This window comes from Macrotis lagotis, chromosome X, assembly GCF_037893015.1.
Source record: "Macrotis lagotis isolate mMagLag1 chromosome X, bilby.v1.9.chrom.fasta, whole genome shotgun sequence".
NCBI classification, from domain to species: Eukaryota; Metazoa; Chordata; class Mammalia; order Peramelemorphia; family Peramelidae; genus Macrotis; species Macrotis lagotis.
This window is the reverse complement of record NC_133666.1, coordinates 52,391,514-52,463,602: the sequence shown is the minus strand read 5'-3', so window position 1 is coordinate 52,463,602 and position 72,089 is coordinate 52,391,514. Positions and strand designations below refer to the sequence as shown.

The following is a 72,089-nucleotide window of genomic DNA, read 5'->3' as shown; positions in this document are numbered from 1 at the left end:
GGAGAGAGAGGAGGGAAAGAAGTGAGAGACGGGGAGAGAGAGAGAGAGAGAGAGAGAGATGAGAATGAGAATTCGTTTGGACAAGCCAAGACTCTTGCATCTGTGCCAGTGTTCCTAGAGCTTCCACAAATATAAATAATTTGGGGGCCATAGAATTGAGATGAGTAAATACAGAAAATCAGAGCCCTTCTATACCACATTTATCAATCTGAATGCAAGAAAACAGATTCTAAATAATGATGAACTAAAAATGCACAGGCCTTTCTGGAAAGTTTTTTTAAAAGCTAATCACTAGGTAAATGAGGAAATGATAAAAAAAAAAAAAACAACCAATAGATTTCCTCCAAAGGACCTGGGTTTGAATTCTGACTCTTCCCCTTTACTTCCTTCTGGGCCTCAGTTTCTTGACCTGAACAATGAATGAAGGAGTTGAAATAGAAGGCCTGAAATGTCCCTTTCAGCTAAAAATATATGAGCCTCTTTTACAGATGCAACATGCAAAAATCCCTGGGCGGTAAAAAAAAGTAATACTTGGAAGTAAATTTAAATCCCTGAATGCCTATTGCCTAGATCAATAAAGGAGAAAATAAATGAGAATCAACACCTAAAAAAATTCAGAAAAGGTAGAGGGGAAACAAAGGATGTTGGAAAGGGGCCCAGAATGAGGAGATCAGACCAAGGATGGGGGGATAGGGGGGAAACCCAAGGCAAACTTGGCTGTGAGCTGACCCCGGTAACCAGAATGAGATTTAGCATGATTTGCTGTGGCGTCTTATAGACTCAAAGACTCGCGCCCCTGAGTGTGGTATATTATGGGATAGAGACATGAGAAATATTGAACCTTGCTGCTGCCAGAAATGCTCCTATCCAGAATAAATACTTGTAATGTCAGGTTATTAGAAAGTGAATGGATACCTACTGGGAAAAAAGGAATCCTTTTTTGCTGAAAATGTTTCTAAATTAGGCAGTGTGTCCCATGTTTCTTCCCTTCAAATACTTTTTGAACTTTTGTCGGTGGCTTTAACCTGCAATTACAGAAGATGAACCTGTTATTAAACTTGCTTGCAGCTCATATCAGTTTATCCCCAAGCATCAGACGCCAGATGTTTTTGGTGAGAAGAAAATTAATGGCCTAAATAATGAATCAATTGAGGAGCAGTGGCCACAGTCCATCTGCTCTTTAAGCCAGGGCCCTGAGTCAGGCTGGCTTCTGTCTATGTGGAATATTAATCAGCTGAAGAGTTAAACCACCGCCTCCAAGCCATTGTTGGGAGATGCCTCTGGGTGCCCCCCAATCCCCTCCTTCTGTAGGCCCCAGCCTCTTTGTGCAGTGAATGAATGGGTTGGAAGAACAAAAAAGCAAGGAGTACATAGGGATCTGTATAGGGCTGGTAATTTGGATTTACTGCCCCTTACGTGCCCAAAGAGAAAATGACCAAATATGGATAGTCAAAGGCCAAGCCCTGGCTTCTGAATTGCTTCACCCCCCTTCAAAAGTTCTAAGGAGACTTCAATGTCTCATGTTTGGGGAAAATCAGGCTCCCACCCATCTAAATCCATTTTGATGACAGTTCAATAATGTCGGTTCCTTAGTTTCATCCCATTTATCATTGATGTCCTTATTTCTTTATCATTTACTCAGACTCCCGACACTGATATTTTCATACGTTGAATGGCTTGCTATGTTTTACGGGGAGCAGGTGCAGATTTAAAAAAAAATTCTCATACGAGCTCCATTCCTAGGGATGGAGTCATCCTCAGCTCACATGCCTCCTTGTGGTTCCAGTCCTATCACTTTTGTATGTTAATAAAGCAAATTGGTGAGGAGACAATTAGTGTGACCCAGGTGCAACCAGTAATTAATATTGCCACTGCCCAACTTCAGGTTTTAAACCTGGACTTGCATCCTATTGCGTTGCTTTCTGGATTGCTTAAGGGTATCACACACAGTGGGCCATTGTCTTCTAACAAACTCTTTAGCCCCCAGACTGGGGTTGTGTCTTGAGTCATTCAGGTTAAATCTCTCATTTCCTTGGCTGCTGAGAAATTGAGGGAAAAGGTTACAAAATGTGACCAATGGTTATGAGAAAAGGGTTTGTTGAAGCCAGTACACTTAAAAAAAATCTCTTCCCCTTGAGTGACCTATTGCTTAAGACATCAGAAAGCTGTATTATTCGAACCATAAAGGACCAGAACTGGAAGGAAGAAGAAAATACAAAGAATCAACTTTATTTTGTGGGATCCCGAGAACGGGCAAGAGGTTGGTGGTCAATACATACCCTGGCTCTGATATGCCACCAAACATGTGGAAGGGCCCTGCTTTCTCAGGAGTCTTTGTAAACTTAAGTGGCAAAAAAGAGTCAGTATTCTGGCCAATACACTAATAATGCACCTTTCCAAACTTTAGCAAGGTTCACCTTTTACTGTCGGTGAGTCTATGCTTGGCAACTTTGAAGTTTGGTGGGTCTTGAAAGAGATTGTGCCTTTTGGGAAGCCTTTTTGCATCTCAGGGTCACTTCTACATCACAATAAGGTGTTCTGTTTTAATAATGTGGATATTATTCGATAGGGTTTACAAAAGTGTTTTGTTATCTGGTCCCATAGTTATGGAAGCCAATGGAAACAATGTCCCTTATATAGATGATGATACCAGGCCTTTAGCTCTATACCCAGGTGCACAGGTAGAGTCAATATGGTTCATGGGAGGGACGGCTAGGTAGCATAGTGGATAAAGCACTGGCCTTGGAGTCAGGAGTACCTGGGTTCAAATCCAGTCTCAGACACTTAATAATTACCTAGCTGTGTGGCCTTGGGCAAGTCACTTAACCCCATTTGCCTTGCAAAAACCTAAAAAAAAATATGGTTCATGGGGTTCCACACTGCAAGATTTTGAGAAATGTACAAGAATAAATGGCTCTGGTAAAGTCTGATCTATTGAGAGGGGTCTGCTTTGGGATCAAGGCAGGGGAGATGCAAATCAAATGTTGAGATGAGCAACACAGTCCTGGATGGAGTATGCTTTAGTTAGGGTCAGACTTTCATGTAGGCAATTGCAATAAGATTTAAGGTTGTTCTTTCCTTAAATTCCCTGCATAGATTCTTTTGTTGTGTTGTTACAGGCCATTGTTTCTTCTGAGGCTCCTTTTTGGTATGGGATATCTCTGGGAAAGGCCATGACTTAAGTTGGCAATAAGTGATACCTTAACTTTGTTAGCAATTTAATGGGATTCCCAAAGAATCTCTTTGGAATAATGGAAAGAGCAATTCCCCTAGTTCCTATTCTTCTTCTGAAAGTTTAATGCCCATGTGACCTTGGGCAAGTAATTTAACTTACCTGGGTCTCAGTTTCCTCATCTCTAAAATGAGGAGACTGGATTAGATGGACTCTGAGGTTTCTTCCAGCTCTAAATGTATGATTCCATAATACTAAATAACTGAAAACAAGAAGGAAAAGCCATATTAGGGTAGCTGTTGGAAATGACAGAGGGAAGAAGTGTATTGTTGAGGTGTTTCAGTCATGCCCAACTTTTCATGACCCTTTTTGGAGTTTTCATGGCAAAGATATTGGACTGGTTTGCCATTTATTTTTCAAGTTCATTTTACAGATGAGGAAACTGAGGCAAACAGGGTTAAATGACTTGCTTGGTCACACTTCTGTTATGTGTGTCTGAGACGAGATTTGTACTAAGGAAGATGAGTCTTCCTGATTCTATCCACTGCAGCACCACCTAGCTGTATTCCTAGAAGAGGGGCACAGAGAAGAAAGGCTAGTACCAACAAAGTCAAATGTTATTAAAATTTGCTTGTCTAAATCTTAGAGACTGAGACTACTCATGGTAAAATGTTTCAAGCAAACTCAATTGCCCCTTTAAGTTTGTCCATGTGTATAAAGTGGGGGAAGAGGAGTTATTCTCTGAGCCACTTCTAATTTCTCTACTGTTTCTGCTCAGGGACTGCCAGGAGTCACATGGATAGTGTCTGACCTGAAGTTAGGAAGACTCCTCTTCCTGAATTCAAAACTGGTCTCAAACACTAGCTGTGTGACCCTGGGCAAGTCACCTTGTCCTGTTTGCCTCAGTTTCCTCATCTGTTAAATGTCTTGGAGAAGGAAATGGCAAACTACTCCAGTAGTATCTTTGCCAAGAAAAGCCTAGATGGGAGTCATGAGGAATCTGAAATAACACAACAACAGCTGCACAGGGAGACTAGTAAAAATTGTATGATTTGGAGTTGGACAGTCTTAGTTCAATTTCTGTAAACTTCGGTCTGCTGCTCTAAAAAATGAGAGATTTGGGGGCTTGATCAGGGTTCTTCATCTTTTTTGTGTTCTAAACTTCCCTTTGGCAGTCACAATGCCTGGCTTGTGGTAAATGCATAATATTTTAAAGTTTAATTTGCATGATTTTTTCCATCACTTTTTAAAATATTTTATTTATATATTTATCCAACTACATGCCACAGTATTTTTCAACATTTTCCACTAGATGTTGAGTTTTACATTTTTTCCCTCCCTCCCTTCTCGCCCCTGATCGAAAGCAATCTAATATAAGTTATATGTGTATAACCATGATGCTTAATATATCTCAATTGATCTCTTAGAATAATGTCTGTAAATTAATAAGATAAACTACACAGGACTACAAAGGAAACTATCAAAATGCAAATATCAAAATTAATATTTTTTAAAGTTCACAGACTCTAGGGTAAGAACCCCTGAACTAGAGTCTACTCATTTTTTCCATTTATTACAAAGATGAAAACAAAGTTTTAAAAGAGGCACAACTTTTGCTATTAAACTTAAATTTTTTTAAAAAGGCCCTTTGACTTATCATTTTTATATTTATTAATTTAGTCCTTTGATATTTAAGAACTAAATTAGGGATACTTCCCCTGCCCTCCCCCCACTTTCTAGCCCTTTATATAAATGATCTCCTTTAACACTCATTTCACTGGTGCCAATAGAAAATTTACAGATAAGTCCTCTTATCTTAGATTTCAGGTAGTTTTTCATTTTAGTTTTAATTCATGAACTCAAATTTTTTTTAATGTGACTTTCAGTATTCTTTGATTTCTTTTGTTATTGTATTTTTGACATTTTAATGGATCCATGTTATGCTAAAATTGCCATGAACCTGACCATTTTCAAATAGTAAATTCTTGCTCCAAACAGAAAGAAATAAGTAGCTCCACTGGATGACTTCAAGCCCTTGTTGGAATTTTAAGTTATATGTGGCAGGTATTCACTTCTGTTCTGAAAGCACTTTAAAAAAAAATTTAACATTTGCCTAAACTGCAAATATACAAATGACATTAAAATAAAAGAATGAAATTACCTTTTTAAAAATAATTTTTGCAAGTAATTTGATTAAGATTTCATCTTTCAGATCCCAAAGAAGACAATTTTTTTAAATCTCTGTAACAGTTTGTTGTCAAGCTCTTTGACATACATATCTGAGTATAAAAGTCAGTATAAATTTCAACATAAAAATTTTGAGGAATATTTTTATTCTTCATTTATGTCTCCATACAGAAATATAAGATTGCCATTTACTGTGTGTGTGTGTGTGTGTGTGTGTGAGAGAGAGAGAGAGAGAGAGAGAGAGAGAGAGAGAGAGAGAAAGAGAGAATGATGTTCACCTTAGACAGTACTCATAGTTAAAGTTTCTTGCTAAATTTATCCCAATTTTCAAAAATATTTTAAAGCAGGACAATGATACATACTATAATTATTTTATAGAGACGTTTTACTGACGTAAATCAATTGCCATAACAAGGAGACCAAAGGAGTCTATAAAAGCCCTGAACGAAAGTAAACCCATAGCATTATTCATCATTGAGGAAGAAAAATACTGAAAGGAAGTTCCCAGATTGTTAAGTGAAATCAGATTCTGAATAAAGCCACAACTAGGGTCCAGCTGTTTATATTTTTCAGTAACATTGTCTCCTTGTTTCCAGTTATCCAATATTAAGCCACAACAGAAACGTTTAACTCTGTATTTCACACTAGTGTAATAAAATCCAGCCTGAGCAACACTGCTTTCAGAGATTGGAACTTGGACTGGGAAAGTAGAATATGTACACGTTCTGAAGAATTTATATGACAAATTGTATTTCATTTTATTCACATACCATTCATCAAATGTGACAACGGCACACTGTCCTCTACCACATTCATAATTAAGTACTTTGGGAGTCATAAGCAAATACTTGACTTACTTGCCAAGTAAAGAGAGATGGAAGCCCAGGGCAACACTAGCTTATAATATTATAAATTCATTTGTAAAATATTATAGAGTAGAATCATGAAAAATTATATCAGTTCATAAAACAGAAAAACATCAGGGGTATGGTGTTAAACCAATCTAAACTGATATAAAGGGAAGTTGGTGAGAGGCAAAGTACCTAAGGGTACTTGGGTATAAAAATGGAAGGGCAACAAAACAAAATGGAAAAAATGTGCAAAGATCTCTATGACAATTTTTTCCACTATCTCAGGCAGTAGAGCTGCCACATTTGAAATATAATTTCACTGTCCTGTATATATTTTATAGGTAGAAATAGGAATAAAGAGTACAAAGATAGCACAAGAGGTCTAATTAGACTAAGCATACATTCAGAGGGTTCATTCTAGAAATGACACAACTCTTAAGGCATTAAGGAAGTGATTTGCAAGATTGTGGGGAAAAGAGGGAGGTATTTTGAAAACTGGACCTCAGCAATTTACTTATTTATTTATTTATTTGCTTGCTTGTTTGTTTGTTTTTCCCCCAATCTCACTTCCCTCCCCCCCAGCCCCCACAGAAGACAGTCTGATACTCTTTAAGTTGCTTCCATGCTATACACGGATCTAAATTGAATGTGTTGAGAGAAAAATCATATCCTTAGGGGAAAAATAAAATATAAGAGATAGCAAAATTACATAATAAGATAATGGGTTTTTAAATTAAAGTTAATACTCTTTGGTCTTTCTCAGTAATTTTTTAAAAAGATAATAGATTATATCAACTGCTGACCTATAAACCTACCTTTCCATTCGTATAAATGATTTTATGAGAAGAAAACTACATGTGAATAGAGGTCAGCTCTGATGATAGAGCAGGCAGCGTTTTGCAAGTAATATTCCACTGGAAATCCCATTTTTACCATCTGTGGCAGGGACAGCATTATCACTCTTACTTCCCCAATATAGAGACTGGATTATCTTTTCCTAAAATAGCTCCATAATAATACGTAAAAATTTTTCCTTAAAAGTTATTGAAGCTGTTCTTTGGAATTGATTGAATCAGGGAACTAATACTTGGACATGAGGCTTTCTGGTCACCGAAGAGTAAAAAGGATGACCACTCTTGTGGAGTTGGAACCCTTCAGACTTAATATCCCAAAGCTCCATGACTCATCACACTTTACCCTGCTGACCAAATGTGTTCCATTATGGAGAAAGGTGGTGAGCACATTTACCTGAACTAAGGACTGTGCTTATTAAGTATCTTTTTTGTTAGTGCTTTGACTACAGGTTCCTTTTGTTAAACTGCTGAATGATGTATTAGTTTCTTCTTTTGTTACAATATTGAACCTAAAATACCAGGGGCTTGACCTGTATTAGATGGCCCCTTACGATACCATCATCTAATTGAAGAAAAGATCTAGTGTTTTGCAAAGATTTTTATTCTCAAGATCCCTTAACATTTCTAAAAATTATGGAGGACTCAAAGAGCTTTTGTTGATGTAGACCATATCTATCCATATGTTTACCATGTTAGGAAATTAAAACTGATAAGCTTAAAAGTATTTACAAATTTATTTTAAAATATATAAATAAAAAAATGTTTAAATGTTTAAAAGGGGCAGCTAAGGTGGCACAGTGGATAGAACCCTGGCCCTGGAGTCAGGAGAACCTGAGTTCATATCCAGCCTCAGACACTTAATTGCCTAGCTGTGTGACCTTGGGCAAGTCACTTAACTCTTATTTCCTTAAATAAATAAAAAAATTTTAAAGTTTAAAAAATATCATAAGCTTGGGGCAGCCAAGTGGTGCAGTGGAGAGAGCAGTAGCCCTGGAGTCAGGAGGACCTGAGTTCAAATCCAGCCTCAGATACATAATAATTACCTAGCTGTATGACCTTGAGCAAGTCACTTAACCCCACTGCCTTGCAAAACACACAAAATAGATATATAGTAAGCTTATTACACTTCAACAGGTAATATTTTATTTCAAAAAAGCTTTTTTAAATTGTAAGAAGAGTGCTATTGTATAGCATATTTTTGCAACTATCTTAAACATCCAATTCTATGGGAGGCAGGTGCTTACTCATTTCTACTTCTGCATTCAATCTGATGGGAATTGTTGCTTTGGTTGCAGTTTATGAAAAGTATCTGAACTCACACAAACATGTAGTTGGAAAAAGGAGTATCTTAATGGACAAATAACATTTTTATATTTTTATAAAAATTGATATCACCTATGAATGCATTCCAAGGACCCCTAAGGATATGCCAGTCACACTTTCAGAACCACTGATCTAGAGAAAACAATATCCCACTTTGCTTAGTGTTTGTTGATTATAAAAAGCATTTGGGGGCATCTAGATGGTGCAGTGGATAGAGCACCAACCCTGGAGTCAGGAGTTTCTGAGTTCAAATCTGGCCTCAGACACTTACTAATGACCTAACTGTGTGGCCTTGGGCAAGTCACTTAACCACATCGCCTTGAAAAAAAAAGCATTTGATTTATAAATCACATCTGGAAAGCTCTCTTCCAACATGGCATCTCCCATTAATATTGAAAGGAAAAAGATTACTAATCAATACCTTGAGTGCTTTGCTTTACTAATCATTTATCAGCTTACCATCATTTTAATAGGATAAGAAGTAACTGTAGGATATATAGTAAGAGTAGAGTCCCAGGAAAAGACCTGTGTTAGCCAACCTTAGGAGTGTGACTATCATCATTATAGAATTTACAACTTAAGTTTGTGACCATAGAAATTATACCTATATATTAATCTTTTTTTATTAAATTGAAGTAAGAAAGCCCTCTGGCAATATAAAGGTTCTCAATGAAGTAAGAAAGCCCTTAGAGACATGATGGAAAGAACAAAGTTAAAACAGATAGACTTGCAAAATATAATCTTGCATGATAACATGAATCAGTTTCCAGAGGACTTTGTTGTACCATACATGAATCAAGAGACCTGCAAATAACTATGGTGCTCAGACCATACAGAGTGGACTGTAGATCCCACCTTTGTTTCTCTTAATAAAGAATGGTTTCTTTGCCCAGGAATGTATCCTCATTTCATTCTTAAAAATATAGCAAACATTTTTCAACCTTGAGAAGTATAACAATAATCTATATTGTGTGATCATCTTTGTTTGATGCCTTTCTAATCAGAAAGTTTGTCCCTGTCCGAGGGGATCTCCAAGGCTGAGTTCACATGCTCTTTTTATGGATAGTAAGAAATCCCTAGAACACTGCAGAGATACATTCAAACATTCAAAAATGTTTGACTTAAGCATTCACACATGAAAAACTAAGTGGATGGAGGATGTCTACTCTCCACATTGTGATGCACTGTTAGAGGGACATGTTTCTTGATGGCTCATGGAGTCAATTTTATTTTTTGATGTATAATATTTTTCAGTATTTTCTGTGCCTCTTTTACTAAGCTATGGACTCCATTTTTATAATATTCTTCCATCACTCATTTCTTTTGCAATTTTTTTCTCTATATCTCTTCGACTTTAAAATCCTTTTTTGAGCTCTTCTAGAAATTCTTGTTGGACTTATCTTTGAGGATTTGTTTGTTGCTGTTTTTGACATCATTGTCTTTTTTGAATTTATGTCTTGATCTTCCTATTACCATTTGTTTTATAGCCTGGGTCATTTTTTGTTGGGGTTTTTTTTTTTTTGGTTCATTTCCCAGCTTGTTTCTTGCACACAGGTGACCCAGGTCATAGGGTCTTCTCCTCACTGAAAGCAACAGTGGAAATGTGCAGCCTCCTGGGTGTCTGGGCAGCTTTTTAAAGATCTCTCTGCTCATCTCCTGCTGTGTGAGGAAAGGGCTAGAAAAGGTTAAAATTGAGCTCTTCTCCTAGGCTGGAGGGGCACTGTCCCAAGTGGCAGGGCTTTTCTGCTCCTATTTTCAGTACAAGTTCTGCAGGTCTGTAATTTTTTTGGTGCCTCCATGGTGCTGTGATCTAAGGAGATATGTGGTCACTGTTCTCCTAGTCTTTGATCTGGTCTTTATCAAAAAAAGGGACTTTGTTCCCCTGTAGCTACAAGCGCCTAGCACTCTTCGTCCTTGAATTGTGACCATGTTCTTTGGTTCCTTCTGAGTGCCCATGAACACCTTTCTCTACCCTGACCCCATAACCAAGGCCCTTATTCCCCTGTGGTCATGAGAGAGGGTGCTATGTTCTATGATCAAGGCAGAATTGAAGCAGTTCAAAGGAAACGTGTGATAAGTAAGTTGAGAACCCACCCAGGTGTTCACATGGATTGTTTGTGCCTGACCCGTGATAGATCATTCTGAGTTTATATTAGTCTGATCAGCCACAGTTGGACACACTTTAACTTGTCTTTAACATAGTGAAGTCATTTTGGTCTTCTTCGATAACAATGGAGGACAAACCATATTGGCTCTGCCCCTAACTACTCCTTCTTAATTTTCTTTGTTAGGTTCATCATCTGTGTCTTGTCCTTTTAATTGCATGTGTTCTCCAAGACTATTTCATGTCCTCATCGGCTCCCATAGGTTTAATTACTATCTCTGTGCAAATGACTCTCAACCTCCAATCCCACATAATCAACTGCCAACTGAACCTCCTCAACTAGGAAGGAGATTCAGGAAAGCAAATTGATATTTCATTTAAGGAGGTACATTTTCTAGTAATTAAAGCTATCCAACACTGTTATGAGTGATTTGGGGAGGTAATAGATATCTACCACCCATTTGAGATTTTCAAGCAAAAAGCTTTCCACTTGTTGGAAATATAAAGAGTATTCCTAATCCTATTCAGGTACAGATTGAATTAAAGAGTTTCTGAACTGCCTTCCAACCATGTTAAACTCCAATTTTTCTATCCTAAAGGGGGAAATCCTCTGGGTTTGCTCTAAAAAATGAAATTGTTGACACATAAATGAGTACTTAATTCAGCCACTGTGGACACCGTTTTATGTTCTTGTTGATATCTTTTATTTTTTATAGCATAGACTTTTCCTGATATCTCTGCCCCCAACTCATTCATGTAACAAAGAAAAATAGGAACGCCAAACCAATGGACAGGAACTATGTCTGACGCCATATATCACATTCCTTATCTGTAGTGCCCTACCTCTCTATATGGAGAGAAGGGTGATGTGTTCAATCATCTCTTATCTAGGATGGACAGTGGTCATTACAATTAATCAGAACTCAGCTATCTTTTAGTATTATTTCCATTTACATTATTGAAGTTATTGTGAATGTTACTTATTTGACTCTGCATCATTTCATATGAGTCTTCTGTGTCTCTATTCCTCATCTTCTTTTATGTGGTAATTTTGTCCCATTATATTAATATACTATTTTGTTTAGCCATTCCTCCAGTGAGAGGCACTTTGTTTGCAATTTTTTACCATCACAAATCATGCTGGGATATATGGGACTCTTATTTCTGTTTTCTACTTTGGGTGTATATATGCCCAATCCTGGTAGCCCTGAGTCAATAGGTCCAAATAGGTATTTTTATAGTGTTGATTAGTTTGCAATTTTTTTTTTAAGTTCAACTTGGCTAACATTTATGAACCACCTAATATTATGAAAACAATGTCCTGGGAGGTGGGACTATAAAACCAAAAATAGAAGGAGCACCCATTCTTTTGAGGACATAGATGTAACTATTGGGGGGAAGCAGCAGAGTGCTTTATTTCTATTCAGAAGACTGTGAGGGTTCAATTCCTACTTCTGCTATTTACTATTGATCTATCTGATACTGGCAAAAGGATTAAATTTCTTTAGGTCACAGTTCTCATCTGTAAAAATCAAAAGGGAATTGCACTATATCATCTGTAAGGTCTCTTTCCAATTCTAAATCTCTGATCCTGTGTGTGAGAATGAGAAAGACTACAGGAATACCTCTCTCCTCATAGAGAAGTAAAAAGAGGCTATGAATCCAGAGAAGCAGCACGTGGAGAAAGAATTTTTTTTTTCAGACATGATACATGTAGGAAATTGTTTTGCTTGATTGAACATATTTGTAACAGAATTTTTGTTTTTCTTGCTCTCTCAAGGTTTGGGGTAGGTTGGAGGTAGGGAGAGAATGTAGAGCTTCAAAACTGGTAATTCATTTTTTATTTACCATATAAAAATTATATTATTTGCTAATCTTACAATTTTCAATAGTTTAATTTTCAATAATTTAATAAACAAGTGGCTAATTCATTTTAAGTTTGTTATGGAATGTGGTTTAAGATGTTGCTCTGAACCTAATTTCTGCCAGACTGCTTTCTTGTTTGGACAGAACATCTTATCAAGTAGGGAGCTTTTTTCCTTGAGGAATTTATATTTTCAGGTTTATTGCTGTGTTATTGAGCCCCATCCCTCCACATTTGATGAGGATTATTTGTAGCCCCTCCTCCTAGAACAGTACCTTTTTATTTAGTTTTTCTTTTGAGACAATTGGAGTTAAGTGATTTGCTCAGGGTAACACACCTAGTAAGTATCTTGAGGTTGGATTTGAACTCAGGTCCTCTGTCCACTTTGCCACCTAACTGTTCGGACAGTGCGTTTTATAAAGTTGTTTATAAAATTCAGTTTGCCAAACTGAAAAAAAGGAAAAATTGCAAACAAGTGAGCACACATATATAAAAGATTGCTGCTCCACACCCCTAATGATAAGAGAAATGTAAATGAAAGTATCATGAAGTTCTCACCTTAGAGCCCTCAAAATAGTAACACTGGTTCTTTGTGTCCCAGGGGCACAGTCAATAGACCACTGGATCGAGTCAGGAAGCTATCAAGTTCAAATCCAGCCCCAGACATTAAGGAACTGTGAGACCCATGGCAAGTAACTAAATCTCTACCTTTCTTGGTTTTCTTCATCAGTAAAAGGGGAATAATAATGATATCTATCTCCCAAGGTGGTTGTGACAATAAAATGAGATCCTATTTGGAAAGCATTTCGTAAACTTTAAAATGCTAAAAAAACTATGAAAATGATAGTCCATTATTTATGATTCTACCTTGATTAGTTATTTTTCCCATTGTCCCACTTTGATATTTTTAAACTTAAGACCAAACAGTTTTGATGATTGAAGCTTTATAGTATAATTTGAGGCCTGGAATTGTTATTCCCCATTCACTCTTGTTCTTTTTTCCCCATTATTTCCTTTGACCTCCTAGTTCTTTCAATTCTCTAAAATAATTTAACTATTTTTTTATTGAGTTCTGTGAAGTATTACTCTCTTTGGTATTTTGCTTTGCATAGTTTTTAAACTGTAACTTATTTTTGATGTCTGCTATTGTTATTACATTGGCAGTAAAAAGTCAAGAGCATTGCATATTCCTTCCAGTCTTTAAAAAATAATTTAGAGGCAGCTAGGTGGTACAGTGGATAGAGCACCAGTCCTGGAGTCAGGAGGACCTGAGTTCAAGGCCGGCCTCAGACACTTAATAATTACTAAACTGTGTGACCTTGGGCACGTCACTTAACTCCATTGCCTTGTAAAATAGCAAAAACAAAAACAAACAAAAAAAAAGAAGTGTTTTATATATGAATTGGTTTAAATTTTGAGTGTGCTTTGGTTGATTGACTCCCCAAATATTCTAAGCATTTTGTAGTTATTTTGAAAGAGATTTTCCCTTCTATTATTGCTTCTTGGATTGTTCTGTTATTACATAGAAATATGATTGATTCTTGTGGATTTATTTTGTAATGTGAAATTTGTTCAAACTATTGTCTTAGTATCTTGCTGATTCCCTAAAATTTTCTTCTCCTTGCCTATCTTTAGTAGAATTAGGGTTTGTCTGCCTTTAGTTTATTTTGATTTCTTGCTATTTCTAGACATATGTCAAAAAATAGGGGGAAGATGAGACATCTTTGCTTTGCTTCTATTTTTATGGGGAAAAATTACAGTATATCTCCTTTGCATATGTTGTTTTTGGTTTTATATACTTTTATGATATTAAAGTTCCCTCTCTGCCTAGGCTATCTGGAATTTTTAGCATAAATTAAAGACTTTCTGCATCAATTGAGATGTCATTTTGGATGATTTTGATATTAATTTTAATAAACTTATGTTGCTTTTTTCTAATGTCTACCCAATTCTGGCATGCTTGATCCAGCTTGGTCATAATTAGTAATTTCTTGGTTATGTTGCTGTAGACTCATTGACAGGATTTTATTTAAAATTTTAATAAATTTTGATTAATATTCATTAATGATATTTGGGTTTTCTTTACTTTATCCTCCCAGATTTAGATATTAGGATTGTATTTGTCTCATAAAAGCATTTTCGTAAGGTACTTTCACAGTTTTTTAGAGTTTTACGGTGATATTAATTGTTCTTTAAAAGTTTGAATTAAGATTTGTATTTGGCGTTCTGTTATCTCGGGATATATATATATATATTTGGTTTTTTTACAAGGCAGCCGGATTAAGTGACTTGCCCAAGGTCATACAGATCTTCCTGACTCCAGGGCCAGTGCTCTATTCACTGCGCCACCTAACTGCCCCATTTCTTTATAGTTTTAAAAAGTAATTCTTTATTTTGCATTCTGAGTTTTTGAAGCAGAGAACTGTGCATATGCATAGTAATTTCTGAATTAATAAGATTGGATAAAATACCCCAACTGATAAATGGTAAGAGGATATGAGTAGTCAATTCTCAGATAAAGAAATCAAAACTATAGGCATTTGAATAAATGCTCCAAATCACTTTTGTTTAGATAAGTGCAAATTAAAACAATTCCAAAATACCACCTCACACCTATCAGATTGGTTAAGATAACAATAAAGGAAGATGTTAAATGTTGGAGAGAATGTGTGAAAATTGGGACACTAATACACTGTTGGTGGAGTCGTGAACTGATACAACCATTCTGGAAAGCAATTTGGAACCATGCCCAAAGGTTATGTGCATACCCTTTGATCTAGCAATATCACTATTAGGTCTGCATTCCAAAGAGATCATAAAAAGGGAAAAGGACCAACGTGTGCAAAAGTATGTATAGAAACCCTTTTCATTATGGTAAGATATTGGAAATTGAGGGGATGCCCATCAATTGGGGAATACTGAACAAGCTGTGGTATATGATTGTAATGGAATATTATTGTGCAATAAGAAATAATAGGCATATTTCTGAAAAACCTGGAAAGGCTTGTATGAACTGATTCAAAGTAAAATGAGCAGAATCAGGAAAACAATGTATACCATGTCAGCTACATTATGTGATGATCAACCATAAATGACTTAGCAACATAAGGATTCAAGACAAGAACAAAGGACTCACATAAGAAAGTATTGTCCATATCTTGACAAAGAACTGATAGGCTCTAAATGTATATTTAAGCATATTTTCTTCATTACTTTATTATTTCTAGTGGTTATTTTTTTTCCTTTTGATGTATTTCTTCTTCCACAATTGAAACTAATATGGAAATAGGTTTTACATGATAGCATGTATATAATCTATATCAAACTGTCTACCACTTTTAGAAGAAGGGGAGGGAGAAAAATTTAAAACTCAAAAATCTTGTAAAACTGAATTCTAAAAATTTCACAATATGTAATTGGGAAAAATTAAATACTATTAAAATGAAAAAATAAGATTAGCTGTAGGTTTATCAATTTTGTTATTCTTTTCCAGAAACCAGCTTATAGGTTTGTTGAATATTTCTTTTAAAATTATTTAATAGAATTATTATACCATAAAGAATTACAAAAATGAAGAATTCAGAAGAGCATATTTCAAAGGATATATATATATATATATATATATATATATCCAGATAGAAAGTGAGGTAAACCAGAAAAACTATATGCATAATGACTACCAATGTAAATAGAATAATAAACAGTATAATTAAGTGCTTTTGACCAAGGCCTAGAGGAAATGTAATCTCCTTCCCTTGATTGCAGAGATGAAGACCATAGTTTTATAATATCTGCATGCCATGTCAAACATAGCTGATGTGTTGACTGGCTTTGTTAAACTCCTTTCCTTTAAATCTTTGTCATAGAGGAAGGAGAGTTTAATGGATAAAGAAGGAATATGTGACAAAACTAAAAGGCATCAATTTTTAACAATAATTTTTTTTCCTCCTATAAATGATTTGGAACTTTGTTTTGGTGTTTTTTGACCAATGCATTACTTTTGACGACTTTTCATACCCTTTGACCACTTATCTGTTGAAGAATAGCTCTTATTATTTACTATTTCATGTACAGTTCTCTCCTATTCCTCAATATATTATATAATAAAATGTTCATTTTATTTGGTAAAGTTTATAATTTTACAAAAGGAAATTAAAAATGACTTTTAATTTCTAAAAATAAAATATAAGTTATTTAATACTTTATTTTTAAACGTTTTAAACATTTTTGATGTCCAAATTATCTCCCTCCCTTCCCTGCCCTCCCTCATTGAGGAGGCAAACAATTTGATAGTTATACATGCAGTCATGCAAAACATATATATCCATGTTTCATTTTATCAAAGAAAAAAATAGACAAAAAGTTCCAAGAAAAATAAAGCAAAAAAAGAATATGCTTCTATCTGCATTCAGACTTCATCTGCTCTTTCTCTGGAGATGAATAACATTTTTCTTAAATCCTTCAGAATTTTCTTGGTTCACTGTAATGTTGAGAATAGCTAATTCATTCACTGTTGATCCTCACAGAATATTGCTGGTACTGTGTACAGTGTTCTCCTCCTGCTCATTTCATTTTGCATCAGTTCATTTAAGTCTTTGCAGGTTATTCTGAGCACATCCTACTTGTCTTTTCTTATAGCACCATAGTATTCATTACAATCATATACTGCAACTGTTATCCCTTTAATTTCCAGTATTTTGCCACCACTCAAAGAGTTGATATAGATACCTTTAGTATGTAGAAGTCCCTTTTCTCATGACCCCAACAATACAGATCCTGAACAAAGAGATATGAGAAAGTCCTTCCTCCTAGAGTGGAAGGAATATAGGGGTGAAATATTATATACAATGTCAAACTTTTCCAGTGTGGTTTAAGATTTGCTAAACTTTCTTTTTGTAAGTTGTGGTTCTCTGGGAGCAGTTAAGGAATGGATATATTAGGAAAATATGTGATGTAAAAGTAAAAGATCAATAAAATTGATTGTTAAAAGGGCATCAATATTTTTAAAAAGGAAATGCCTTATAAACTGAAAAAAAGTCTATGCAAATTATTACTGTTAGGATTACATAGTCTATCAGCTTCTCCAACATATTTAGTAAAATTAGGATTCTTGTTTTGGAAATAAGTTCAATCTACTTAATTTATGTATTTCATGTACCTTTGAAAGTACATAAATTACTTATTCCTGAATTCAATCAGTTTTATTGGGCAGAAGCAAATAATCGAGTGGGATCTTAGCTAGTATTTTCAGAAAATGAGGAAGTAGCAAAAGATAGCTCTAATTAGGAGTATAACTTATTTCTCTTTTAATACAACATGATTTCCTTTAGTCAATCCCCAAAGCCTGGTATTGTGCCACTCCATTGAATTCTAGTAACTTTAAGGGATTTAGCCTGTGCCCTTGATTAGTAAATTCAACTGAACTTGGCTCACCTGATGAAGGTAACAAGGGAAAATTTTTTTTATTAGTTGCTTTAAATGGGGTGTGATGAATAACCCAATCCTTATCCAAATAAGCAGTTAATCCAAACAAATACCCACATTTGCCCTGGCCAGAAGTGTCTGATTCATTTTGCCTCTTGTAATTCTCCTTTGGTTAGGAAGTAGTCATGGATGCTCACTGCATTGATGGGAGACATTCTAAGCTGTTTTATTTTGTCTTGTTTTTTACAATCTTATCACTATAAAAATTGCTATGATTTCTGCTCCAGTTTATATTGAGGCATGGTTCCAAATCCTTTCCTGAAATTCCCAGACTAGTTCTCAGGACCATGGACTTTGTACCTGTCTCCCTGTAGTCCTTCAAACAATTTTGATTTTCCTTTACTCTCATCTTTGCCAATCTGATGGATGTGAGGCAGAACCTCAGAGTTGTTTTTTTAATGTACATTTCTTTCATTGTGAGTTTTGAACATTTAAAAATATGCTGTTGATCACTTGGGTTTCACCCTTTGAGAATTGCCTATTTATAGCCTTCATCTATCTCTGGAGGAAAGGATACCATTCTTCTGTAAATGAATCACTTCCTTATGTATCTTGGATACCCTCCCCCCAACTCCAACAATAATAATGCTAAGTACTGGGGAGTTTTGAAGGGATCTTAGAGATCATGGAGAGCATTGGTTCTTAATTCTCTGTGTGTGTATGGTCACAGAGAGTTATGGACCTTTTCTCAGAATCAAAGTTGTTGCCTGTATGTATACTGGAAATTCGAAATTTCATTAAAAGCTTATGAAAAAGATATAATTTTTTCATATTTAATTTCAAAAAGCCCCTGAAATCTCTCTATGATTAATATCTCTGTTATATCATGTTTAAAAATGCTTGTTCTGATCTAGGCCAGATTCTTCACTATATAAGTGAAAGTAACAAGGGTCAAGCTGACTTTTGAACTAGGGTCTTCTGACTTTGACTCGATTGCTCTGTAGGATGAGTGGGATTGTAAAGTTATAGAAAAGGTTAAAAAACCCAGTGCTAGAAAAATACTGCCCTTTTTTCACTAGCCTTCCCTGCTTTGTCTACATGGTTATTTTCCCCAAAAGAACAAATGTCCATTTTTAAAATAGAAGTCAGTTGGAAATTTGGATTTGCCTTACAGAAATAACATTATCCTTTAATAAAAAAAAATAAAAGGGAAAAAAATAAAATTACGTTTGGCAAATGTTTATTTTAAAAAGCAAAAAATACCATAAGTAAATATCTTGACTGACATTACTAAATTTCTGTTCTAGTTTCCTTTGAAAAAGAGAACCCTTTCCCCCATCTAACTTGAAGAGAGTTAATTAAAAATTTTTCTTTAAACATTTTGAGATCTGACATATTGCCCATTTGAGGTCTGAAAATGAATACTCTATTGGTAGAGGATGCTTTCTTTTGACATATTCCCTGAGTGAATTCTGCATCTATTTGATTAGCTATTTTGGGGTCCAGTGCAGTGTATCTTATTATCCACCCACAGTCATTGTTACTCTATAGTTGTTTAAGTAAGAATAACTAGATGGGGGATATTAGCTTGTTCTGAGTTGGCTCTTAATTGAGTCCCTGAATATGTCATGTTACATTTATAATGATGGCTGACCTCTAGGGAATGCCACTTTCCAGGCCCTGAGACAAAAGAAAAAGCCTTCATTATGCAAACTTTCCTTTTTGGAGAAATGTTTATGTATGTTCAATTTTACTTTTTGATTAGGTTTAACAATACAAAAATGTTCTGATTGTAGGAGGCATGAGAGTTTGCTGTCGTTTGAGGACTGAAGCCAGGAGAATGCTGAAGAAAAGCACCTAGGTGAAGAGTAACCTAGGAGCTGTTTGGAAGTGTGTACAGGCGGCCCACCCCTCTACATGCAGTCCAAAGTGAGCAGGATTGTCCAGGTAGGTCATACTTGCATCTATCTACCCTTACCTGTACCCAAATTTTGAGGGCCAAACTGTCTGAACTCTACAAGGTTTGTGATATAACTAGAACCATGGAGAGAATATTGGCATGGAGGTAAGGAAGGATATGGCTATGGAGGCCTCAATTTCCCACCCACTTCTCCCCTATCTTTGCATTATCACTATTTCTTTTTGCAAAGCTTTACTGCTGCGTCTTGGTTTTGTTCTTCTCCGGTTATACATCCTGTTCAGATGTGTTTCGAGTGGTGCGATCTGGGATTGTCTGAAACTATAGAAACTGGCTACCTTTTCTTCCAGTGTGGAACGCCCTACATGCGAAAGAATAACGTTGTTGTGTCAAAGAGAATAACACTAACACCAGAGACAACAACTATAATATAATAGCCGCTAACATTCACACAGCAAAATGCTTTGCATATCTTATCTCAAAGGAAACTATGTATTGAAATGACTAATGTTCATGAGGAAGTGATATAAAGAAATAGGTTGACTAAATGGATGCTGAGCTGTCAGCTCCCTAAGGCTTTATCAGAGGTGAATTATTATGGTGTAAGGCCCTGAAGATTTCTAACTAAAACCCTATCACATTTGCTGTTCTGATTTATTACTTAAATACACATATATGTTTTAATCTGTAACAGATAATTTTAATAGAATTAAGAGATGGTTGGTGAACATCTAGGAATGGAAGTCGTGATTACAAACAGCCAGCATCAAGAACAAGTCATGCCAGACTTACATCATTTCTTATTTTGATAGGATTATTAAATATTAGAATAATGCTGTGGATTTAGTTGGCCTAAATTTGACAAATTGTAATATTTTGGAGGGATTTATTTTTTTTTCCTCTGTAAATATAATGCCTAACTGTAAGCATCACTAAAGCATCATATTTACATTTGAAATTAATTTTTTTAACAATGAGCAAATATCTACCTTCTCTCACCATCAAGCCCCCACCCCCAAACACACACACAAATTGAGAAAGAAAAACCAAGCCCATGTTGCAAACATGTATAGTCTAAACACATTTTCTCATTAGACATGTGGGGGAAAAAATGTCTTTTTTGCTCCTCTGAATCCTTCACCTCTTGGTTGGGAGATAGGCAGTATGTTGCATCCCTGGTCCACTAACACAGTGGTTGGTCATTAAGGTGATCAAAGTTGCAAAGTCTTTCAGATTGGAGCTCACAATATTGTTGTTAATAATACTGTTTTCACTTCTCTCTGCATCAGTTCATTCCAGGTGTCACTTCTCTGAAACCATTCCTTTCATCATTTCTTACTGCACAATAGTATTTCATTGTATTTATAATGCCATATTTATCCATTCTCCAGTTGATAGGTCTCTCCTGAATTTCCAATTCTTTGCCCTGCAAAAAGAGTTGTATTTTTTTTTATTTTAGAGTTTATTTTGCTTAGTGCTCTTCCTTTCCTTAATTAATCCTCCCTCTTGGGGCAGCTAGGTGGCACAGTGAGTCAGGAGGACCTGAGTTCAGATTTGGCATTAGCCACTTCATAATTACCTTAGCTGTGTGACCTTGGGCAAGTCACTTAACCCCATTGCCTTAAATTTTTTTAAAAAGTAATTAATCTTCCTTATTCTTTTTTTTTTTAGTTTTTGCAAGGAATAAGAAGGAAATGGGGTTAAATGACTTGCCCAAGGCCACACAGCTAGGTAATTAGTAAGTGTCTGAGGTCGGATCTGAACTCAAGTACTCCTGACTCCAGGGCCAGTGCTCTATCCACTGTGCCACCTAGACACCCCTTCCCTCTTATTCTGCTTTCTCCCCCTTTCCCTTCTCTTTCTCTGTTGAATGTAATGTACTTCTGTATGTGCATATCCCTTTGTCCTTTAACCACGTAAGATGACAGTAACTGCTCTCCCCACCTCTTCCTCCCAGTTTGCATAAAGTTCTGTTTGTTCCTGTGATTATGTGAGATAATTTCCCTTAATCTTTTCTTCCATCCTTTCACCTTAGTGTATTTATCTTTCCTTTCCTTCCTACTCTTCTTTTGGACATCATCTGGCAAAGAAGTATTACTCCCAGACCTTTTGCCTAGTTAAACTCCCTCTATGACCCTGGTAGAGGTCAGAGGTGCCCTATGTATCATTTCTCTATATTAGTATGGAAGTAGTTTATTCTTGTTTAGCTTGTAAGATTTTTTAAATTTATGTTTACCTATTCATGTTTCTCTTGACACCTCTAGTTGAACTTCAAAGTTCCTATGAAGCTTTGGTCCTTTCATTAGGAGTGCTTAAAAGGCCTCTATTTCAGTCTTATTTTTTCCTCTGTAGGATTATATTGTTTTTTTGAGGTGTTATTCTTGACTGTAAGCCTAGATTTTTTTTGCCTTCTGGAATAAATACCATGTTCCAAGCTCTCCAGTCCTTCTAGTGGTGATTGCTAAATGATACATCATCATGACTCTGACTCAGAACCTGTTTTTTTTGTTTCTAGGTATTTGCAGTTTTTTTTTTTTGCTCTGTAAGTCCTAAGTTTTTGCTATATTCCTCACAGTTTTCATTTGGGAGTTTCTTCCTGGTAGTAAATAGTGGGTTGTTTCTATTTATTCTTTCTTCTATGATCCTAAGAGTTCTGATCAGTTTTTTCCTATGATTTCTTGAAAAGTGATTGATGTGAAGGCTTGTTTTTATTCATGGCTTTAAGTAGTCTGATCATTTTAAAATTCTGTCTCCTCAATCCATTTTCTAGGTCATTATCCTATAAAATAACTGACATTTTTTTTCAGACTTTTGACTTTTTGACTTTATTTGAATATTTTTTTTATTTTTAAATTTATTTTTCATCCATATGCACATGTATATTTTTAGGTTACAAAATTTCCTTCTACTATTTGAACAATTTCTGTTGTCTTGTGAAGTCATTAGCTTGTACCAGGTCCATTCCAGGAGGTTCCCTCCCCCCACCCTACGCTTTTTAATTCTTATTTCAAGCTGTTGTTTACCCAAAAAGTTTTCTTCTTCTAACACTTCCATTTAGGTCTCAAAATCATTTTAGCTCTTAAGAATTCTCTCATAGGGATTTTGGTTAGAATAGTAGTGCCCAAGCTGCATTTTCTTTGAGGCTTTTTGACTATAGATGTTTTAGAGTGATTTTCTCCTTTTAATTTTAGAAGTTAGTTTTCTTATTACTGTAATAGTCTTTGTGGTAAAATTTGTTTGCTCATTCTTGTAGCTTATTTTCTAACTTTGCATTTTATGCTAGGGTTGGAAGGAGCTTGTGTCCTCTTGGGTCATTCTACTACTTTCTTACAGTTTTGAGTGTTGTGTTATTCCAGGATCTCAGGGACAGCTCAGTTTGGGAGCTTGTAAGTTTGTAATTCCCACAATGTGACCTGATGAATGGCAAAGTCTGATAATTGCTCCTCCAGTCTAAGCTTCCTGCCCTGGTTCTTCCTCCATATGCTTTAGACTGGAACCAATCCCCTGCTACATTCATGTGGTCAGAGCCACACAGCTACTGCTTGCTTTTGGTTCAGTCCACAGCCAAGACCTGCAACCCTTCCTCACTCAACCATGAGTAGGAAGCCTGCCACTGACAGTTGGCATCTATTTCTGGCCCCTTTCTCTTAGATCTGTCCCCTCCTGGACAGAGTTCATCTCTAGTGGTTATTAACATCTCCCTCTCTTTCCTTATGTCAGCCTCAGTTAGGAAAAAATAATTCCCTCTGACTTTTTTTCTTGGATTTCCTGATGAGGACTCAGGCTAATGCATTTTCTAGATGTTTGTAGGAATTGCAAGAAGGGACTTGGCTTGCTTGTACTTTTTGCCATCTTTATTCCCACCCCTACCCCCATTTACCTATATTTCAGTCAAATTTTTGATAAAGAATCCTATCCATTCTTTTGGAGAAGATGGACAGTTATAGATTAAAGAATCCTATCCATTCTTTTGGAGAAGATGGACAGTTATAGATTAAAGATCATTTTTAGATGGATTAAGAAAGTTTTGATGCCATGACTTAGTAATTTCTAATGGTTTGATGAAAGGAGGTTTCCAGTGGAATATCATGGGGGTCTATCTTCTGTGTGGTTTAACAGTTTTTTCAATGACTGGGCTAAGAGCATAGGTGAAATGCTCATCACATTTTCAGGTGACACAAAACTAGAAGGAGAACAAAGCCACTGGGTTAGGTTCCAAGAGGATCTTGACAGACTACAGTCCTGGACCAAATCTAGTAATTCACTAGGGATCATTTTTAAATTATGTTACTTGGATGCTGAAAAGTCATTTTTTTATCAGTATAAGATGGGGGAAGTATGTCGGATTCTGAAAAATGATTGTAGGGTTTTCTTGGACTGCAAACCTGGAATAAGTTAACATGGAGTATTCATAAGGAGGAAAGATTTGCTCTATTTGCCCCAGAGGGGCAAATTGTTTTCACCACAACTCTTCCTATATTTGTCACTTTCCTCTTTTGCTATCTTTGCCATTCTAATTGCTATGATGTTAGAACCTCAAAGTTGCTTTAGTTTTTCACATGATTAATTGATAATTTGGAATTCATTCATTCTTTGATCATTTCCATAAATTTGAATCAATTTGTTATAGATTTGGGTAAGATCTTTATCAAAGACACTTGTTGAAAAGATTTTTTTAATATAATCAGAAATTTCCATCTGATTTTTCATATGCTTTCTAGCCCTTGTTTTTTGGGGGACAGCTAATTGGCCCAATAGATTGAGTGCCCACCCAGGAGAAAGGAGGACATGAGTCCAAAACTGGCCTCAGATACTTAACCCTGTTTACCTCATCTCTAAAATGAGCTGGAGAAGGTAATAGCAATCCACTTCAGGGTCTTTGCCAAGAACACCTCAAATAGAGTCACAAAGGCTTAGAAACAACTGAACAATAAGCGCTTTTCCTATCCATAGATCTGAGAGGTATTTTCTTCCTTGCTCTTCTAATGGTGACAGAAGAGATAGCCACGTTACTTACTTGCCCCTCAAAGGTGGATTATTAGAATGATATAGCATACCTGTTCAGGTCCCAAAATGATAGAGAAGGGATCTGGAGCATGACTTCTCACATTCCTCCCAGGCCAGGGATGGGTCTTTTGTATTCCGGCAGCTCCTTTATTCTACAGGAGCAGATGCTTTTAGCAGAGTACAGTTTGCACCTGAGAGAAAGAGAAAAGTTTCATTTGTCTCCACAAATTGACATCATAATCTGACCTTGAAGGTTTGGAATATTGCTTCATAGGGATGAATGCGGGGGAAGTCTCTGTATACATTCATTGGCCTGGAGAGGAGGTGTTATAGTGGGCAATTTCTCACGATTAGCCCAAGGATTACACACTTCCAAAAAGTAACTGTGGAAGTCAGGTTGCCCAGTTCAAGTCCTCATTATCCAGAGAATACCCCTAGAAGAAGCTAGTGCTATCTCAGAAAGGGGAGAAGATAAGGCATCCTTATTGCACCTTCAACATACTGTAAGAGCTAAGGCTGAGGGCAATAATAGGTAGGCCAGTCAGTAAGTGTCAGAGATGGAACTTGGACTTAAGGCTCTGCTCTCTATCCATTCTGCCACATTCCTTGGTGGTACAAAACTATCAACCTCTTTTTGCTCCCACTTAAAATTCTACACTTCAAGTAAAACTCTTCACCTGCAAACACCAAAAGGTCATCATAAAAACATGATGAATGCCAATGTTTCTTCTCCTTAGGAAAGGCCATTTCTAAATGGGGAATTTCTATTTCAGGACAAAGTGTTATATATCTTGAAATTCCTTCAGGAGCCTCAGTTGTGACTCAATGACCAGGCTTGTACTTGTTAAGTAAAAACACTGGGTTAACATTCGCACTAGCAGTATTATGTATGTGTTGGGAAAGGGGGAGAGTAGAGATTGGAAAAGGTTTCACTTCAACTGGTCAAAATTCAGCAACCAGCACTTTGAAGAAAGGGTCCGGTCCCAAAAGGTAAAGAAGTCACTAGCCACTGAGGCCTGGAAGAGATAGAGGGAAGTACCTACCAATACCCACAAAGAGAACTGGCTCCATAGAGATGAAAGCTTCCACATACATGGAAATACAGAGAAAGGACTATATTTTATACATATGTAAACATGTCCTGAGAAGAGAGCACAAGTCAGAGAGCTGAGGACCCTTTGGTCCAGTTATCCTCTGCTCAAGCACACAGCTCAAGGAGGCCCAAACTGCAAAGAACCTGATGGGAATGTTCATTGCAAGATTTTTTGTATGTGTAAAGAAGTGGAAGCCCAACAGAATCTGCCCCTCCATTCAAAAGGAAAATTCATATGGACTGAGGCAGAGAGCAAAGTAAACAGAACCAGGAAAACAATATAAATAAGCATATTAGTTAGCATTTCCATAGTTGTCTAAGATTTACAGCTAATTGTAGTGTCATGTCCAGAGTTACATAGCTGAGAAGTGTCTAAGGCAGGATTCAAACTCAGGCTTTCCTGATTTCAAGTAACAACGAAGGTTGGCCTCAAAGAAGAAATGAGAAATTGTACTTTGCTATTTTGTTATAAGGAATAGCACTTTGTGAAGGGAATGCGTGAATCATATATATTCAAAAAAGGACAGTGACATAAAAACAAAAGCTAGTTATAAAATGTTTAAAACAGCAACAACAGCACACCAACTTTGACCTTCTGGGGCATATTGGCTTCTGTTTCCTTCTGGTGGGGTGATCTCAACATTCTAGTACCACAGTAGATGATAGCACAGGGCCAGTTTTGCCAAAGGCCTTTGAAAAGGAGGTCAAATGCTAGAGTCCCATTTCCTGATACATTGATATCAAGGGTTGAGGTTTCAAATTCCTATTTTCATGGAAACTAACACTGTTTGTTGCATGCTGGGGAAAAGGAGCTTTGAAGTTATCAGAAAGGTTTTTTAATCTAAATGATCTGGAGCAAAATAGAGCTGCCTGTTAGGATTACCCAGAGTACTTAGCTGTTCTGTTGCCCTTGTGGGTCAAACTTCAGTGTAAATAACTTTATCCAGAAGCAACTCTTTGGATGGGCCTCGGATCTGTCAGTGAAGCATTTGGATCCAATAAAAACAGGGGAGCTGCAGTGCACATGAAACTGCAATTCCCTGATTTCCAAAGTCCTGTTTTTGTTTTTAAATACACATATGTAAGCAAAAAAGGCAGGCGTTTGACATTTCAGTCTCTGTGTTGTTTTTCTTCCCTTTGATCTGCCAAGTAAGTGAGAAATACTCCGGTGTCACTTGTCCCCATAGGTGAAAGTCAAATCATTATATAGTAAAGTGAACTGTGTGGAAATGGAGCCAGCCACCCACCCCCCAAAGACAGTGAAATCTTCAGACAGAGAGCTCAGTCTGGCAGACAACATGCCTTGGGGTATTGCTTGGTTTGGGGGAATTGGGAAGTAAAATAACTGTGGTTTGTAGAGTTTTAAGTACCCAGGAATAGCTAGAGTTGGGTCATTGAGAATAAACAAAAATTCAAGGTACTTTCTCCATCCTCTGCTTGTCAATTAGAACAGAGTAAAGGCAGAATGAGCTGCCTCTGGAGGAAGCTGGAGAATTTCTGATCCAGAGGGATGCAATGAGAATTTCTTTCCAGATATCATTTGTATTAACTGCCCTTTGGAGGTTATTTTGTACTCTAAGATTCTTATCTGGTCATGGATTCCTGAAAAGAAAGATAAAATGATCATATGGCTTCTAAGCAACATACAAGAAGCAAATGGAGGGGAAAGAGCTGAAGCCCATATGATGCTATGCAGGGAAACAGCAAATTCTTTGAGTTAGTTCTCTATCCCATATTTATAAAATCTGGCACAGGACAATGACTAAGGCCTTGAATGGAGTAGGCAAACAAGGTGCATTGCCTTGGGAATGGGAACTTTAAGGGTCTCAGGGGCTGTCAAACACAACCCCTCCTTTTTTTTTTTTTACTCCAATGTTCTATCTCCATGATTGATATATCTTAGAATTGCAGTTTCAGAAGAATCAGAGCTGCCCTAAATGGCAATAGATAGCATGATAATGATTATGTCTGCCATGTAATGATTACAAGACAGACTATACTCTAGACAGAGGCAAGGACTAATTGCAAAAAATATATACAGAAAGTTATTATTAAATATGTTGCTTTGTATACTGACTCTGCCACTCAGTTTGTTTCCTTGAGCAAGTCACTTCTGTCTCCATAAAATGCAGGGGCTGCAGAAGATGGTCCCCAAGGGTTGTTCCAATCTATGATTCTAAAAGATTTCAGACATTTGAGAAAATTTGCAGATTGTACAGCTGTAGATCTTCTTATGCCAATTTAATAGAAAGTGGCATTTTTGATATCTTCAGCTGACCAGAATATCCAGACTAACTTGCTTTTAAAAAATCTGCTATCATAGGCAATATTCCACACCCTTGGACCACCACCCTACAAAGAAGTGGGGGAAGAAGCATCTTGTACTTCTTTGAGGTCAAACTTATTCCTTATAATTCACATCATTTAAAATAAATAGGAGTTTACTATATTGAGAACCACAGAAAATTTGTATTATACTTTCTGGATAGGACTACTTGGATCCAACCAATTCTATGGCATCCATGTAGAAAAAAATTTCTTCTGTCATCCAAAAGAACCACACAGCCCCTTCATATTGTTCATCTGGAGCTATCATGCTGGGCCTAGAGCCACTGAAGAAATTGCTCAGTACTGTGATCATGAAATACCAAGTTTTGTCTCTGCTTGTTGATAAGGAAAGCTTCAAACACATTTTCTGCCCAAAATGTGAAGTGAGGCTCCTTGGTCAAGGGGGAAATCGCCAAGGAGATTTGACTTGGTCCCACTCCTAGAATTTGACATAAGAAGTAAATGACATCATGATCTCATATTCTTCATCACTGTGTTAGAATACACAGTACTCAGTTTCTATATCTTGGACTGGGTAACAGTTTTTCTTTCTCCATCTGAAAAAAAATATTTTTAAGATCTATAATTTCACTTAATTATTGACTTCCTCTTGTCCAACATACATGGTAACCTGAGCCGAATTGTAGTTGAGACCTATGATTGTGATAGGAACCCTCCTCCCTCCCTCAATAATGTAATCTCTTAGAGCATTATATGGGATACTGAAAAGGGTGAAGGTCTTGACTATCCAGAGTCACCAGTTCAAGATAGAGCTTGAACAGAAGTCTTTCTGAGTCCAAGATGAACTCCATCCATTATGCCTGACTTTCTATTTTATGTGTGTATGTATTATTCACATAGACAATTATATGTAATGTTCTGTGTTTCAACTGAATCCTACTCTGTGACCTCATTTGGGATTTTCTTGGTAAAGATACTGGCATGGTTTGACATCTCCTCTAACTCATGTTACAGTTAAGTACCTGAGGGCAAGTATGGTGAAGTGATTTACTCAATGTCACATAGTGAGTATCTGAGAATAGATTTGAACTCGGGAAGATGAGTGCTCCTGGTTCCAAGTCTAGTGCTCTTTTGCCTGCACCACCTTGCTGCCCCATGTTTGCATATTAAATAATAATAGCTGTCATTTCTAAGTAGCACTATAAATTTTGTGCTAAAGGAAGAGGGCATACAAGTTGCAATGACATAACCTCTGTATTCCAAACCGGAGTTAGAAGCGTCCTTAAAATTCATGCAGTCTAAATTTCTCACCTTACAAATGAGGAAATATGACCCTTCTGCCCAAGGGTAAAATACAAAAGACAAGTTAGTGGCAAACTGGAAATAACAATTACTATTTAGCTATATCCCCAAATTCTGACTCCTGTGTTTCTTAATAATGGCAGTAATTGCAGAAATGATGCAGTGCGCTTACATTCTGTCAGGTGAATGACTCCAATGAGTCAGGGCACTAAAGTAAATGGAAATCCAGAGCATGCCATAAATCTCTTCCTTCACACCTGGAACTTTTAGCCTTGATCCTAAGGTATGCTGTACACTTGATGCTGAGAATGTCGGCATGCTGGGATCTTAAACATTCCAGAACATTTGCCATCATTACTAACAGGTGTGGGGCTCACCTCACCCAACATCCCTGGAAGCAGAGAGTCAGCTTGAAGGTCACAGAGTTGATTACCCAAGAGAATTCCCAACTCCCTTTATTACTAAGCAGCTGTATTTTATATCCCAAAGTAGTGACTTAGTCTTACTTTGGAATCCAGTTGGGATAAGTTGACCCACATTTCTTGGAGGTATTGGACAAAGGTGGTTAATATACATAAAGTAAAATAAAGCAAGCAAATATTTCTTGATTCATTTTTGGATCATCCTCCATTCCAGGATTCTTAAGAGTATAAAAGAGAATTATAATACAATGGTTTGGGGAAAACAAGGTGCTAATTTGTTCTGTGACCTTGGGCAAGTTCATTTTTCTTCTTAGTAACATAATTCTATGTCTGCCTATGGTTAGCCTTGGCTTCTCAAGTTAGCACCCTCCCCAGATTGGCAAATATGGCACTTTTGGATGATAAAGCTGATATTTTAAGTGGTTTGTGCTTTATATGTTTATCTTATGTGTGCTTCCCAACAATCTTTGTAAGGCTGCCTAAATTATCACTATTTTATAGAAAGGAAAACTAATGCTACGAGAGGCTAAGAAATTTGTCCAAGATTCTTCCCACCTAGTAAAACTGCAGAGGTGGGCATCAAATCCAGGCTAATTTCCCATGATGCCTCCTGTGCATTCTTGGAGCAAGGCTTTTTGTATGCTTCAGTCAGTCACATTTTAGTATCCACGAAAGTACTCCTTGACCACTATGAGGCATTTACATGATGTAAAAGTCATTTTGGGGACCACCAATAATGAGTTTATCTTGCCTAATATATATACATACATATATATATATATATATATATATATATATATATACATATATATATGCAAAAAATTCAGTAGTAAAGATATTTAATTAATATTCACAATTCAAATATCACTGCAAGAAATTGCCTTTAACTGTATGGAACTTGCTGAAATTCTGTTAAAAATGCAATAAAAGTTAAGTTCTTATAGCACAGGTCAATTGCAAATGGTGATGAATATCAGGAGTGCATTCATTCATTCATTCATTATAAGTCAATTTCACAGGCATTCTCTGCTTCACAACAGGGAGATCACACTTCAAAGAAAGGAATTCAAATTTCACTTTATGAAAACCTTATAGTTGAAAATCCCATCTTAAACATCAAATACAGGAAGAGTGAAGAACAGAAAGCATTCTGCAGAGTTCAGAAGAGACTGCTTGGCTGTTGCATTCCTCTATCATGGTGTTTATTTGTGTGTTCTGGGTCGTGGGACAGGGTTAGCATCCAGATAAACTTCAAAGTAAGTTAAATGGACTAGTACTGCCTTGTGTCAGTGGTGGGACCTTTGGAGAAGTAATTCCCTGCTTAGAATCTCAGTTTCCTCCTCTGAAAAAGGAGTGGGAAGGCTAAATAATCTGTAAGGATTCTTACAGTTCTGGGATTATGTGAGAAACTGGGAAAATGCTGCCTTGCCAGAAATAATGAGAACATCCATAAGAAATTGTCATGGAAGCCAATGGGATTGTCCTGAATAAAAGAAATTCTTTACATTTGTATTAGGTCCATTTTCTTTAAGTAAGCCCTTTACATGAGTGGGATCCTCACCAAGGCTTGGTAGTAGAAGAGTAAGATGAGGAACAAGTTAAAATCTCTCATCTAACAGATACAGAAACTGAGTCTCAGGGAGAGGGAAAGGACAGCTCCACATCAAGCATTCTTTATGGGATAGATCGATGTGCTAATAGTAACTGTCTTGTTGTTACTGTTAAAATTATAAAAATGACTTCTGTACTTTGTAATGTGTAAAGAACAGCTAGACCACTTCAACTGTACATACAATGGGTCAGTTTTAGAAACATCATGCTTTTGAGGGTGTCCACTGAATGATTCTTAGCAAAGATCTGAAAGAGGGGAAAAGTAAGAGACTTTCAATAACTCCCCCAAAAGTGAGGTGACCACAGAGAGATCAGTACTGTCCTACTCATGTGTTCTCACTTCTCACTTTGAAATTATGAGTCAGAAACCAACAAATTTTCACAGACAATATTCTACAGCAATGAACAGCTGTTCTATTCACCTACTGAATGAAAACATGCAGAGATAGTAGAATCCCATAATTCTGTTTGCTGACTATAAAATAAAAACATAAGATACAGCCCCTCTCCCAATGAATTTCCTACATATTAAGATATTATTACATAATTTCTTGAAGGAGCATGGGGAAGCAAGATGGCCCAGTGGATAGAGCACCAGCCCTGGAGTCAGGAGGAACTAAGTACAAAGCCAGTCTCAGACACTTTTTTTAGGTTTTTGCAAATCAAATAGAGTTAAGTGGCTTGCCCAAGGCCACACAAAAACACAAAGAAAGATACAAAGCAAATGGATAGCTTTGTACAAGGCTCAAGTAATAATTCATTTAATAATAAAACAATAAGTTCCCCTAACATAATGTAATTGGTGGAGGGTGATGGATAAAGTTCAGATGGATAAAGGATTTTGTGTAGATGGTGACATTATCGAGATGCTTCTGTTTGCAGAAGGTTTTTTGCTAATTGTGTCAGGTTCCGGAATGCTAGCCTACTGTCGAACTCACAGCTGGGAGCCAGATTAAAATGTACGTGGAAAAAGTTTACCAAGCAATAAAAATACAATACAACATAGATAATGTTAATTTGTGGTTTTCCAAGTCAGTATGTAGACCTTCAGGGATTTATTTTTATTTTAATTTGACACCTTGGTAGTTGAGCCTTCTCTTTTGAAGGATAGAGATTGGGAATAGATGTGATTTCTTTTTTTTTTAATCCTGTGATGTTGTAAAATCAAAGTTAATCAAATGAATTATTTTATACAATATGAACACCAATATAATTACAATTGTAAAAAAAATTATAACAAGGATAGACTGATTTTTCAGGATTTCCAAATCAGGGCCCAACTGAACATTTATATAGAATTGTCTTTGCATGAAGCCCAAAAGGGAACCGCATGAAATTGAGTGTTTCTGTAGCCCCTATATTTTTTGCTGATCAATCAACAGTTTGTTAGAAAAGCAGCTGCAGTTTTGTTAACTAAGGTCTGAGATAGGAGAAGAGGCAATAGGTGCCATGAATTCACCTGCAAACAACTTTTTTGCCTGAACATTAACCAATTCTGGAGAAAGTGGAGTTTTAGGATGTTTGCTCTCAAAGTGCTGTTTGAAGGTCTTGGGGTTCTACAGACTGTGCAGGTTTATATCAAGGCAGCCTTGGCAGCAGCCTTCTGATCATGTCCTTGCTTCTTTTTTGGTCCTGCTTGTTTTTTGGCATTTTTCTGAGACTGAATCTCTGGCTGTCCTTGAGCCATATTGGGGCTGGGACAGTCTAGCATCATACTTGTGATTTCAATGATAGAAGGTAGTTTTCAGATAAGCAAACTCCCTCAACCAAAATAGACTGGCACCTTCCCTGCAATTTATAGTCTTAGAGGTTGAGTGATCTGCTCAGGGTCACATAGGTTAGATTTATAAGAGGCAAGGCTTGAACTCAGTTCTTCCTGGCATTGAGATTACTTCTTTATCCTCTCAGTGCCACACTCTATGAGAGATTTATTCAGAGAGACATCATCATGCAAAAAAAAAGGATTTAGCCTACTTATCCACCGAAGAAAAATCAAGTGAGAATTTCCATAATCCCAGTGATGGTCCAGAGCTAACAGATCTGGTCCATCATTACATAGATGGTATATAACAAACTATAGAAGCTGAGTAGCACTCTCAATGATATCAGACTTCTCTATGAAATAAAACTCCATCCTTTTCACATTGATATCCTAGTGAACTTATGGCTACACATCATAAAATAACTCTATTCTTTCTGAAAAATCAATATGAAAGAGCAAGAGAGAGGCATAGGATGGAAGTAAATGTGCTGTTGCATGTTTCCAGAAAAAGAAATTTTATCATCAAAGATATGTCTACAAAAGGAAATGGAACAGCCATGAAGATGTCAGATAACAGGCTGCTTTCACAATGATGCTTTGAGGAAGATTACAGGCTTTTTAGGTGCTTTCCCCCAACATAGAGGATAGCCAAGAGTACTCCCACAGACTGAGAAGGCTCAATGAATGGTATTCTGAGCTCCACTACTAAAGACAAATGAGACACAGATTTGTTGATTAAATATTAAAGATCAATATGGTCAATATAGCCAAATGAGTCATAAAAACTCAAGAGGTACATACTATTCAGACTAAAGATGATAATGATGGTCCTCCTGTATCTTGCCTTGTCAGACCCCATCTTAAATAGAAAGTCTGAGGGGCAGCTAGGTGCACAGTGGATAGAGCACCAGCCCTGGAGTCAGGAGGACCTGAGTTCAAATCTGACCTCAGACACTTAATTGCCTAGCTGTGTGACCTTGAGCAAGTCGCTGAAACCCATTGCATTAAATAAAAAAATAATTTTAAAATACAGTCTGAGAACTCCTTAAAAATAAAAGTATTGGACCTGGGAGTCTATTTGCCAAGGCAGACTCAGAAACTTTTTGAAAACAATTACAAAACACTTCTCACACAAATTAAATCAGATTTAAATAACTAGGCAAATATCAACTGCTCATGGATAGGTCAAGCTAATATAATAAAAATGACAATTCTACCAAAACTAAACTACCTGTTTAGTGCCCTACCAATCAAAATTCCAAAAAATTACTTTAATGAATAAGAAAAAGTTGAAAGTAAATTCATATGAAGAAATAAAAAGTCAAGAATTTCCAGGGATTCAATGAAAAAAAGTGCAAAAGAATGTGGCTTAGCCCTAGAAAATATAAAATTATATTATAAAGCATCAGTCATTGAAACTGTCTTGCATTGGCTAAGAAATAGAGGTGGACCAGTGGAATAGACTAGGTGCTATTGCACCTATTGTAATCTGCTGCTTGATAAACCCAAAGAGTCCAGCTAATTGGGATAAAAACTCTCTCTTTGATAAAAACGGCTGGGGAAATTGGAAGTTAGTAGAGAAGAAACTTAGATTAGACCAACACCTTACACCCTATACCAAGATAAGATCCAAATGGCTACAGGATTTAGACATTAAAAAAAAAAACAATATTATAAGCAAGCTAGAAGATCAAGGACTATTTTACCTGCTAAATCTATGGAAAGGGAAGTAGTTTATGACCAAGGAAGAGATGGAGAATATCACCAAAAACAAACTAGAGAATTTTCATTACATTAAATTAAAAAGCTTTTGCACAGACAAAACCACTGTAACCAAGATCAAAAGAAATGTAGTAAACTGGGAAACAATCTTTACAACTAGTATTCTGACAAAGGACTCATTTCTAAAATAAATATAAAGAGAACTGAGTCAAATTTTTTTTAAAAAGCCATTCCCCAATTGACAAATGGTCAAAGGATATGCAAAGGCAATTTACAGATGAGATCATCCGATCCATAGTCACATGAAAAATTGCTCTAAATCATTACTTATTAGACAAATGCAAATTAAGGCATCTCTGAAGTACCACCTCACACCTCTTAGACTGGCCAATGTGACCAGAATAGATAATTATCATTGTTGGAAAGGTTGTGGAAAATCTGGAACACTAATGCATTGTTGGTGGAGATGTGAACTCATCAAACCTTTCTGGAGAGCAGTTTGGAACTACGCCCAAGGGCAACAAAAATGTGCATACCCCTTTGGTCTATACCCTGAAGAGATGATGAAAAAGAGTAAAAACATCACTTGTACAAAAATATTCATAGCAGCCCTGTTTGTGGTGGCAAAGAATTGGAAATCAAGCCAATGTCCTTCCATTGGGGAATGGCTTAGCAAACTGTGGTGTATGTATGTCATGGAAAACTATTGTTCTATTAGAAACCAGGAGTGATGGGAATTCAGGGAAGCCTGGAGAGATTTGCATGAACTGATGCTGAGTGAGATGAGCAGAACCAGAAAAACATTGTACACCCTAACAGCAACATGGGGGTGATGATCAACCTTGATGGACTCGCTCATTCCATTAGTGCAACAATCAACAATCAGGGATAATTTGGGGCTGTCTGTGATGGAGAATACCATCTGTATCCAGAGAAAGAACTGTGGAGTTTGAACAAAGACCAAGGACTATTACCTTTAATTTAGGAAATAACCAGATAGCTTATTGTCTGATCTTGCTATCTCTCATACTTTATGTTTCTTCCTTAAGGTTATGATTTCTCTCTCATCACACTCAATTTGAATCAATGTATAGCATGGAAACAATGTAAAGACTGGCAAATTGCCTTCTTTGGGGGGTGGGGGGAGGGAAGTAAGATTGGGGAAACACTGTAAAACTCAAAATAAATAAAATCTTTAAAAAGAAAAAATAAAGGTATTGGGCAGTATTTACAACTGGCAAGCTGGAATGCATTTGAGGTTCACTGGAAGGAATTAACAAAATTTTGTGGGGAAAAAAGATTTGAATCAGGGAAAGGAGATGATAGTTGTATTGAAAGGCTGTCATGTAGAAAACATTAAATTTGTTTGGCCACAGATCCCCTTCACATTTCCTTTCCCTCAGCTGTGATGCCTTCTACCATTTTACCCCAGTTGCACAAGAAAAGGTGGCCATTCTCTTTCCGTGCACAAATGATCCTATTTCTTCCTTGTCTTCTCCACAAGACTAATCCCTCTAACTTCTCTCTTTTCTCACCAATCTTCAGCTTTGCTGTTCATTCTCTGCTTACAAGCACACTCCCATCTTTAAAAAGCTTTCACTTGATCTCATCACCCTCATTAGCATCCTATCTCTCCCCCTTTCTTTTTGGCTAAACTCCTTGAGAGAGTCATCTGCAATCAATGTCTCCTCTTCTCTATTCTAAGCTATCTGCAGTTTGGATTCCAAACTCTTCATTCATCTGAAACACCTCTCTCCAAACTAAGGGCAGATTCATTCTTTTAGTCCTCTGCATCCTTTGACTTTACCCATTATTCTCTTCTCCTAGATCCTCTTTCACCTTCTAGGGGAAAACACTGTTCTTGACTAGTTAACCCTCCTATGACCTGTCCAAACATTTCTCAATTTCCTTTGCTGAAGGTCACACTAATTATAGGCTTCCTCTAAGGTCTGTTCGTAGTCTTCTCTTCTCCCTCTTTACTACTTTGCTTGGTGATCTCATTGATTGTCATTATCATCTTGATGTATATGATTCTCAGATCTCTTTATCCAGCCCTCACCTTTCCCCGACTTTCATTCCACCAGCTGCCTAAAGGACATCTTGAATTGGATGTTCTTAAGGCATTTGAACCTCAACATGTCCAGAACAGAACTCATTATCATTGCCCAAAAACTACCCCCTCTTCTAAACTTTTCAATCATGTGGAGGCCACCACACTCCCAGCCACCCATAGTCATACATCTAACTTTTCATCCTCTCTCATATTCCTTCCCTTCTATCCTTTGACACAGCCACCACCTTAGTATAGGCATTCATCACCTCATGTCCAGACTATTCCATCAGCATGCTGGTTGATCTCCCTGCCTTAAGGCTCTCCCCACTTTAGTCCATTCTCCTTCCACTCAGGTGCAAAGTGATCTTGATAAAGTATAGTTTTCACCATATTGCCCTTCCCCACATCAGACACACACAGTTTCTCCCTGTGACCTCTAAGATTAGGTATAAAATCCTTTGGCTTTTAAAGTCTTTCCCAACCTGACCCCTTCTACCTCCAATGTGCTCTACAACCCAGTGACCTTGACATCTTTACTGTTCCTCCCACAAAACACTCTATCCCTCAATGCTGTGTCTTTTCTCTGTCTGTTCCCATGCCTAAAATGCTCTCCCTCTTCATCTCTGCTTCCTTCTAGGCTTCTACCAGAGGCCTTTGCTTGTCCCTCCTCCTCCCCTTCTTCAGATTGCCTCCCATTGACCCTGTCTAGCCATTAGACTGTGAGCTCTTTCAAGGCAATGACTGCCCAAGAGATAACACAACATCAAGAATATAGTTTAAGCCCTTAATACGTGCTGACTGCTTTGTGGCTGATGCCTAGCATGGATAGTCATCCCTGTGATTAGTTTGGATGGCTCCAAACTGTCCAAAAATATTTTCACTTGTTCCCATACCTGGATTTCTTTTGCTCTTTAAGTGGCAAGGGTTGTTCTCCAAAGTGCCTTCTTACTCTAATAAAGGATGTTCTAAGATTTCTGATAATATTCTATGGTCTTAATGGATTTGCATTCTCCCAAAGTTACCTATTAAAATGCAAATGTTCCTAGAAGAGCTAACATTGTGCAGAATAATAGTAACTGACACTTTTCTGCTACTTTACAATGTGCAAAGCACTCTACATGCATTATCTCCTTTTAACTTCACAATCAGCCCAGGAGCTAAATAAGCTCTATCACTCTCAGCTCAGTTTTGCAGGTAATGAAATGGAATCAGATGGGTAAAGGGACGAACCCATGGCTAGGAGATTGTAAGGGAGTGGGGAAGACAGAGGCATCAAAGAGGGTACCATTTTGCCTAGGAACAAAGAGACCTTTGTTCTTTCAAGCCTAAAGGAAGGATCTTGACAAGAATGATGACCAATGATTGCAGCCTCAAAGGCCTCCCAAGGATTTTCTTGTGTTGGATTGATTGTCTCTAAGGCTGGACCTGACTGTTCTCTGGTTCTTGAACCTCAATTGCAATGACCATGGACATAAAGAGCCTCAGAAACCCAAGCAGTATCATACAATATCCTAATGATATTATAATATCTTTAAAGGAATATTTTCAGAAGATTTGGGGAGAACCAATTTGTGAAAGCAAAAGACGAGGAGAAGAATCACTAACTTAACCAGAATAGGCAAACAAGCAATTGCCAATAGGATAGCCTTGCCCAGACTCTCTGATGAAGACCACACTCAAATAAAATGTCTAATGTACCTAGCACAGAAACTGACAAAGTCTAAAAACAGGACAGTGTGGGGTGGCTAGGTGGTGCAGTGGATAAAGCCCTGGCCCTGGAGTCAGGAGTACCCTGGTTCAAATCTGATCTCAGACACTTAATAATTACCTAGCTGTGTGGCCTTGGGCAAGCCACTTAACCCCATTGCAAAAAAACCCTAAAAAAACAGGACAGTTCAAGTGGGGAAGGGTCTTATTGCCCTGCTTTGCAGTGCCCTCCCATAGTTTTGAGTAACAAATGTTTGTATGCTATGCCCACCCTGCTCTCAGGGAGGAAAAGGTAGGAGCTGAGGTGTGGGGGGGTATAATCTGATAATCTCCTTTACAATGAGCTGTTCTCACTCTCCCAGGGTGCAACCCTCTCATTTTACAGATGAGGAAACTGAAGTCTAGAGAAGGGACCTGATTATTCTGTACTTGAATGCACATTAGAAAGGACTGGAATGGAGCATATCTTCTGACTGCCCAACAACTACTCCTTCCACTACATTCCAAGCACTCACTGAAAAATATTTTAGCTTTTAGACTTCATGCAGTGATGCACATGATGCTACAATTATGCTTCCTTAAAAAAAAAAACAAACAACAAACCACAATAACCACAGATCCCTCCCATTTAGCCCAAGGTAATGTGACAGTTGTTATACGAAGCACTTTTATTTTTTAACGAGTTAAAGAGTAAATAGGATCATAAAATGCATGCAAATGGTAGCCCCTTTTATGGCTGCCCTGAGCTACACAACTTTTGCACCTTCTTTCTCAAATGCCTTTATGATTATGGCTATATTGTAATTAAGTGCATGGGTCCTTTCTTCCTGCGTTTATGCTTTAACATGGGATGACCCTTTTGGATCAACATATGCTCCTGATGCATTAAGGTAAGATACCAAACTCAACAAATAACAAAAATCAAAATTCTTCCAAAAAATGGTATAAAGGTTGACTTTGAATGCCCTCTGGTAAATCCCTTCACCTCTCTTGGTCTTAGGTTCCCCATCTCTCTAAGAGGAGAGAGTAAGGTGGCCTAGTTTCTACAAAGTTATCTCCCATCTCTCACATTCTGTGATTTCCTACCAAGATAGGTTTCCAAACAACTTCCTAAGGCAGACAGGAAATTCTTTCTGATATAAGCAGAAAAGCAAAATGGTATAGACCTTCCAGTTCAACCCTCCCATTCTAGAGATATGGAAACTTAGGGGAAATCAGCAGTCCAAGAACTCACCCAAGTTAGTAGCACAACCAAGATCAAAACTCAAGCCTTCTCAGTTCTGATCCCAGGCTTGCTTCCTCTACTTTGTTACACCTGCTTCTTGTCCGCCCCTGACCTTCGGTCTCCCCTTGATACTGTACTATCTCTAGGCATCACCTCTGATCTAACTTTACTTTCTTACCCTTTCAACTCTGCACTATCCTCTACTCTCAAATCTCTGATCCTCTGGTCTGGTTGTTCCTGTAGGGCACCAAACCCTTGGCTATCCCTTGCCATCTCCCTCCTCTAGTCCTATTCAATGAACTGCCAAATAGGGTGATGGAAGTCCAATAATTATTTTGAGTGGGTCTACTAAAGATGGATGTTTCCTAAACTGAAATAGACCATCACTGCAGTAAGGCATTCCCTTTACTCTTCCTTAATGTTCTCCTCTTTCAAATTTCCCAGAACAGCTAGTTTAATCACTTTAGTTTACACTCAATCCAACTATAACTCACCTCCCCATTCAGCAGATATCCTTGCCTCATACTTGGATGACAAAATAGGATCAATTTACAATTGAGCTGCCCTTCCTCCACTATTCTGTATTTCACATATTAATTTCTTTTTCCCTCCTCTTTGGCTTTAGTCTCTGACAAAGAGGTAGGCCCTTTCTTTATCAAGGCTAATTCAATCCCCACCCTTGTCCTCCAACAGATTGCCCCAGTGATCATCTTCATTCAGCTGGCTCTTATCTTAAATCTCTTCCTAACCAATGCTTGTTCCTTGCCATCAATAAGCATGGAAAGATCTGCCCGCTCATCCCTTATGGGTAAGGGTCATAAGGCACCACTTTCCTTTCCCTAAATGTTGTTAAAGAAGTCCAGATTCACTCAACTGAATCCACCAAAAGAGTAGCAACACATGGAAATAAAAAAAAATTCCCTCTATTTCATAATAATATAATCACACATGATTTGGTTCTAATAAATGCATAAAAATTCTGATTATTCCAGAAAGGAATCCCAGGCCATAGGCATCAGGAACTGTGTTACTTCTTGCCCACGTGTGTATCCTACATGTGTGCCTCACTACCATTGGGCTCCATTTGACCACTTCTTCTCATGAACACTATTTTGTGTGTATGAACATGAGCATACCACAGATTTGGTATGGGTAGGGGATATTTTATACCAATTACGTATTTCCCCATGTATAAGACACTCCCATGTATAAGTCACACCTTAATTTGGGGACCTAAAATTTGAAAAGAAAATGTATTACATCAAGTTCTTGAACTCAAGTTTCATTCATCATGAAATTCAAGGACCTTGTGTTCATAGTTTTCAGGCATCTTTTGAGCAAATCTGATGCATGGATGCACTTGGCCCATTATGTTTCAAGAACCTGAAGTATCCATGGTGACCTCCTTGGAAATCAATCACTTCTTTTTCATCATAATTCTTCTGGCCTCCTGCTGAACAATCTTTGTGGACACAGGAATTGCAATGGCCCTTTGCTCTTCAATCCATCTCTTCAGTTCCCTAAGTCAGGCCATTTGGCTGCCCTGACTCTCATGGTCTTCTTCTGGCACAGTTGGGTTTCATCTTTCCATAGCCAGTCTCAGATTGTTTTCTCAGTTGGAAGAGGACCAAACTGACATTCAGCAGCATGATTTCCAGTCACTTTTGCAAACTGGATCATTTTGAATTCAGCACTGGATGAAAATCTTTTCTGAGCCATTTCTGGGCAGAATGTGGCAAAACATTGCCTAATATACCAGTTACAGACATGAAACAATGAATGCAAAGAGAGCAAGTATGAAGAAGTGGGAAATGCAAGGGGAAAAAAAAATCTAAAACCACTGTATAAGATGCAACCAGTTTTTAGACACCACATTTTTTGGAAAAGGGTGTGTCTTATACATAGAGAAATATGATATTTTCATTAAACATTCTTAGTAATTGCTTTTGCTAAAAGTTAATCAAGTCTTCTAGCCCATTGCTAGTGGATACCCACCAGTGGTAAGGACACTATACCCAGATTCCAAGACAAAGGTATTTCCCTTCACTCAGGTCATGACCCTTTCAAACATACCTTCTTCTAGGCAGTTGTGAAGAGATTGAGGGCAAAAGTGGGCAGCTGCCAATTTGCTTGGGTGTTTGCAATTTCATTCTGCAATCTTGTGAGGAGACTGGATGTGCCTGAAAGACCAAAGTCAACCATCTCAGTTAGACTGTGTCCCAGTCTTAAAATACTGTTGTTTTTTAAATTGATTATACATTTTCTAATGTGGTAGAAACTGCAGGGAAACTAGATTCCTATCTCTTACATAGTTATTAAACTCAATAAGAGGTCTGATGCAACAATGGGGGTTTAATTAACATATTATCACTTGGCTAAATTTTAATTAAATGTTCATTTAAAGCATCTCAAGTGCTATTCAAGTTAATGTAGATTGGCCTCCCTAAAAATCTTTTTTACATTTTGGGTTCCTCTGGTTGACATATACATGTGTATACACATAAATATATACTACAGTTAGTGCCTTAGGCCACAGTAGATTTTATAATCAATGATCAAGCATTGTATACCTTTGGTAATCCTAACAACAGCATTTTTTTTTTAGTTTTTGCAAGGCAATGGGGTTAAGTGACTTGCCCAAGGTCATACCGCTGGCTAGGTAATTATTAAGTGTCTGAGACTGGATTTGAACTAAGGTCCTCCTGACTCCAGGGCCAGTGCTCTATCCACTGTGCCACCTAACTGCCCAACAACAGCATTTTTCACTGATATCTCAAGTCAACTTGTCCTACAAAAGAGCAAAGTTTTCCAGGCATGTGAGATAATACAGCCAGTTAAATTGTGTCTTAAACTTCCTAATAAAGAGCCTGTCCATTTCCTAACATAACATCATCACAGGTTTAGAGTCAAAAAATCTTGTCTAACATTCTGTAGATGAGGGAACCCTGAGGGCCAGAGAATAAAAGATAGAACTGAGATTTGAAACTGAACCTTCCTAATTCCAGGTCCAGTGTTCTATCTATCTACTGAGCCACTGGGCCACCTTTGAAATAGAATTGGGAACCACTAAACCATACAATAATCCAATTCACATACTGACTTAGAAAATAACATTAATATTACCTATGTTTTACTGTATTTTAGTAAGTATTTTCCAATTACATTTGTATCTGGGGAGTGTTGTAAGCTGAAGCAGCTATGGGCTGCATATTTTACACTTGAATCTCTTTCCTGCTTAGTCTATTACCAATCCTATCTTGCCATATCCCCCCCCCCCAGATTCTAGCTATTTAGCTAGCTAAAACAAAAACAAATTCTAACTATCTAATCTCAACTAGGCCCTAATTGCAGCAAGGCAATCCTTCTACCCATCTCTAATTAATTCACTATTTTATTTAGTGGTTCCAAATATTTTCATCCTTTTCCAAGCTTCCCTTAGCACTACTATCCACCTAGCCATACACTCTTCTTTTTTCTTTTTTCTTTTTTTTAGTTTTTGCTAGGCAATGGGGCTAAGTGGCTTGCCCAAGGCCACACAGCTAGGTAATTATTAAGTGTCTGAGGCCGGATTTGAACTCAGGTAATCCTGACTACAGGGCCAGTGCTCTATCCACAGCACTACCTAGCCACCCCGCTTCCATATACTCTTGACTACATTCCCTCCCCATACTTTCCATTCAGTTGTCCTGCTTTAACTTGCCCCCCACCTCCATTTCTGTTTGAGCTACTGATGCCTCTTACCAACTGCCTTTTGAACATCTCAAATTCAATGTCAGATAGGCACCTTCCCCTGCAAACCTTCCCCTCTTGAGAACACCATCATCCCCCTGATCACCCAAAGTCTCTCCTTCTTGACTCCTCATCCTCACTACTCCCACATTTCCAGTCAGTTGCTAAATCTTGTCTCTGCCTTCTCCTTGGCTCTTCTATATCCTCCTTTCTCTCCACTCAGCACAGCTGCCCTTCCATCTCAGTACCTCATCATCTAATCATTCATTCATTCATTCAGTTGCTATGTTGATTTTCCTAAAGCATAGGTCTGACCATGTCTTCTCCCATCCTCCCCTAAAATCTCATGCCTTCTTATTCCCTCTGGGATCAAATATAGGCTCTTACTTACCCAGTCCCCTCCTTATCTTACACTTTACTTTTTTCATCCCTGGTTTCTCCACAGTGGTTTATAACTCTTCCTCCCTGACATACTTTTCCCCCTTCCAGCTTCATGCTTTTGACTCCATTCTTTTATTCTGACTTATGGGCCTAAAATGCTTTCCCTCTTCAGTTCTGCCTCTCGGTTTCTCTGCGTTTTCTAAAGCCTCCCCTTAAATTTTGGCTCCTGTAGATCTTTCTTTGCCCACCCACCAAATGTCATGCCTTCCCCTTTGAGAAACAGCCTTCCCTTTATTTTTGGATTTTCCTAGTTCTTTACATGTCAAACCCCTTCCATTAGAATGGGAACTTCTTGAGGGCTATTTTTTGTATCTCTGGTACCTCGTGCTTGCTTAATTCATGACTGACCCCAAAGTAAATAAATGTCCTTAATTTTCAGAGATTTTACTACTAAAAAAGCAAAAAAGTCAACAATGTTATGCAGCTATAAGAAGCACACTATCATTGGAAGATCATAGGATCAAACATATATATATATATATATATATATATATATATATATATATATATATATATATATATACACACACACACACACTGAGAATGGACATTAGAGGACACTGAGTTCAAGGGGCTGTGGAAACAGGCTTTCACAACACTTCCTACTCATCATTTCCAAACCATTCACCTGAACTCCAAACACCATCCTCATCTCCACACACCAATCTACACTGGCCCCCCACTCCCACCTCCAGGAATCTGGGCTTTGTTAAGTGAACTTTTGTCTTACTGAACCAGACCTTCATATGCTGCCTCAACTCCCCCCCCCCCACTTTGTAGCTATCCTTTATGTGTTGTCTTCTTTCATCTGAATGTTAACTCCTCAAGGGGAGAAGCTATCTGGCTTGCTTAATTTGGATTCTCCCCTCCCCCCAGTCCCCAAGTGCTTAGAAAAGGACCAGTCATATAGTAAACACTTAATAAATGCTTAGTTTCTATTTCTATCTACAGCTAAGGAATCTAAAGCTTATGAAGGTTGAGCAATTTGTCCCAAATTAATATATCTAAGGTAGTAGTTGAACTCAAACCTTTGGTCCTCTAGTTTCTGCTATTACTCATTCAGCATCTCATGTTTTCAGTAATCATATACTAGCTTCTGATATAAGCTGGGTTCTAGTGTGTGGAGGGCAAGATAAACACAGATAGATAAGCACTGAGTACATTCCATAGGTATACATCAAAGTGAGCTGTGAAACTAGGACCACGGCAGGCTTAGGAGACTTAAAAGAAAAATGTACTTCTCCCTCCTCAATCCCATAGGAGTAGAAAGAAAGTGATAAATAGGAGAAGTACAAGTCAGGCTTGGAAGGGAAGTTCGCAGTCCTGTAACCTCTGGACATCTGCTTTTGTCTTTTTTTTCTGAACAGATCAAAATTGGGAGTGGTTAAAAAGGGAATTTTCATGCCTAAGACATATCAATAGCTCTGGTATTGATAAAGAGTCTGTGCAGAAGAGGTAAGCATGTGTTTTACATGGGGCCTCCAAAGAGCATTTCTGAGCATGGACTTGTCAAGTTGAGTTACCTTGTTCTGAGTATGAGAGTTTTAGAGGTGGGCACACCAGATCTCTGAGAGCAAGGATTCTTATCCTGTGACAGAGGAACTAGTTTTTGTTTTATTTGTAATATTTTGTCAACTATTTTGCTATTAAAAGTTTCCTTTATAAGCATGTGTATTCTTTTATGAATAAAATTTATTCTACTTAGGCTCCATTATAATGTGAGGGGATACAGGGGAGGGAGTCCTTGACCCTCCCAGTCCCAGAAAAAATGACTTCAATAACCTACATCTTAGAGAACTATCTCCTGCAGGAGATCTGGAACCATATTATGGCAGGCAGGCATAGCATTCCTAAGAAGAACAAGTTTAACCATGGAGGCTAGATTGTGATGAAGAAGGAAAGAAAGGAAAGATCAAAATCTTTCACTGACTCTGAGCAAGGAAACAAAAGCATAATACACCAAAGCTAGAGTACTGATGCTGGCTGGACCCATTGCTTCTTTCTCATCACTCTGTAGTTTGGATTGTAAAATCAGTTATTTCAATGAACAGTCATTTTATTCATTGAAATAATAAATTTTATCTCCTCACCTTTTTGCTTGTAAAGCTTAAGATTGAAACTCTGACCAAGAAATTGACCATCCATGATTTCAGAGGATCCATGATGAGCCATGCTCCCCCCATCTCCTAGTAGAGTTGGGATGGACTTAGCCAATGTGGGAATGTTTTACTTGACTATGCATATTAGTTACAAAGATCTTGTTTTTCTTTTTTTTCAAGAGGTTGTAGGTTGAATGCAGCTGATTCTGGAAAAAAAACAAATCTTTGCAGCAAGTTTCTCTAATAAAAGTCTCATTTCAAAGTTATTTAAGGAAATGATTCAACTTCATAAGAAGCAGAGTCATTCCCTAATTGATAGTCATAGGATATGACCTAGAGCTTTCAAAGGAAGAAATTTAAGCTATTAATATCCATTTGAAAACTGCTTCGAATCACTAATATTTAGAGAAATGCACATTAGAGCAACGCTCAAGATTTTTACCATATACTCCTTGATATTGGCACAGTTGACAAAAATGGGAAATGACATATGTGGGAGGGGCTACTTGAAAGCAGATCCATTAATGTACCTTTAGTAGAGCCATAAAGGTCCAGCCATTCTGGAAAGTAATTTGGAACTCTGACCCCAAATCACCAAAATTAGCACAGGTACCCTTTAACCCTGCAATGCCATTACTAGGCTTATACCCCAAAGAGATCAAAGGAAAAAGAAAAGGATCCATATGTGCAAAAATATTTATAGCAGCCCCTTTTTTTTAAAGTACTGGTAAACAACTGGAAACTAATGGAAGAAAGACATCACTTGGGCAATGGCTGAACAAATTATGTTCTATAGATGCAATGAGATAGCACTTAACATAAAAAAATGATGAAAGGGATGATTTCAGAGAAACCTGGAAAAACTTGAATGAACTGGTAGAGTGAAGTGAAATAGATCCAGGAGCGTAGTTTCTCCAATGACAACATACAACTTTTAAAGACTTCAGAACACTAATCAATACAAGAAGTAATCCCATTTCCAGAGGTGAAAGAATGCTATCCACCTCCTGGCAGAGAGGAGAGCAACTGAAGATGAAAAATGAGACAGACATTTTCATGTGGCCGATGTCAAAATTTGTTTTGCCTTACTATACTTATTTGTACATGGATTGTTTTTGTTATTTGGGGAGGGGGTTAGGATTGAAAGAGGAAGAGGGGAGAGAGAAAATGAAAAGCTTATTTTAAAAAAGTATAATGTAGTAATTGAAAAAGTGAACAAAAGCCTAGAAAAAAGATAATGAAACATGCTTTCCCATACCTGAAGGAAAGTGGTAGGGGACCACTAGGACTGCATTTTGCATACCTTGTCTAAGAGATGTCACCATACTGGATGGTTTTTACTTATTTGTTTTTCTTTCTGGTAGAAGCTGTATATTGAATGATAGAAAAACAAAAATGCATCTATACAGTCATATACCTATGCATATATATGGATATATTTATTTTTTAAAAAAGAAAACATGTTTCATTTCAGGTCATTTTGGCATTCTCTACAAAAATGGCCTTCCTCCCCATTTTAGATAAATCGAGCCCTTTCACAATTAGAAATAGTTGATAGACAATACAGTTTAGCTAATTGATTCTCTTATTAGAATTAAATTGGCTTAATTTATTGCTTAATAACCTGGAAGAGAATAAAACCTAATAACACAATGTGGATCAAAGCTGGGCCTCCAAAGAAAACTCTTTTGGCGATAGTGAAAGAGACATGAATTAGCATCTCAATGCTTCACACGCATTGTTTCTTTATTCTTTTTTAGATCTTTAAAAATATTTTAAACATGCAATTTCTAGAAATGATTGTCATGCTTAACAAAGACATATGCATTGTAATTTTAATACTCCATTCAACAAAGTGATTTAGATGGAAGAGTTTGTGTATCAAATACTATTAGATTATGATATGTAATTGCCTCTAGAATGCAGCTAGCACCCAGGAGGCTAATTTGTTTGCATTAGTTGATCAGGTCAACTGCTTCAAACATGCAGATTGGGGAACTACTGGTAGATTGCATTACACCATTTAAATAAATAGTGGCAATTTGTCAATGTCATCTTAGTTTTAGCGTTTCCTTTGAAACACCAGGAAATGGTAATTCTGATTAAAGTGACCTTTTCTTTGTGAGAATGAGATGTCCGAGTGTTCTTGTTAGTAGATAATACTTATCAGGCCTTCCTTGTATTCCATCAAGTAAAATATGAAAATCATGAGAAATTCTGGAAAAAGTACAAGACATATAGAGAATTTCAAAATCAATTACGTCCAAAAATAATGGAGAGGGGGAATCGATCCAACAAGTTGGATAAAATGCCAGTTTTCAATGTCTCTGATCACGAACCTCAAGTCATACTTGCTTGTGGCCATAGAATTAGCTGAGGAAGACGAGGAATACATCAACAATCCTTTATCTAGTGATTTTTATGTATCAGACACACAAATCTAAATGTTAAATAGTCCCTTTCCTTAAGGATGTTTCATTCTAAAACAAGGGTGGTTGGTACCCCCAACTATGGAATGCCTACACTATGAGATCTCAGACCCATTAAATCTTGACTAAAATTTTAATCCAACTACACAGACAAAAATGATTTCTAGGGATTAAAGGTTAGAGCAAGTCTCATTGTTATAAATGAGGCATCGGAGGAAGCTGTTGTCCCTTGGGTCCAGAAGCACTTGCTTAGGAAACTGGCATATACCTTAACAAGCCAGATTATAATGAGGAATAGGCTAATTTAGTGACCTCAACATTTCTTCTTAGTTCTGCTCCCATCTCTAATCCCCTCATTTGGGTTTCTTTGGACAAAGCTTATTCTCTTCATTCCCCTTCCTCACAGCTAGCCATCAAGGCCCAGTGCCTATCTCCTTTCCTCCCTCTTCTCCTCTCTCAATCTCCCAGAGCATAGTGTCCTATGCAAAAGGACCTAATGAGCATTTGCTATCCGAGATAAATCTGAAAATCCGTGACATATTACTTAAAGGGATAGTGAATAATTTTATTCAAAATTCGGTCAGCCAAAGTCAGCATGACTTCATCAAGAACAGGTCATGCTAGGTATACTTCAATACTTTTTATGACAGTTTTTTGGGGGTTTTTTGCAGGTTTTTGCAAGGCAAACAGGGTTAAATGGCTTGCCCAAGGCCACACAGCTAGGTAATTATTAAGTGTCTGAGACTGGATTTGAACCCAGGTACTCCCGACTCCAGGGCTGGTGCTTTATCCACTAGGCCACCTAGCCACCCAGACAGTTTTGACATTTGAATAGATTCTGTTACCCAAGGTCTAAGGAACTACTATTAGCTTAGAGGTGGTTAGCTGGTACAGTGGATAGAGCGCTAGGCCTTGAGTCAGGCAGATCAGAGTTCAAATCTGGCACTATAAACACTTATCAGATGTGTGACCTTGAGCAAGGCACGTAATCTCTGGTTGACTCAGTTTCCTTGGCAGTAAAATGAGGATAGAATAGCAGTCACCTCCCAGGTTGTTGTTGGATCAAATGATATAATATTTCTAAAGTGCCTAGCCCAATGGTTGTCATATACCAAGCACTACGCAAATGTTTGTTGTTGCTCAGTCATTTTTCAGTCATGTCCAACTCTTCATGACTCCATTTGAAGTTTTCATTTCAAGGATCCTGGAATGACTTGCCATTTCCTTTTCCAGTTCATCATAAGGAAGCTGATTCAAAAATAGTTAAGGGACATGCCTAGGGTTACCCAAGTAGAAAAATATCTGAACTCAGATTTGAACTCTGGAAGATGAGGCTTCCTGACTGCAGTATTCTATCCACTACAGTGACTCCCAGCTGCCCCCTACAAATATTAGCCTCTTAATTATGATTATGATTATGATTATGATTATTGCTTTAAGTATTACAATGCATTCTGATTATTTTTTTCCAATACAAGAAATGCTTGCTTCTGGAAGGCATCATTGAGTATATATATATATAGAAGTCGAGTTGTAGGCATTCAATGTTCACAACCACCTAAAAAACCACAGAAGACACTTCTGTTCCCCTTGGAAACATATCTCCTTGATAGCTGGGATCAAATATGGGGACCCAATATGAAGCAATGGTTTTATTGGTAAAATGAATTTCCTGTTGTCATTGAATTCTGCTGTCCTAGCAGCATGCTATCAAATCATGCACTGACAAAACAACTATAGAATGCCTACATTATGAGATCTCAGACCCATTAAATCTTGACTAAAATTGTAATCCAACCACGAATCAATTGGCCATGGAGGGTGGGTCGCAGAAGGATAGTCCCAGAGCAAAGTGAATGTGTGCATCATTATGGCAGTGTCCCATTCAGCACTTAACTATAGATAGGGTCTTGGTCCACAAAAGCAAGTTCCCTTATCTAGAATTGCTGTGGGTGGTTGCTCAAATTGTTTGGGGACTTTTTTAGCTATTTAGGAAAAAGTTTCTAGTATAACTTCTTTGAGCAACTGCATAGACACTATTTCCAACCCAGATGAACAGGGGAAGGGGACTAGGAGTTCTAAAAGACCTCTTGAGTCTAGAAATTGAGACATCTTAGAGTTGCTAAAAGGAACTCCAAGACGTAACTTAGATAGAAATAGAGAGAGCTATAGATACAGATATATAGGCATATAAAAATCACTCAGAGCTAAGACCACCAGCTTCTGAACATGGTCCCAGGTGCTTTTTTATTAACAAGTAGCACCAGCAGTATGATGGATTATGACATAGTCACAGAAATAAAAGTGTTGACATAATGGAATAATGGCAAGTTCATGGCACTAGGAGGTGAGGGATCTGGACCTAAATCCCAATTTGAGCTAATCATTTCAACTCTCTAGAACTCAGTTTTCTCATCTATTAAACAGGGGATTAGATGGATCTAAAGTCCCTCTTACCTTTCGCATTCTGTGATTTCTAAGTGGAAAGATTGAGAATGCATATTTAAGTCATTGAGCTTGCAAATCATATCTTTTAAATATTCAAAGTCAATCAATATAACACAGAGGAAGGTACTACACGTGATCAAGAAATCAACAGGTCCTCACATTTTTGTTGCCTCACGTAGTCTAGGGAATGGATAATTACCAGTTTGGTGATAACATGCAAAAATTTCTAGGAACATGCCAAGGACTCTGTCTTGGGTCTGTAATCTTAGAGGATTTTGCATCTTATAGATGCAAAGGACCTTAGGCCTCATTTAGTCCAGGGGTTCTTAATCTTTGTTGTGTCATGGATCTGTCTGGCAATTTGCTTATACCTGTGGACCTCTTCTCATGTTTTTAAATGAATAATAAGTATGGGATTACAAAAAAACCCTCCACAGTTTAGGGAAATAGTCATCAAAAATATTTTTTAAAAAATCTAATTCACAGAGCCCAGACTAAGAACCTCTGAGGTACATAGAGATAAAGCGACTTGCCCAGTGGTCTAGTTGGCATTTCAACCTTGTCTTCTATTCAACATTCTCATCAGTGACTTAAGTGAAAAAAGAAACAAAGTTTTTCATGTCAAGTGCAGTTGGAAAGGAGACAGGAAAAACTGCAGATGTTGACTAAATTTTGGTAAACTGACAGAAAGACAGCAAAAGCATATTACAGTGCTGAGATTGCTGCTGTTATCAAAGTTCCTTATGCTCTGCTTCCTCACCACTGGCAACTTCAAAAGAGCCATTGATGAAAATGCCCAGTTCAAAGACACAAAGATGACACTCACTGGGCTGTATGATAAAGTTCCTACTTTGTCTTTCCGTTACTAAAAGTAATGAGGATAAGAGCCACAACCATGGTTTTACTTGTAGAAGGTAATTCCTAGTAAGGGAAATCTCTCTACCAATTCAGGTTGGCACAACCTCTGCAATTTACATAATCTTTAAGAGATGCCAAGATTATTAGAACCAAGATGTTGAGTGACTTGTCCAGGGTCATATAGTCTTGTACTTGAACCCTCAAGTTACCCTCATCTTCTGGAAGACTTCTGGGAGATTATGCAATTTTTCTAAAGGTCCATACAGCTCAGAAGCAGCCCAGAAATGAAAAGATTCCACCTCTGCTGATGGTGCTTATGTTATTGTCATAGGATATTGAATTTTTTCAAGTGCTTTAGCCTCAATTAAAGTCCAAACTCCTTGAGAGCCAAGACCACATCTTCCCTTTTCCATGTCCTTAGGGATGCCTTGCACCAAGTCCAAGCTCAATAAAAAGTTACTGATTTGAGGTAATGGCCTAGATGGGCCAAGAATTTGACCAGTTGAATGTAGTGAGCTCCTGTTGATATTCCTACCCTTAGCGCTAAGCGACACCAGCCCCACAGAGTCACGTTGGGGCGTTCCGCCTTCAATTTCTCCCCTGTTACCACTTTTGATTGAATAATCAGGCTTGGGATTCAAAGTTCACATCTTAATTTGCCTGCGCCTGGTCTGGGTCACTGGTTCATCTTCTTCAGCTGGACAATTTACTGCCTATGAATATTGATTTAGGGAATGAAGGGGGGTTTAAAGGGAATAGCTCCCCATGTGTCGTGCTGGTACAAAAGCACAGTTCACACAATAATCGTCTTTTAATATGATCCATTAAACTTTGACACGGAGACTGTTTACTGGGAATACATCCTGAGTTTCATATGGCAGGCTAGAGCTGCTTTTCTTGATGGGACTCTTACAATAAATCAGCTGAATCCAAAATAAATAAAAAAGATGGTGTTTCCATAACAAGCCGCCAAACAGTCCAGCTATTGGAGCCCAAAGGGTAAGCTTTATTATTTTCTCCTCTTTGGCCCTTGAGAGAGAGGGGGGGGAAAAATCCCCTCATTGTGTATAAAAACTTTTGCACTTTGACATTGGTCTTTCCAGCAGAACTAGCTTTTTTATTGAAACAAACTTAAACCATATTCCATTTCACAAACGCCAAATGTGCTGAACATGTGGTTTTAAAATAGAAGCATGTGCATCCACTGTTCTCCATGAAGACCCTTTCTGAGAAAGGTCTCTAGGGTGAGTCCCTTAGCCAAAGCCAGGGAATACAGGAAGAGGGTGAAACAGCCTTAGATCCAGCCCGCCGAAAGTGGATGGCCCAGGCCTCGGAAGGAACGATATTTAATATGCACGCGCAGGGGCTCCCGCCGAGTGGCCTGTTTGGTAACCCGGATCAGGATGCTTGTTTAGTGGATAAAAGTGTAACTTTAGAAATTGGCAGGAACTTGCTGGGCTCGGCCACCTGTCTGCTCAGCCAGAGACGGCAGAAGGCTTTCCAAACAAGCTGTTCAAAGTTCATTCTGCTATGCTTCCTCACCACTGGCAGCTTCAAAAGAGCCATTGATGAAAACGCCCAGTTCAAAGACACATTGATGACGCTCACTGGGCTTTATGATAAAGTTCCTACTTTGTCTTTCCATTACTAAAATAATAACGGCTTTGGGGAAAACTGTAAATACAAGCCGGGGAAACTCTCTAGACATTTGCACTGTGCAATGGCCAGGGTGGATCATTACATGAATGGGGGCCTTTGTTGCAGACTTCTTTCTGTCAATAATACTATAACTCATATCGCAAATAAATAACATGGAACTCCAAAAGCAGTCTGCAGAGTCAATCAGCAGAAGGGTTCATACCTCAGAGAGACCAATCCTCGGAGCCTGATAAAAGCAACCAAGTTGAGAGAATTTTGACCCAAGAATATCATAATGTCTTCCTTGATGTCGTTATGCCTTTGGCCCATCTGAAGTCATCTGGGACCCAAGACGATGAAAGAGTGATGAAAATTTATGACCCCACAAATATAGCAATGACTGCTTGGATATTGGGATGGATTGGTAGATCTGCCCTGGATCCAAAAGGTTTGAACCAATGTCTGCCTGACACAATTGTACAGTGGAGCTCTGAAAATGATAGGAAGTAGAGCTTTGGAAGGGCTGGCCACCCTATCTTTAGTGTTCCAATATAGACTTTCATCTCTGCAGAATATAAGGGTCTTGAGGGCAGGATCTGTCTCATATCTGTCTTTGTATCCCCAATACCTTACCCATAGAAGTCGCTTAAGTCAGTCTGTCATTAAGCATTAATGAAACATTTATTATGGACCATTATTATGTGTTTTACATACAAAGAAATGCAAGATCCCACTCCAGGAGTTCAGGAAGTTCACTTTCCAGTAGGGAAGATTAGGCAGAAACAACTTGGAACCTACAGAGAGAGTAGAATAAAAGCAGAATAAGCAGAATAAAAGACACTAGCTGAGATGGGGGTGGGATGGGAGGGTCAAAGACGTCCTCCAGAAGGTAGGGTTCCAATTGAGTCTTCAGAGGTGGAAATAAGGACCAGAAACAAGAGATGGGAGTGTCCTATTGGAGAAATTCCAAGTAGGTTAGCAACGCTGCTACTTTGTAGAACATAGGGAGGGGAATAAAATCTAAAAAATCTAAAAAAAACCCCAGGTATTCTAAGTTGATAAAAAGCCTTAAATGCCCCAAAGAGAAATTTATACTGGGAGTCTAAAAAGTCTTAGTGCATTTTTTTACACTTTAGTAACGTGAACCTGCACTAAGACTTTGACTTTTTTAAAATTTATTTATTTTGAATTTTATACTTTTCCCCCTAATCTAGTTTCCCTCCCCCCACCCTCCACAGAAGGCAGTCTGATAGTTTTTACATTGTTTCCATGGTATACACTGATCTCAGTTGAATATGATGAGAGAGATCATATGCTTAAGGAAAAAAAAATAAAGTATAGTGGGGTTTTTTTAGTTAGTAACAGTCTTTGGTCTTTGTTCAAACTCCACAATTCTTTCTCTGGATACAGATGGTATTCTACATTGCAGACAGTGCCAAATTGTCCCTGATTGTTGCACTAATGGAATGAGCAAGTCCATCAAGGTTGATCATCACCCCCATGTTGCTGTTAGGGTATACAGTGTTTTTCTGGTTCTGCTCATCTCTCTCAGCATCAGTTCATGCAAATCCCTCCAGGCTTCCCTGAATTCCCATCCCCCCCCAGTTTCTAACAGAATAATAGTGTTCCATGACATACTTATACCACAGTTTATTAAGCCATTCCCCAACTGATGGACATTCACTCAATTTCCAATTCTTTGCCACCACAAAAAAGGACTGCTACAAATATGTTTGAACAAGTAATGTTTTTACCCTTTTGCATCATCTCTTCAGGGTATAGACCCAGTAGTGGTATTTCTGGATCAGAGGGTATGCACATTTTTGTTGTCCTTTGGGTGTAATTCCAAATTGCTCTCCAGAAAGCTTGGATGAGATCACAGCTCACCAACAAAGTATTAGTGTCCCAGATTTCCCACATCCCTTCCAACATTGCTCATTGTCCTTTCTGATCATATTCATCAGTTTGAGAGGTGTAAGGTGGTGCCCCAGTGATGCTTTAATTTGTGTTTCCTCTTATAAGTAGTGATTTAGAGCAATCTTTCTTATGACTATGGATTGCTTTGATTTCCTCATCTGTAAATTGCCTTTGTATATCCTTTGACCATTTGTCAATTGGGGAATAGCTTGTTTTTTTTTTTAAATTTGACTCAGTTCTCCGTATATTTTAGAAATGAATCCTTTGTCAGAAATACTAGTTGTAAAACTTGTTTCCCAATTTACTACATTTCTTTTGATCTTGGTTACAGTGGTTTTGTCTTGCACTAAGACTTTTAGAACAAAAACTATATTTCATTCAGAAGGAAGAAGGGAGCCATCAGAGTTCTATAAGCAGGGGAGGTGATGTGGTGAGCTATGTGCTTTAGAATAATCACTTTACTGGGTAAAGAGGCATAAAGACAAATTAAGAGCCCACTATAGCAATCCAGGAGAGAGAGATGATGAAGACTTGAAGTAAAGATCTTGCTGTGCATGGAGAAAACTGATTGTTCAAAAGAATAAAATGTTGTGAAGGTTAAAAACAAGATTTGACAGTGATTAGATATGGGAGGTGAATAAGAATAAGAAGGTGAGGATAGCCTCAAGATGGCAAGCTGTACGTACCTGGGAAGATGGTTACATCCATGTCAGTAATAGGCAAGTTCAGAAGGGGAGAGAGGTTGAGGGAGGAGGACAGAACACATAGCTCCTGATAACCCACAAGTTGAAGATTCAGAATTGGAGCTCAGGGCTAGAGCTGTAGATTCAGAAATCATCTTCACAATTAACAAAAGATATGAGACATTCCAAAAAGGTCCTAATGTTCCCAAATCAATGACTTAATTGTGTAAATAGGAAGACTTGCTGTCTTTAACTCTGACATTAAGAAGGCTATGTTGTCCTTATAAATCTTTGCAAATACTCCTTTTAGACAGCCAAGTAGAAGATAAGTTGGCAGGGCTTAACAATTTCTTTCAAAAGTATTACATGTTGCCATTGTAAGGTTGCAGGAGTCATTTAGTTTGACTAATAAATTTAGTACCTTCCACTTATATTCAGTTTTCAAAATTACCAGAAGATTCTCACAAAAACTGTGGAACACAGGCAGAATAGTGAGGTTCCCATTTAATAGATGGAGAAAGTAAGGCCTAGCTAGAGCAGACAAGGTCAATTCAATTTAGTGAACATTTATTAAGTACTATTTGCCTGACACCAGTATATAAAGGGGATACCCTTTCCAAAGGGACTCTGTCCTTACAGAGCTTCCTTTCTACTGAGGTGATAGAGCATTTCACCCTCCATTTTCTCTACGACTCTTCCTGTGGCAGAGTTCTTTATTGACATGGCCTGACAACTGATTAGATAGAAGGTTTGAGGCAATAAGGATAACCCAGGCTTGTGGACCTGGTTGATAGAAAGGATAGTAGTATCCTTGAAGAAAGGAGCATTTGTAGGGAAATAGAATGTATTCCATTTAGGGTCTTTTATAATCTGGCTCCAGCCCACCTTTCTAGGAGTGTTGGAAGTTACTCCCCTTCATACTATCAGCATTCTAGGTAAATTGAACTACTTGTTAGTCCCTAAACAAAACATACCATTTCTATGGTACTTATTCTCAATGTAACTATCACATTCTTCTAATAGAATGAAAGTTCAATCAAAGCAGGAATAAATTTTCTTGCTTTACCTTTGTATTCCTAATCTCTATAGTACAATGCTTTGTATGGTTACATGTTGAATAGATGCAGATGCCTAACTACAGTATGGCAGCTAGGTGGCGCCATGGTGCACAGAGTACTGGGCCTGGAATTAGGAAGACCCGAATTCAAATTTGGTCTCAAGACACTTATGAGTTGTGTGGCCCTGGGCAAGTCATTTAATTCTGTTTCCTTTAGTGTCTTCATCTGTAAAATGATCTGGAGAAGGAAATGGCAAACCCTATTACCTTTGTCAAGAAAAATGCAAATGAAGTCACTAAGTATCAGACATGACTGTAAACAACAGAATAGTTCTTGTCTAACACTGAAAACTAGGGGCATGGGACAAGCCCCTTCTAAAGGAGATATTCCATGAGGCAAACTAAGTGAGGTGGGAGAACAATTCCAAGATGGGGGACAACTTATGTAAAGTCAGGGAGCCAAAATGCTGAGTTTAGGGAACACCAAGTAGGCCAATGGGTTTGGAATGGAGAGCTGGTAAAGGGAAATTCTGTAGAAATATCTTTGGAAAGATAGACTTGAATCATATTAGAACAGCTTTGAAAACTACAGCAAGGAGTTTCTATTTGATCGTAGAAGTCACTGCAGAGTTTTGAGCAGGGCAACCACATGATCTGCCCAAAATCACATAATTAGAAATAGAGTGTATCAGAGTCAGAAGTAGAAACCCACTTCTCTTGATTGCTAAGCCAGTGTTCATATGACATGTACCACTCTGTTTACCATTTATAAAACAAAACAGAATGTAAAAAAGAACACTTAGGGGGATATTAAAAAAAATCCTTAACCTTTTGGCAGGGCCAAGTTAATTATCTGAGTAATGTAGAAATGACAATTTTATAACTTTCCAGCAGACGCACTTCAATGCAGAATGTTTTGAGGGACCCAAGGTCCACAAAAATTCAGAGGAAGTAATACTGCTGTAGGTTGGAAGGGTTAGAGATGCTTGCAGAAGAGGTGAGATTTGTCCTAGACCTTAAGGGCTTAGAAGAACAAATATCTAAGGTGGACATAGGAAATTCCATTTAATTTATAGTAATTCAGAATTTTCCTCACATTTCTGGAACAGATGCAAGCAGGTGCTACCTCAAGCCTCACATGTGTTGTGCCAGGTTTCTTCAAATGACCCAACAAATTCTACATACATCCATGTATATGTCACGTGTCATACTATTTCAAATGAGCAACAGACATACTACACAAAGGTCTCCTCATCCAAAGTGGGTTTGCAATTGTATGGTTGAATTTTAATGACTGAGTTCAACCCTTACAAAGAATAGCATCTGCTGAAGTGGCAGCTGATCCAGAGAATTACAAATCTCCTTTACCTTTTTATTGATAGAAAACAGAGATGGCCCACTTGTGAGTTTTCAATATCAATAAGAAAATAGTACTGAGCATCAGAAAAATCCCAGGATGCATCCTGTACTCCACCCCAATTATATACTTCATAACTTAAATTTCTGACTTTTTTTTGGTCAGCAGTCTGTGGCCCCACTTCTGGATCATGTCACAAACAACATCAGGAACTAGACATTGTCCCCACGTCTCCACTAACTCTCAAAACCCAACCAACAAAGAAAATATGTACCAGATATAGGGTTATTACAGCTATATCAACAAGAGAAAAACAGTATTACCCAACAAGATAATATTCTTATGAATAAACACTGGAGAAAACAAATTCTTAAAGCTCTCACTAAACATCTTTGTCTCACCAGCCTGACAGTTTGTGCCTAGGCCCCAATCCACATTTCCTTCCTGATGTAGAAACTGCAAGCACATGACTTCCAGCCACTCCCCATTCCCCCAGACAAACACTGACTTTGCTCAGTTAATGGGGAGAGGGAGAAGAAATAGAGTTGCAGTCTCTTGGGCAGTTCTCTAGGTAAGAGAACCCCAAGACTGAAGAAAATCTATCCAGATATCCTCCCAGACCTCTTCCAACATTGTAAAAAAGCGGGAGACATTGATTCGGCTCATCCAGAACAAGTAAGGATAAGTGCTAGGAAAGAAAGCACGAAAGTAGACTAACTCATTTGTTTTTTCTTGTTTTAAAATTTATTTATTTTCATCCATTTGCACATGCTTATTTTCAAATTACAAAATTTCCTTCCATCCTCCCTTTCTGTCCCCCTCCCCTCAGCGGCAAATGTCAGGTTAGCATTGTACATAGATATTTTGATAAATATGTTTACAAATTAGTATTAATCATTTTCAGTATAAAGAATTAGGATTAAGGGAAAGAGATACATAAGAGATAATTTTTTTATAAAGTGTTCATCAGATTCTGAAGGGTTGGTTTTGTGTGTGTGTATGTTTGCTTTCTTTAGTTTTTCTTACTCTGGATGGGCATAACATAGTCCATAGCTGATCTAATAGGATTGCCCTAGCTCAATGGACTGCTGAAAGGAGCTGTTTCCATCAAGGTTGATCATCTCACAGTGCTGTTGTTGATGTGTACATTTTTCCCTTGGCTCTACTCCCTTTGCTCAGCATCAAATCCCATAAGTCATTCCATGCTTCTCTAGAGTCTGACCATTTCTGGTTTCTTTATAGAACAATAGTATTCCATAGTATATTCATGTACCATAACTTGTTTAGCCATCCCCCAATTGATGGGCATCCCCTCAATTTTCAATTATTTGCCACTACAAAAAGGGTTGTTATGAATATTTTGGAACATGTAGGACTTTTCCCATTTTTTTACAATTTCTTCTGGATATAGACCTAGAATTGGAATTGCTGGGTCAAAGGATATATTCAGTTTTATTCCTCTTTGGGCATAGTTCCATATTGCTCTCCAGAAAGGTTGGATCTGTTCACAACCCCACCAGCAATACATCAATGTTCCAATGCTCCCACAACCTCTACAACATTGATCATTTTTCCTTTTTCTCATCTTGGCCAATCTAATAGGTGTGAGATGATACCTCATAGTTGTGTTAAATTGCATTCCTCTAATCCATAATGATTTGAGGCATTTTTATATAATTATTTATTTTGAAAACTATCTGTTCATATCCTTTGATAGAGAACCAATTGAGGTTTTAAGCTAACCTTAGTCCTTTCCTCCAAGAAACTTCTTATATCAGGGTCCAAGATCAGTGAAATATATCCACCAAATGTAGGAGCCAACTGGGGGACATTTGCAGGTTTGATGTGAAAGGGAGGGTAAGTGTGCTCACCATGAAAAGAGGATTAGTCAAAGTGAGTACAAAGGAATATGAAGATGAAATACTGAAACAGCAATCATTTCAAGAGGAAGAAAATTCATTTAAAAATCTAGAGCTCAATAAGACAAATCAAGAGAAGAAACTAAAATTAAAATAAAGATGGGCATTAAATCCTCAAAGAGATGACAAAGATCTCAGAATAAATAGTATAAGACAAAAGAAAACTAATCAGTGCTTAATGGTACAGAAAACCCTGTGAAACCCTAAAGGAGCATGGACTAACAACACAAAATTCTAAGATGGCTCAAAAGAGACATGAAAAATAGGATAAATTAAACATGTCAAAATTTATAGATTTCAAAGTAGAAATTAAAATTTTAAAACCTGCAAATTAAAACAAAATCTTCAATTCATAGTGGAAAATTTATCTATAGATATGAAAGAATGAACAATAGCTCTGGAATACAATAAAATTAAAATGAAAGAAAATCTGACAAAAAAGAAGGGTGAACACAAATAACTTAAACATCATAAGCTTCCCAGAAGAAAATGATAAAAACAAAATCTGAACAACATAATACATGAAATAATACAAGAAACCTTCCAGGAATGGTGAATAGAGAAAAGACAGCACAATCAAAATAATTCAACAGATTTTCTCCTTGGAGGGGGAGAAAGAAATATACTTTAAATTTCAAGACACATGGGATTACATTTACCAATTCCAATGACAAATTCTGAAAAGCAACCAGGATAAAGACCTTTAAATACAATGGACAGAAAATTTGAGTAACCTAAGAATCTTCATTTGCTACTAGAAACCAGAGAAGGGAATAGAATAATATATTCTGAAAAGAAATTGAATTATATGTACAACAAAAAATTACATACCTAGTCATCAATGGAAAAACTCAACAAAATAGAGGCATGTAAGACAATTCATGTAAGACAACAGATATGAGCAGACTATTTGACTTGTGGATATCTTCAAACAACAGAAATACAAGGAAGCAATCCTTCTACCAAACAATAATTTGTCTACTATCTTCAATATTTTTTTAGGTTTTTGCAAAGCAAATGGGCTTAAGTGGCTTGCCCAAGGCCACACAGGTAGGTAATTATTAAGTGTCTGAGACCAGATTTGAACCCAGGTACTCTTGACTCCAGGGCCGGTGCTTTATCCACTGCGCCACCTAGCCGCCCCTATCTTCAATATTTTTAGGTAATTTAATTCTCTTATTTTCTATATTCTGATATCCAGATATTTCATCTCATTATCTTTTTCTTGGATCCTCAGATTTTCTCTGCCTCAAGGTCAATTACTTTGACTTTAGAGAAGCCATGTCTTCTTTCAATGCTGGTGTCATTTAATATCCTTATACCTCATTTCCCTCAACATCTGTATTTTACAATTCTAAATTTATTGTCCTCCCCCCCAAAGCCTTCACATCTTATATAGATTCAGTGAAGGGGACTGGATTTGATATACTACCAACCATAATAGTATGCACCCTAGACTAACACTTCTTGCAAAGATAGTTTTCATCATTCATCTTTCTGCAAGCTTTTGAATTCCACATTTTTCTAACACCCTCCCTTTTCTTCCCCTTCCCCATGATAGCCAATAATCTGATAGATGTTTTACAATGTACAATTGTGTTAAACATATTTCCATGTTAGTCATGTTGTGAAAAAAGAATCAGATTTAAAGAGGAAAAATCCATGAGAAAGAAAGAAAACACATAAAAGAACATTTTAAAAGTGAACATGACATGCTTTAGTCTGCATTCAGACTCCATGGTGCTTTCTTAGGATATAGATGGCATTTTCCATCACAATTCTTTTACTTTTCCTTGATCACTGAAGGGCTGAGACAAGCTAAGGCCATCATAGTTTATCATCTCATAATGTTGCTGTTAATATGTGTTCTTCTAGTTCTACTCAATTCACTCAGCATCACTTCATGCAAGTATGCAAGTCTTTCCAGGCTTTTCTGAAGTCTGCCTACTCCTGCTTTCCTACAGAACTAGTATTCTATCACATTCATATACCACAATTTGTTCAGCCACTCCCCAATGGATAGTCATCCTTTCAAATTCTAATTCTTTGCCACTACAAAAAGAGCTGCTACTAATATTTTTGCAAATGTGGGATTTTCCCCTTTCATTAATAGACTTTTAACACAATATAAACATTTTTACTAATCAATCCTCCATAAGAACCTGTAAGTGATAGCATCATTTGACATGGAAATGTTTCAAATTGGAGAAGTACAAAAAAGATAAATAAGTATAGCTACCTAGAAAGATGAAACAGTGAAATCTCTCCTATTTCTAGGTTAAGACAAGTCTATAATACTACAAAGCAATTCTTACATTTATCTAAGAACAAAATAATCATTCTACATCAAATTTCAACCCTGGATTACTCTCTACCATTGGCCTCTTCCTTCCTACTTGCTGAATAGTCCTAAAGAAAGCTATGGGGGACGAGCGGAGCCAAGATGGCAACAAGAAGGGATCCTGTCTTAGGTGCACTCTCATAAATCTTTGAAACTAAGGACTCTAACTAAATTTTCGAGAGACAGTACCCACAGAGGGACCCAGTGAGGCAGTGTTCCTACTCAAGGTAACCTGGAAAAGAACAGAAAGGACTCTGCTACCCCAGGTTGGAGGAGTGGCCCACCAGAGGGGTGGCCTGCCAGAGAAGCAGGCAGAGCCAGTAAGCAGGAGCCCCCAGGGCATGATCCCATTGAGCCTAAGGAGGGGCATGAAGAGAGACTGCTGAGCTCTGCCCCTGGACAGGTTGCAGGGGCTCTGACCACATTCAGATCCTGATCGAAGTCTAGGGCCCCCACCTCAGCCCTGTGGCAGAGTGGGGCGCATATGGTCATTCACAGACCAGGAGGGAGGACGGAACCTCATACACTGAGACCCTAGTGGGAGTGTTCCAAAAGCTCAGGAAGCACCCCAAAACCAGGCTCAGGCTGGGAAAATGAGCACACAGAGAAAAAAGAAGAACACCATTGAGAAATATTTTGCATATGAGCCCAAGAAGGATCAAAATACTCAATCTGAAGATGAAGAAGCACAAGCTCCTGCATCTAAAGACTCCAAGAAAAACAGAAATTGGGCTCAGGCTATGATGGAGCTCAAAAAAAAAGACTTTGAAAATCAAATGAGTGAGTTAGAATAAAAACTTGGAAAAGAAATGAGAGAGATGCAGGAAAAACATGACAAGGAAGTCAGCAGCTTAGTCAAGGAAATCCAAAAAAATGCTAAAGAAAATAGCATGCTAAAAACCAGCTTAGGTCAAATGGATAAATCAGTTCAAAAAGTTATTGAGGAGAAGAATGCTTTAAAAAGCAAAATTGGCCAGATGGATAATGAGATAAGAAAACTCTCTGAGGAAAATAAATTCTTCAGACAAAGAACAGAACTCAGGGAGATTGATGAATTTATGAGAAATCAGGACTCAATACTTCAAAACCCCCCAAAATTAAAAAAATTAGAAGAAAATGTGAAACATCTCATTGAAAAAACAACTGATATGGAAAACATATTTAGAAAAGATAATTTAAAAATTATTAGAATACCTGAAAGTCATGATCAGGAAAAGAGCCTTGACATCATTTTCAAAGAATTACTACAGGAAAATTGCCCTGATATCCTAGAAACAGAGGGCAAAATAGAAATGGAGAGAATCCACCAATCCCCCCAAGAAAGAGATCCCAAAAAAACCCAACCCCTAGGAATATTATAGCCAAGTTCCAGAACTCCCAAGTCAAAGAAAAAATATTACAAGCTGCCAGAAAGACACAATTCAAATACTGTGGAGCTGCAATCAGGATCACACAGGACTTAGCAGCAACTACTTTAAAAGCTCATAGGGCTTGGAATATAATATACCAGAAGACAAAAGATCTTAGAATGCAACTGAGAATCATCTACCCAGCCAAACTGAATGTCCTCTTCCAGGGAAAAAGATGGACTTTCAGTGAACCAGGGGAACTTCAAATGTTCCTATTAGAATGGCCAGAGCTGAACAAAAGGTTTGATCTTCAAATACAGGACTCAGGTGAAGCATAGAGATTGGAGGAGAAAGGGAAAATATGAGGGACTTAATGATGATGAACTGCATGTATTCCTGCATAGAAAAATGACACTGATAATACTCATATGAACCTTCTTAGTTAATAGAGCAAGTAGAAGTAGATTTTATAGTTGAAGCACAGGAGAAAGCTGAATTTGAAGATAAAATATGGTGTAAAAATGGAGTCAATAGAAAAAAGGGAAATGTAATGGGAGGAAAAAAAAGGAGAGGGGGAATAGGCCAAGATGTTTCATATAATAAGATTTTTCTTTATTACAATAAGCTATTGCAATGATATGGAAGGGGAGAAGGCAAGGGGGAATGAGGGAATCTGCTCTCATCAGAGGTGGCTAGAAGAGGAAACAGCATATATACTCAATGGGGTATAGGCATCTGGAGTAAGAAGTGGGGGGGAGACAGGGGGAAGGGGGGTGATGTGAGTGATGGAGGAAAGGATGGGCCATGGGGGAAGAGTGGTCACATATAACACATTTTTTTTTTTTACTTCTTGCAAAGGGCTGGGATTAGAAGACCTGTTCGGGACCATAGGGCCAGGTGGATGCTGGGCCTAAGGGGTGGCTCGAGGCTTCTTGGCCCCAGGGCCAGGGATCTGTCTGCTGTGCCACTCAACTACCCTACAGCAGAGTCAGAATGAAAGGAGAGAGAAAATATAGCACATGGTAGTAGAGAAATACAAAAGGAGGGAGTTGCAATCGGCAATGGCAATGGTGGAAAAATATGGAAGTAACTTTTGTGATGGACTTATCATAAAGAATGTGATCCACCCATGACAGAGTTGTTGGTGTTGGAACAAAGACTGAAGCACATTTTTTATTATTATTTTTTGGGGGGTGCAGGGCAAATGGGGCTGGGTGGCCATCCTGGGGCCACATAGCAGGGTGATTGTTGGGTGTCTGAGGCCGGATTTGGACCTGGGTGCTCCTGGCTCAAGGGTCAAAGTTCTGTCTGCCACTCAGCTGCCCCTACTATTATTACTATTTTATTTTGGGTCTTTTTTTTGGTTTTTGCGGGGCAGTGGGGTTGGGGTGGCTTGCATGTCACATGGCTGGATGATTGTTGGGTGTACAGGGCCGGATGTGGGCTTGGGTACTCATGGCTGCAGGGCTGGTGCTCCATCCATTGAGCCACCTGGCCATGCATACAATTGTTACTATTTTTTTTAATTTTAATTTTTTTCTCTCCCCTTTATTTTATTGCTCAATCAAGTCTACATTTTGGGGGGGGGGGAGGGGGTATTTTGTTTACTCTTAAACAAGAATATTTTATTAATGTATAAAAAACATTATTTGTACAAAATGAGAATAAATATTAAATATAAAAATTTTAAAAATGCCATGAAATTATGCCCTTCTGGACAACTACAAATTTCTATAGTCTAACCCCAAGTATCTCCTTTGTTCACTGATTCTTTATCATCACACTTCATACTGTGATACACATCTTTCCCCTCAGACCCCCTGTGCCACCAACACCCCTTTCCTTCCCAGGAGAGGACTATTCCTCCTACTAGCATACAAAAAATAATGGCCATCTGTCAGGATTTTACTTGTCTCCACTACTTCAAACTTTAAAATCCTTCTTGGTCATCTATTTTCTCTTCCATTTATATACTCTCTGAGGAAGAAGTAGGCCATCTCCTTGCCAAAACGCATCCCTCCTCTTGTCCTTACCTCCAATTTCTCCTGAGAGTTTGCTTCCTTGACCATTTTATTGGCTCTACCTTACCATTTAAGAATATTTTTAAAAAATATATCACCGAACACTATTAATTTCTTGAGTAATCTTCCCATTTCTTTCCTCTCTTTCACAGCTAAATATCTATAAAGGCAGGTTTCCACTCATTGCTTCCATTTTTTCCACTCTTATTCATTTCTGGATTCTACCATTCACAGTTAACAAAAGCTGCTGGGAAAACTGGAAGCAGTCTGGTAAAAATTAGACATACATCTCATACCATATGGCAAGATAATCTCCAAATGGACATATGATTTAGACAGTAAAGGGTGACATCATAAGCAAGTTGGAGGAGCATGGAAAAAATTTCCTTTCATATCTATCAATAGGGAAATAATTTGCAACCAAACAATGATAGTGATGATTATAGAAGAAAAAATTTACAATTGTTGCTTTGTAATTTCAATGTTTCACAAATAGAACTAATGAAGCAAAAGTCAGAAGGGAAACAGTTAAGAGAAAAAAAATCATTGTACTAAATTTCTCTGATAAAGGTCTCATTTCTAAGAATTATATGTAACTGATTTAAATTCATAAGAATAGAGCCATCAACTAACTGTTAAATGGTCAAAGGATATGATAAGGCAGTGTCTAAAGAAAGAAAGGAATCCAAGCTATCAGTATCCATAAGGGGGGAAAAAATGCTCATAATCATGATAATGAGAAAAGCTGATTTTTGTATCCTGAGATGCTTGTGTTGATTGATATTAACTGAATTTATAATGAAAAAGTTTTAAAAGACTGAAAAGGGGAGAATATGATCTAGAATGGGACTAACAAATGAATGGGGTACAGATGGGATCAAAATGCTTATAAGGGACATGGACAATAAAGAAAGATGCATAAATGTATATAGCCATTGAGTGTGTGTGGGGGGACTAGATTCCATAGTAAAACAGAAGGGGGAAGAAATAAGGCAGGATACAAATCAAATTAATGTTTCTTGGGGGAGGGAAGTGGTACAAATGAATTTCACTCAAGTTTTTTGGAGAATGAGAAAGGATTTCATTCTAAACCATATACTTACATATGATGGATGAGAGAAGGAAAAAATGAACTAATTCAACTAAATAAGAAAAAAGAAAAGATGACTTTAGTCAGCACAAGAAACTTGGGATAGGGAAAAAAATGAGAAGGAAGAAATTGAGATCAAATTAATATAAGGAAAGACAAAATCATGGGCCAAGAACTGACCTAAAAGAAGACTGGCAAAAAGTAACATAAAACTATTAGATTAGCACTTAAATGCAAAAGGACTAGTATTCCCATGGAATAAACTAGAATGAATAAGAGAATAAAATAATGTATATAAAGATATATTTATAAAAAAACACATACAGAATGAAAATAAAATTCTCTAATGAGATTTACTATGCATCAGATGATTCCAAAAAAGTTGAAATTACAAAGCAAATTAATGACTAGGTACAAATATATGTAAATGTACACACACATATGTATTTATAATACTAATATTAATCAGACTTGAAATAGTGGTGTTAACTCAATCTCCTAAAGAGAAACTAAATACACCACAAATAATTTCCCAAAGGAAAAAGTCCTGGTCCAGATAGATTTAAACTGAATTATGGAACATTTAAAAGGCAATTTTTTTCAAAGATTACTCATAATAACTGATAAGGAATACACTCTACTCAACTACATTTAGGTAGAAAATATAGTCTTAAGACATGAATCAGAAAGGAATAAAGTAGATTAAGTCAATTATAGGCCATTCTAAGAATACTGATGTAAACATTTGAACAAATTTTAACCAAAAGACTATACAAATGCAACCACAAATTATTTCTTATGACCAAGTTGAATTATACCAAGGATTAAAAGAGTTTAACATAAGGATAACCAGATAATTATTCAAATAATAAAAAGCAAGTAATTACATCAAGAGACATAGAAAAAAGCCTTTGATTAAAACAACAACAAAACCAGAACTAAAAACCCAGCAAAGTCTAAGCACGAAAGGGTCCTCCCTTTTTATGATCAAGAATCTGTCTGAAACCAAGAACTAGTACTATCTACCAAGATGCACCACTAAAAACTTTTCCAAGTACATGATTAAAGCAAAGATATCTTTCTTTCCTATCTGAAATAGGAAAATGCTAATGATAGCAATAAATTTTTAAAAATTAAAGATATAAACTTCAGTAAAAAAACAAAATTATCTCCTTTTTAGAGTTACATGTTGGTTTACTTCAAAATCCCTAAAGAATCAGTGATGAAACTAATTGAGACAATTAACAGCATCAGTAAAGTAGCAGGTTAAAAATAAATTTTCCCCAAATCATTAGCATTTCTATACAGTAATAACAAAAACCATAAGGGAAATGATAGGGAAAATCCATTCAAAATAGTTACAAAATGCATAAACCATTTGAAGTTAACTTACCAACACACCCTTAGGCCTTGTAATAAATTTAATAACAAGGCTCTTTTAAGAGAGATTAAAGAAGATTTAAATAACTGGAGAGATAAATTGTACATGAATCAATATAATAAAAATGACTACAATCGAAGTTAATTTGTAGATTTAATGCTCTACCAATTTAATTTCCAGGAGGTCATTTTAGAGAGAGTAGATAAAATAATAATGAAATTTATTTGCAGAAATAGCAGCTCTAGAATATCAAGATAAATAATAAGAAAAATGGGAATGGGGGCACAGAATTACCATATCATAAGTTATATTATAAAGTAGTAATCCTCAAAATTACTTTGCATTAATTAAAAAGAGGAAATTAGATCAGTGGACCAGATTAGATGAGGAAGACCCAGAAATAATTGAATACAGTCTTTTTAATGCTTGAAAAAACCAAGAATACAAAATATTGGGAAGAGGAACCTATATTCAACAAGGGACCTGGGTAATTAGAAAGCAACTGGGCAGAAATTAGGTTTATGCTGGCTTCTTACACCATATACCAAAATAATCTCTAAGATCAGACCAAAATGTAAAATGTCATATTAAAATATTACAAAATAATACAAGGAGGTACTTTCCACATTATGGACAGTTAGAGGAAAATTCTTTTTTTTTTTGATGTTATAGTATTTATTTTTAAAATTATATGCAAAGATAGTTTTTAATATTCATCTTTTATGTAAGCTTTTGAGTTCCACATTTTTCTACCACCCTTCCTCTTCCCCATGACAGCCAATAATCTGATATAGATTGTTCACCTACAACTGTATTTAACATCGTTCCATATTAGTCATGATGTGAAAGAACAATCAAAACTAAAGGGGGAAAAACATGAGAGAAAGAAAAAACATAAAAGAAGTTTTTAAAAATAAACATATAATGCTTTGGTCTGCATTCAGACTCCATAGTTTTTTCCTCTGTACATGGCATTTCCATTATAAGTCTTTAAACATTGTACTTGATCTGAATTGTTGAGAGGAACTGCATCCATCATAGTTGATCATCTCATAATGTTGCTGTTAATGTGCACAGTGTTCTCCTGCTCACTTCACTCAACATCACTTCATGCAAGTCTTTCTAGGTTTTTCTGAAATCTCCCTAATCCTGATTTCTTACAGAACAATAGTACTCCATCACATTCATATACCATAATTTGTTCAGCAGTTCCCCAGTTGATGGGCATCCCCTCAATGCAGTTTGATTGCCCTTTTGGCATACTTCCCAATTGTTCTCCAAAATGGCTGGATCAGTTTACAACTCCCCCAATCATGCCTTGGTGTTCCCATTTTCCCACATCCCCTCCAACATTGGTCATTTTCCTTTTTTGTCATATTGGCCAGTCTGATAGATGGGAGGTGGTACTTAAGTTGCTTTAATTTGCATTTCTCTAGTCAATGGTGATTTAGAGCATTTTTTCATATTACTATAGATAACTTTAATTTCTTCATCTGAAAATGGTCTGTCCGTATCCTTTGACCATTTATCAGCTGTGCAATGATTTATATCTTGACAAACTTGACTCGTTCTCTATATGTTTTAGAAATGAGTCCTTCATCAGAAACCCAGCTATGAAAATCGCTTTCTAGATTTCCTTCTAATCTTGATTGTATTGGTTTTATTTTTGCAAAAACTCTTTAATGTAATAAAAATTATTTATTATGTATTCTATAATGCTCTCTATCTCTTGCTTGGTCATAAACTCCCCCATCTTCATAGATCTAACAGATAAACAACTCCTTGTTCTCCTAATTTGCTTATGATATCACTTTTTAATGTCTAAATCCGGAACCCCATTTAGATCTGTGAAATATTGGTTTATGCCTAGTTCCTGCCATACTATTTTCTAGTTTTCCCAGTAATTTCTGTCCAATAGAGAGTTTTTATCCCAGAAGCTAGAGTTTGAGGGCTTATCAAACAGTAGATTACTATAATCATTTACTACTGTTTCTTTTGTACCTAATCTTTTCTACGGATCTACTTCTCAATTTTTAGGCAGTTCCTGACAGTTTTGATGACTCCTGCTTTATAATATAGTTTTCTAATATAGTTTATAATATCCTTTTTAGTTTGAGCTTGTCAACATTGTTACCTTGGTATATATCTTTCTCCTCCATGCTGGACATAATGTGTCCTATTGCATATTTTTTGGATCATATTGTTAAATTAGTGAAGTTAGGGGAAGGGAGAGAGCAAAAACTATTTCTTCTCACCTTTCAGAAGCTTCCATAGAATTCTCTGCTTCACCACTTGAGTGTCCTTTGCTGTCCAAATGTTGAAATCCTCTTGTTATTTAAAGACCACAGGTGTGTGACCATCCCACTTGGTCAGTCTAACTAGTCTTTATGACCTACTCAAAGAATCATTCAACTCTTATAAAGAACAAAAGATTTACAAACCATTCTATTCACACATTTAAAATTGCAAAATGTGTGACCATTTATTTAAAGCTTTATAATTACAAAATGTAGTGTTAATTCCACCCTTAAATGTAAATTGGTTCACCTATTTTGTATATAGGAGGAAAAATACACTATTTGTACCTTTTCATCTAATGATGTATTACTACATATACAACTAGGAGAGCAAAGACAGAATGAAAGACCTAAGATATATATGTGTGTATGTATGTATGTATATATATATATATATGTGTGTATATATATGTATATATATATATATATAAACATTGATAGTAGCCCTTTTAGTAGTAAAAAAAACAACTAAAACAAAGTACATATCCATCAATTAGGGTATGAATTAAATGTGGTGTATGAAATGAAATAGAATATTGTTATGACAATATTTTTGATGATGGTGAGCATTTATATAGTGCCTGCTGTTTTCTAGAACCATGAGGTTCCAGGAACTTTGCAAATGTTATTTCATTTCTTTCTCACAGTGAACCTGAAAGGAAGATTGATGTTACAATCTAATTAATCATTAGAAATAGTTACTTTGAATGGAAATGTTAAAAAACATAGGAAGAATGCACAAAATCCAGATATGACCAACATGGTGGAAGACTAATCATCTTCTCTGTTCCTCATGATTTCTCAAGCTTATCCAAAACAGAAATTGTGGTAAGACAAAGTAACTTCAACTTTCTTTAAGGTCTAAGGCAGTGGGGATACAAAAGGAGGTTTAAAAAGATATGTACTAATGCCTACCTTAAACTTCACCACCCACCATGCTACCATCAGTGAGGATGCCCTAGACAAATGATGCATAAGATCAGAACAGAATGAAAACCAGTCCTACAGTCCTTTTTCCTTTCTTGGGCCTTGGAAATCTGAACTACAGGTTATGGATGTTTGTTGGGGCCCTAATGGTCAGGAATAGCTCTCTGTGCATCAAAAGATCTCTGCAGGACAATGGAGGAACACAAGGAAAGGGGCAG

The 72,089-nt window shown here is 37.2% G+C and overlaps 1 long non-coding RNA gene and 1 pseudogene across 1 annotated transcript; both read right to left on the bottom strand.

Moving 5' to 3' along the window:
• Positions 1-20,294: 20,294 nt before the first annotated feature.
• Positions 20,295-42,064, bottom strand: LOC141502712 (uncharacterized). The gene is made up of 3 exons (XR_012472625.1): positions 41,964-42,064; positions 24,755-24,895; positions 20,295-21,123 (listed from the first exon to the last, which is right to left on the bottom strand). It is a non-coding gene; the product is annotated as an uncharacterized LOC141502712 (long non-coding RNA).
• LOC141503175 (zinc finger protein 706 pseudogene) lies at positions 29,667-33,108 on the bottom strand (annotated as a pseudogene).
• Positions 42,065-72,089: the final 30,025 nt, after the last annotated feature.